Source organism: Ixodes scapularis, unplaced genomic scaffold, assembly GCF_016920785.2.
Source record: "Ixodes scapularis isolate PalLabHiFi unplaced genomic scaffold, ASM1692078v2 PGA_scaffold4__175_contigs__length_147842914, whole genome shotgun sequence".
In the NCBI taxonomy this organism is placed as follows: domain Eukaryota; kingdom Metazoa; phylum Arthropoda; class Arachnida; order Ixodida; family Ixodidae; genus Ixodes; species Ixodes scapularis.
In genome coordinates this window covers 128,822,239-128,893,118 of record NW_024609879.1, presented here as the reverse complement: position 1 = coordinate 128,893,118, position 70,880 = coordinate 128,822,239, and the positions used below count along the sequence as shown (strand labels likewise).

General features: G+C 47.7%; 4 protein-coding genes across 7 annotated transcripts in view; 3 read left to right on the top strand and 1 right to left on the bottom strand.

The window, feature by feature from the left end:
* Positions 1-10,144: 10,144 nt before the first annotated feature.
* Positions 10,145-11,131, bottom strand: LOC121047145 (the record flags this gene model as incomplete). The annotated part of the gene is made up of 1 exon (XM_040502157.2): positions 10,145-11,131. A coding segment is annotated over exon 1 (987 nt), but the record flags the coding sequence as incomplete, so codon positions are not given.
* A 4,742-nt stretch (positions 11,132-15,873) lies between these two features.
* LOC8024438 (copper chaperone for superoxide dismutase) lies at positions 15,874-24,947 on the top strand. Of its 4 annotated transcripts, XM_029975525.2 has the most exons (8): positions 15,882-15,940; positions 16,005-16,065; positions 17,792-17,836; positions 17,939-17,996; positions 18,450-18,639; positions 20,315-20,372; positions 22,098-22,246; positions 24,735-24,947. In XM_029975525.2, exons 1-8 carry the CDS (start codon positions 15,885-15,887, stop codon positions 24,856-24,858), a joined length of 741 nt encoding a protein of 246 aa, XP_029831385.2. In that variant the 5' UTR covers positions 15,882-15,884; the 3' UTR covers positions 24,859-24,947. The 4 variants fall into 4 exon arrangements, with proteins under 4 accessions (XP_029831386.2, XP_029831387.2, XP_029831385.2 ...); XM_029975527.2 differs by having other exon boundaries at positions 15,876-15,940; positions 17,776-17,996; XM_029975523.2 differs by having other exon boundaries at positions 17,792-17,996.
* Positions 24,948-34,758: 9,811 nt separating this feature from the next.
* On the top strand, positions 34,759-65,741 carry LOC8043567 (MFS-type transporter SLC18B1). The gene is made up of 13 exons (XM_029975528.3): positions 34,759-35,656; positions 40,601-40,696; positions 42,377-42,450; positions 44,259-44,406; positions 47,687-47,755; positions 47,820-47,907; positions 48,202-48,341; positions 58,857-58,955; positions 61,490-61,581; positions 62,408-62,503; positions 63,119-63,193; positions 63,642-63,735; positions 64,457-65,741. The coding sequence occupies exons 1-13, from the start codon at positions 35,414-35,416 to the stop codon at positions 64,703-64,705; spliced, it is 1,563 nt and encodes a 520-aa protein (XP_029831388.1). The 5' UTR covers positions 34,759-35,413; the 3' UTR covers positions 64,706-65,741.
* Positions 65,742-70,289: 4,548 nt separating this feature from the next.
* The window catches only part of LOC8043564 (fibroblast growth factor receptor substrate 3-like), a 23,877-nt gene continuing 23,286 nt past the window's right edge, over positions 70,290-70,880 (top strand). Inside the window, exon 1 of the mRNA XM_029975529.4 lies at positions 70,290-70,405. The gene's annotated coding sequence lies outside the window, so the exon portion shown is untranslated. The remainder of the gene's footprint in view (positions 70,406-70,880) is intronic.

Sequence of the window (70,880 nt, the reverse complement as noted above, 5' to 3'; positions counted from 1 at the left end):
AAGCCGGTGAGACGGAAACATTTCCTCGGCTTGCTGAAGCGGAAACTGGGGTAACCAAATTAGTTCCTCCAGTCGAAGCGGAAGCTGGCGGCAGGGATTCAGTTCCTGCGCCTGCTGAAGGGGAAGCTGGCGGCACTGATTTTGTTCCTGCGTCCGCTGAAAAGGAGGCTGGTGATTCCGTTTCTTGTCGTGGCGAAGAAGGAACTGGTGACACGTAATCTATTTCTTGACCTGCTGAAGGGGACGCTGGTGTGACGGAATTATTGGATCCTCTGCCTGCTGAGGAGGAAGATCCTAGCACGGAACTGGTTCCTTGGCTCGCTAAAAGCGAAGCTTGACCTGGCGGCATCGCTGAAATCTTGACCTTCAATGTATTTTCTTGCAGCGGTCGATGGTCCTGAGCCTCGCTAAGCAAGGCGTCATTCTTAACCGACGAGAACGAACCAGGTGAACTCGCGGTCTCCTTCATGACTTCCATAGCTGAGCACGGAAACTGGATGAGCAGAAAGAACCGTCTGTGGAACAGATCTAACGGAGCTCGAGCAGTATACAAAGCTCGAGAAGCTGCTCTTTCTTCTTCGTCTTTTTATTCTTCAATTTTATGTTTGTGTTGGCACTCCCCACCCTGGTTCGTTTCGATGTGGATGAACATCATACCGGCGTGCGGTCGTGTATCATGCGCCATGCAATCAGCAAGGTTACTAAAACACTCAGTTGGGAAACTCACCCTTGAAGCTTGGACCACTGGCGTTCACCGAGGTCAAACTAAATACGATAAGTTAGTTGCCGGCACCTAACCCCTTTGAGACAGGGGGTCAGCAGAAGTTCAGATTGCCGACACAGGTAAAAGTTTGACTTCCTTGTTTTTAGAGCGCAGCTCTTAGGCGCCCGTTTCCAGCTTGAGCGGCGTTGCCGTCGGCGTCGGTGTCGGTGTCGGCGTCGTCGTCAGCGTCGGCGTAACCGCGCGGTGCATTATGGGTAAATTGCCCGCTAAATAGCGGAAAAATTTTCCCCCTAGATCTAGCGGAAAAATTTCCCCACTAGATCTAGCGGAAAAATTTCCCCGCTATTTCTAGCGGAAAAATTGCCCCGCTAAATCTAGCGGAAACATTTCCCCGCTAAATCTAGCGGAAAAATTTCCCCGCTATATCTAGCGGAGAAATTTCCCCGCTAGATCTAGCGGAAAAGTTTCCCCGCTTAATCTAGCGGAAAAATTTCCCCGCTAAATCTTGCAGAAAAGTCTCCCCACTAGATTTAGCGGAAAAACTTCCCCGCAAGATTTAGCGGAAAATTTTCCCCGCTAAATCTAGCGGAAAGAGGGTACGGAGGGGAGGGGCATGCCCTCCCCTCCGTACCCTCTCCTCCTCCTCCTGGAGAGCTTTGATTTAATTTCGCATTACAAAAATTTGTAAATGTAGTCCTTTTTTTTTTTTTTTCTTAAAAGGGCACTTAAGCGGCTTTTGGAGAAGCTACTTTTTGGTGCGATGGCGTTAAGGAAGTGTCAGTGAATGAGAATCTTCAGTTTTAGAAGGCAGAACTGCCTATTAATCACGCAGGAATAAAATACGTGCGGACTCTTTTCTGTATTTGCGAGGACCAATGAAATGATCGTATGTTTGAAAATTTTGGTGGTCTCTGTAAAGTTTCGCTAAAGAAACAATTTTCAGTTCATTTAAATATGTTGTGCATGATAATTTCACAAGACGTAAATATTTTTAGTTTAGAATACGCGATACTGCAGTTATCGCTTCACAAACGAGGGACTACGTTTTCTCCTTGCCTTCCTCCACGGGGTTGAATTTCCCGTTCCCCAGGGATGCGCGGAGCGCACGTATCTCCGCGCGTTGCAGGCCGGTCGTGCCGGTCGCGGGCCGGCCGGTTCCTTCTATCCGCAAACATGGTGTCGGTGGTGATCATCGGCGTGGACGGCGTGGTGAAAGCTCATCGTTCCGCGTAAAAGCGCTATCCTTGACTGTGAATTTTCGTCGTGTGTCGCTATGATAACCCAGCACGTACTAGAAGAAAAGATCCACCTACGCGTGCGGCGATGTCGTGGCGGCACTCTCAAGACAGCAGAAACGCCCGTGCCGTTGTGTTTGTTTACTTCGACTACAGTGGTGCTTTCTAAGCATTTGTGTCATCGAACATCTTTCGGATTTCTTATTTGGCGCATTTCATGCGTGTGCTCAAGTTCAAAATATTACTGGTGCTTCATGCGATGGACTAGGCCTACACGACGGCCTCGACATCGGCAGCAGCGTCGGCGGCTTCCAAAGGCAAACTTGGCCGACAGGGCTACCAACCCAAGGAAAATTTACCAGATAAGGTCAATGTGGTTATAAGGGAAATCTTGATAGTTTGAGGGAAACTTTGGGCACCATCTGAAATTTTATAGCTCAATTATGATTTCATTTCAAGATAATATCGAAGTTTAGCGGCATTGGCTACATTTAGGGTGTTCCCTCCGGCCGTTTGGCGGTTTGTTGTGCGACCATCTGGAAACGCCGAGGAGCACTTGAACAACATTTTTTCGGCAACATCAATTTTCATCCGTTTTCATCGCCCCCGTGAAAGCTATGGAGGAAGGGATCAGGCAAGTGGAAGCTTCTGAGAACGCCGCTGTGCCTTCTCGAAAAAAAAAAAAAAAAAAAGCCTGAGTACATGAAGAAATACTGCAATGTCTGGAGATACACACTTACCTATTGGCGATGTGCGCGACCACAAGCGTCGCTGCGGTCAGCTTTCCACGATTGGCCAAACCATGGGCATATGAGTATTGTCAGATTGTCAACTTTGACGGTGTTAGTTTCGGATTGCGATGGCTCCTAGCTTCCACTGCGCTTTTTAAACACACCATCGAACTCGTCGTCGCACCTGATGATAAGTAGCCAGGATAACAACGGGTGACGTCACGGCGAGGCAAATCCCAGTCATGACGTCACGGAGGGAAACCATAAGAGGGCGCCACCGAAACATCTCGGTGCTAATGGCCTGTTCACACATGTAGCGGAGCGCTACAAGCGTAGCGCTGATCTCGCGGTAAGCGCGTGCTGACGGGAGCGTTCACCAGCTTTGTATCGCACCGCCAATACTGTTGTTCATGGCAGACAACAAGCAGTGGACGACGCGTGAGAAGCGCTACATTAGCGCTTCGCTGCATGTGTGAACCGGCCATTAAAGTGCCGTGCACGAAATGGAAGTTACTGTGTGTTGTGTTCCCTGTGTTCGAGTACGAGAACTCTCGCTTGTGTTATACATTTTGTTTTGGACAGGCTATTAAAAGTGTTATCAAATAAAAATATATTATCATAAAAATAAAATATAAAAATATTAATACTACTACTACTACTCCTAATAATTAGCGGCGAGATGTTTTGGTGGCGCCCTCCTATGGTTCCCCCTTGTGACGTCATTACCTTGCAAACAACAAGTTCGATGGTGTTTGTAAATAGCATGGTGGAAGCTTGAAATCATTGCGCTCTCAAAGGAACACTGCCAACACCGTCAAAATTAAAGTTCTTTCATTCCTCTTATTTCCGTCGACGATAAATCCCCTTTCCTACGTCATAGTCAGCGTTCGGCCAATCGTGGAAGGCCGACCACAGCGACGCTTTCGGTCGCGCACGGGGCTAATAATAATAATAACAGAAGTTCATGCATGGAAACTTGTTGTGCATGTCCTTGAATTCACGACATAATCTCCTTTCTTGAAAACGGGGTGGTTTTGCAAATGTCTCGATTTTGCGAGTGGTAGTGATCTCCCTGCTTATATTCCTTGGATAGGGCATAGGTGTAGGTGCTTGCAGGTGATCTTCGATTGCCCCATTCTATCCTAAGTCAAGATTGGCAATCTTGATGGTGTCGAACTCAGTTTACGGAAGCGCTGACGAAGTTCACCGTTAGCACGCAGCGATGCATACAAGCGCGAGCAGGATGCTCGTGAAGGCAACTTTTTCAGGCACGTGCTTGCCCACATGTATGTACTATGTACAGAGGACCAGAAGTATGATATAATGCAATTAAATGCGAAGGTGCAAGCGAGCTGGACAAGAATGACGAAAATAATCCCTGGAGAAGGGGAACAAGAGGGACAAAGGACAAACACAAATCTCCAAACACAGCTAGGTGACTGGTGCGCGACCAAAACTAGCTGTGTTTGGAGATTTGTGTTTGTCCTTTGTCCCTCTTGTTCCCCTTCTCCAGGGATTATTTTCGTCATTCTTGTCCAGCTCGCTTGCACCTTTGCATCTAATTGCATTATATCATAACCTTAAATTGCAAGCTTCACCCTTGTTGGTGTTAGACTGGTGGCGGCTGATAAAACCCGTTTGCTCTACTGATGTCTAACCCCTGGTTAGCTCAATTGGTAGAGCGCTCCACCTGTAATGGAGAGGTCCCGGGTTCGATACCCGGACCAGGCGGATTTTTTCGGTAGCGCACCAGTCACCTAGCTGTGTTTGGAGATTTGTGTTTGTCCTTTGTCCCTCTTGTTCCCCTTCTCCAGGGATTATTTTCGTCACCAGAAGTATATATCCTCCGTTTCATACTTAATAAACAGCGCTGTCAAAGCTGCTGGCGCGAGCACGGGGCTTGATCTCGTTGATCATTTGCACGCGTTCTCTAGCGAACGAAACCACAAATGAAGACACGCGCTCGAACCAGTAGCGTTTGACAGCGTTGTAAATTAAGTATAAAACGGAAGGACCGTGGGTTCAATCCCCACTCCTGCCCGCTTTGATGCGGATGAGCATCGTACCAGCGTGCAGTCGTGTCACTACTGCGTGGTGCACGTTAAAGACCCAAGGCTGGCGGTTTGCACTGCACTGGCTAAATTGGTCATCTACAGCTGCAGGAGAAAGTCGCCCGTTGAGGCAGACTAAGTTCTAGGCTGTATAAACATACACACAACCCAAGTTTCTCTTCTTTTTTTTTTTTTATGACACGGAGTACATAGTCTGCCTCAACGGGCGACTTGTCTCCCAGATGTAGATGGAGATGCCTTGACTTACCATGGCTAATATTATTTCGTGAATTGTCGTGCATGAAATGATAGTTACTGTGTGTCGTGTTCTCTGTGTTCGAGTACGAGAACTTTCGCTGTGTTACACCTTTTGTTTTGGACAGACTATTATAAAAAGCGTCATTGAAGTTATTAAGCAGTACCATATGTTCTGATGGCGTGCGGAACATCTAAGGTGAAGATAGGGTTTCATTCGTCAGTTTGTATCTCCCGGTACCACTTCCCCTCGCCAGATTTGCTTTGGTCGCGGTTTTGACCCGATGAACTCATTTTTGCGAAACGTATGCGAGGCGTAAAGTCTACATAATGTCTCTCATCGAAAAAATGGAAGTGATGCAAAAAAAAAAAAAAACAACAACTAATATTTAGTATAATGTAATTATCTGGGCAAGTGAGGGGAAATTTTAGCAGAAAAAATGACCGCATCTCACGTGGTGAATAATGTTGACTGGGGCGAAGCTCTGGTGATGCTGATGATACTGATTTTATCGTTCATTGGTAGTGCTGATGGTGCTGATTTTTTTATTGCATTTGACCGCAGCACCCTCTCTTGTATAGACGTTGAGCGGCTACATGCCACGTTTCTTCCATGACATCCCCAGCTCTTGAGTTACTACCACATCTCAACGCCCCCTACTCGTCCCGTAGTCGTGGCCGAGTGGTTAATCCGATGTACTAGAAATCCATTGGGGTCTCCTCGCACAGGTTCGAATCCTGTCAACTGCGCAAACATTTTTTTTTAATTTTTTTTTTAAGAAGACAGATGGGATGGCAATCGATGTGAGCACGGATGCCGGACGGGCAAGGCTAGACCCTAAGGAGCTTCGCCCCTAATGGGAACATTTCAGACGTTGGGCTAGGGAAATTGTGACTTTCCGTATTAGCAGCCCTGTTGGCCGCCCACGTAAATACGCCACAGGCGTCGTTCACGATATCGTCCAAGAAGTCGTCCTCTAGCATCGCTCTCGACGTCGTCCTAGACGTCCTCCTTGAGGTCGTCCGAGAGGTCGCCCTAGACGTCCTCCTTGAGGTCGTCCGAGAGGTCGTCCTAGACGCCGTACTTAACGTTGTCCTCGACGTCGTCCAAGACGCCGTACGTGGCGTCGGTTTCGAGGAAGTCGTTTCCGATGCCGTGGTTGTCCTATACGTCGTCCTGAACTTTAATACGTGTAGAAACACTACTCGAAAACATTACTCCCGCGGGACTATAATGCTTTCGCCTTCCTACACGTAAACAATTTTAAGTGGACTCGTGTATTTTTTTATGTTTTGCATTTATTCCGGTGTAATATTATTAGTGGGGTCGTTTCTGCTTGTTATAACCTGGTGTGCATTTATTCTACATCTTTCCCGGTTTTAACAAAGAAACCGTAGGACTTCAAACTATTACTCTCTCGGAAAAGTATATGCGTTGTGATGAGAAGCAACACGCATAATTCCTGCAAACGAGCGCATTTTCACTGTCCACCCATCAAACGTACTACTGCCAGCGAGCCAACAGTATCAAGCTGCCCAAGCAAGCGAGCAGTCCCGATGAATAAAAAAAAAGCAGCTCGCGGCAATTTCCGCCGCACGGCTGTCCAACACTCGTGACCACCTATTTCTTCAGTCTCTCCCGGCAAATGGAACAAAAAAAAAAAAAGAAAAAGAAAATCATGCCTGGGAATTTGTTGTGTATGTGACGAAATACACCATATATAGTCTCCTTTCTTGAAAACGGGGTGGTTTTGCAAATGTCTCGATTTTGCGAGTGGATATTCCTTGGATAGGGCATATGTGTAGGTGCTTGCAGGTGATCTTCGATCGCCCCATTATATCCTATGTCAAGATTGGCAATCTTGATGGTGTCGAACTCAGTTTACGGAAGCACTGACGAAGTTCACCGTTAGCACGCGGCGATGCATGCAAGCGCGAGCAGGATGCTCGTGTGGGGGGGCCGCGAGGCCCTGCCACGTTATTTAAAGTGAGGACATAGAACGAGACAAGCGAACGACGTGTCTGCCTGTGATGGCGGCTTCAGAGCATTCTCTTGCACGCGCTCTCCGAGGCGCGAGCGCGTGCTGCGCCTCGAGCCATCTCTTTTATTTTCATGAGAAGAATGGATCTGTGGGTGCGTTGCACCCTACAGATATGCCCCCCCTTAGCGAGGAGCCCCGACGAGCGATTAAAGAAAACCAAAAGAACAACGACAACACACAATTAGGGCGCTAGCTCTGGCCATGAGTTTGTCCAATGAACTTGAGCAGACTTCCTGCGAGACTTCGGACTTTCCTCGCGCGTCTCACATGTGATGAGGTTCACGGGTGCGTGCTCGAGATGGGCTGGCTTGAGACGCTCGAGAGCGATGGTGTCTCGTCGTCCATTGATCTGTACAACGAAGCCACTTGTCTTCTTTTCCAGAACCGGGAACGGTCCCATATAGTGTGGTTGGAGCGGTTTCCGTCTGGCTGTTTGGCGCACGAACACATGCGTTGCACTGTACAAGTCCTGAGAGACGTAAGGAGTCTTGGCAGATACCGCGCGCGTAGGAACTGGTCGTAGGTCTGCAAAAACCTCCTTCAGCTTTGTGGCGTAGTCTTCTGGCCTCGTGTTTGGAGACGGGTCGACCTCGAAAAAGTCCGATGGTAATCGGAGGGTCGTCCCATAGACGAGTTCAGAGGTTGCACAGCCGAGGTCCTGCTTCAACGCCGTTCGAACTCCGAGTAAGACGAGTGGAAGCTGTTGTACCCATTCCTTGGAGTTCGCGTGGGCCATGAGCGCGGACTTGAGGTGTCGGTGGAAACGTTCCACCAGGCCGTTAGACTGCGGATGGTATGCAGTTGTCCGAGATCTCGTCATGCCTAGGATTCGGGACAACTCGGTGAACAAGTTGGATTCGAATTGACGCCCTCTGTCGGTGACGATTTCAGATGGGCATCCGAAGCGCGCCACCCAGGACGAGACGAATGCCTCGGCGACGGTGGCTGCAGTCATGTCGGGCAATGGTGTAGCTTCCGGCCACCTTGTGAAGCGGTCGATACAGGTCAGGATATATCGTTGCCCTTGAGATGTCGGAAGGGGCCCGACCAGGTCGATGTGGACCTTGTCGAAACGGGCATCTGGTGGCAGGAAGCTCATGGATGAAGGCACGGAATGACGGTGAACCTTGGCTCGTTGACATGCCAAGCAGGTCCGCACCCAGTCACGCACGTCGGACTTCAGCCGAGGCCAAACGTAGCGATTGGCCACTAGCTTCTGTGTTGCCTTCACGCCGGGATGCGACAACGAATGAATGGCATCAAAAAGCGGCCTTCGTAGCGCCATCGGAACGAATGGGCGATGCGTTCCTGTGGACGTGTCACAGACGATGGTGATGCCTCCTGGGAACTCAACATCCTCTAGCTGGAGAGAGTTGTTTGATGTGCGGAGCTGCTGTAGCTCCAAGTCGGATGCCTGATGACGAGCCAGCAACGTGATGTCGAGTTGCGGAGCAGGCGAAGGTACGGCGTCAATTCGGCTCAGTACATCAGTGGGGACGTTTGATTTCCCTTTGATATGCCGGATGTCCGTCGTAAACTCCGACAAGAAGGCCAGCTGGCGGATCTCTCGAGGGGTATAGACAGAGCTTGAGTTGCGGATGGCGTAGGTGAGTGGTTTATGGTCCGTCCAGATGGCGAAGCGGCGACCTTCGACAAAGTGTCGAAAGTGCCGGACGGCCAAGTACGCTGCGAGCAGTTCTCTTCCAAAGACGCTGTAACGGGTCTGGGCGGGCTTTAACTTCTTCGAAAAGAAAGCTAGGGGCTGCCATTCACCGTCCACCTGTTGTTGTAGGACCGCCCCAACAGCCGTAACTGAAGCATCTGTCATGATCGAGGTTCTGGCATCGTGTTGTGGATGTCGCAGAAGTACAGCGTCTGCAAGTACAGTCTTTACTTCGCAGAAGGCTTGCTCCGCGTCTTCACTCCAAGGCAGGTTGGTAGTGGCACGTGCAGTCTTTGCTAGTAGAAAATCAAGAGGCTGGAGTAGCCTCGCGCAGTTCGGAATGAACCGGCGGTAAAAATTTACCAGGCCGAGGAACTGGCGAAGCTTTGTGATCGAGCTAGGTCTTGGAAAGTCCCTGATCACTTGCACTTTCGACGGCAAAGGTCTGATGCCGTGTCGGTCCAGTCGATGTCCCAGAAACTCGAGTTCTGATCTCCCAAACTCACTTTTTGCGGCGTTGATGATGATGCCGTGGTCTGAGAGTCTTTGGAAAAGAAGACGGAGGTGGTTGGTGTGCTCCTCCTTTGTCGAGCTAGCGACCAACAAGTCGTCAACGTAGGCAAATACGAAGGGAAGCCCGCGCGTGACAGCGTCGATGAATCTCTGGAATGTTTGAGCCGCATTACTGAGGCCAAAGGGCATGCGGAGAAACTCAAACAGACCAAACGGAGTTGTAATAGCTGTCTTTGGGATGTCTTCGTCAGCGACGGGGATCTGGTGGTACGCGCGGGTAAGGTCAACCTTCGAAAAAATGGTCGCGCCTTGGAGGTTGACAGTAAAGTCCTGAATGTTTGGGAGGGGGTATCTATCGGGCACTGTGCTCTTGTTCAGTGCGCGATAGTCGCCACACGGTCTCCAATCTCCGTTCTTCTTGGACACCATGTGTAGGGGAGACGCCCAGCTGCTTGACGAAGGTCGGATAATTCCAAGCTCGAGCATGTGCTCAAATTCTTCGCGAGCGATGCGGAGTTTCTCTGGAGCCAGACGACGGGGTCGGAAGTGAACCGGTGCGCCCGTTGTTTCGATGTGATGGTGGACATCGTGCGAAACCGGTCTGGTCCAGTCAGGAGCTCGCGTGAGGCTTGGAAAATCCTGGAGAGGAGGTCGGAATGGCCCGTCGATGTTAGAGCAGACTGACGCGAATCCTGCGGTGTCAGTTGTTGAGACGCCTTGCACGGAGAGTCGCGTTGTGGAGTCGAGCAGACGTCTCTCCTTGACGTCTACAAGGAGGCTGTGGTGTTGTAGGAAGTCAGCGCCGATGATCGCGTTGCCTACGTCTGCGACCAGGAATACCCATCGGTAGACTCGTCTGAGGCCAAGATTTATGGTGATGGACCGTTCCTTGTAGACGGGGATCGACGAGTTGTTCACAGCCCGAAGGTAGTAGATGGGCGTCTGTGATCGATCCGCGCGTTTTGCAGGAACAGCGCTTACCTCGGCCCCGGTATCGACGAGATAACGGGTTCCCGTAGTCCTGTCGGCGATGTAAAATAGGCGACTTCCTGGTAGGTTCTGACTACTCGTTGCCTCTATCGGTTTGCTCCAGGAGCAGGGACGAAGGCAGTGCCGGGCGTCGGAGCCATAGCGACGATGGTATACGCAGACGTCCGCAGAACTTGCGGAGCGGGAACGGTCAGCATTTCTGCAACGAGATGTTGAACGTCCACGTTGTTGTTGAGTGCGTGGACGATCTCGCTGGTGAGTTGCCGCGGTAACACTCTCTTCCAACCGCTGGCAAAGCCGCTCGAGGTTGCCGTCAAGCGATGGAGTGCCTGGCGGGGCAGGCATAGCTTCACTTCCGTCTTCTGCCGCCGATGTAATGCTGGCGACGGCTGGAGTGGCAACTTCAATAACGGCGTCTGCCAGGGCCGCGAGGCCTGTGAGGTCGAGAGTCGTAGCGGTGGCCAACACCATCTGGACGTTGGTTGGGAGGCGCTGAATAAATAGCTCCCGCAGCAGAGCGTCGCCGATCGTGTTGGCGCGATCTCCAAGGAGCTGAGTCATCCGCCTTAGCAGCTGAGACGGACGTCGATCGCCGAGTTCTTCCGCCGAAAGAAGTTCTTGAAGGCGGGAGCGATCTGATGCCTCGGTTCTCTGCAGGAGAGCCGCCTTCAGCTGGTCGTAGGAAGCTGTGGCCGACGGTTGCGCAAGGATGTCGTATACTTCGTTGGCTGCTGCCAGCGACAGCGCCGAGACGACATGGTGATACTTGCTCTCCTGGCTCGTCACACCGCTGAGATGAAACTGGGACTCAGCCTGCAGGAACCAGACCCTCGGGTTTCTGTCATAGTACGGCGGAAGTCGGACTGCAACCGATGAGATGGAAACCGGGGGTCCGGCCGCTGCTCTTTGGGGTTCGCCGTTGTCCATGGTCCTCGACCGGGTCACCAAATATGTGGGGGGGCCGCGAGGCCCTGCCACGTTATTTAAAGTGAGGACATAGAACGAGACAAGCGAACGACGTGTCTGCCTGTGATGGCGGCTTCAGAGCATTCTCTTGCACGCGCTCTCCGAGGCGCGAGCGCGTGCTGCGCCTCGAGCCATCTCTTTTATTTTCATGAGAAGAATGGATCTGTGGGTGCGTTGCACCCTACACTCGTGAAGGCAACTTTGCAAGGCACGTGCTTGCCCACACGTGTGTACTATGTATAGAGAACCGGAACTATCCTCCATTTCATACTTAATAAACAGCGCTGTCAAAGCTGCTGGCGCGAGCACGGGGCTTGATCTCGTTGACCATTTGCACGAGTTCTCTCGCGAACGAAACCATAGATGAAGTCACGCGCTCGCACCAGTAGCTTTCACAGCGTTGAAGGAATGAAACGGAGAGATCGCGGGTTTAATCCCCACCACTGCCCGTCTCGATATAAATTAGCATCGTCCCACTCCTGCGCGATGCTCGTTAAAGACCCCAGGCTGGCGGTGTGTACTGCACTGGCTAAATTTCTCATCTACGGCTGGGAGACAAGTCGCCCGTTGGGGCAGGCTAAGTTCTAGGCTGTATAAACTAACACAGGCCCAAAGTTCTTTTTCTAATTATTATTATTATGAAACGGAGTATACAGTCTGCCTTAACGGGCGACTTGTCTTTCAGATGTAGATGGAGATGCCATGACTTACCGTGGCTAATAATATTTCGCGAATTGCCGTGCACGATATGGTAGTTACTTTGTGTCGTGTTCCCCCTGTTCGAGTGCGAGAACTCTCGCTTCTGTTACACTTTTTTTGTTTTGGACGGACCATTATAAAAAAACGGAAGTGAAGTTTTTTAAACACTGCCATGTTCGGATGGCGTGCCTAACATCTAAGATGAAGATAGGGTTTCATTTGTCAGTTTAGTATCCCGGTAACACTCCCCCTCGCCATATTTGTTTTGGCCGCGGTTTTGACCCAATAAACTCATTTTTGCTATACGTCTGCAAAAAAAAAAAAACAAAAAAAACACGAATATTTAGTATTACGTAAGTATTTGGGAAAGCAAGGGAAATTTTGGCAGAAATAGGGTCATTTCTTGCGTTCGGTAGGGAAATTTTATCTTTAAGAGACAAGGGACTCGCAACGATGACAAATACTGCGAAGAAAAAGACAGAGCGGTTGTGTTTTTTTGCCAGGGTGCAACATGGGTTACAAGACATGCAAAAAGAAACACTCCTTGTTTCGGACGCCGAGCGACCTCTCCCGGTTCGCAAAATAAGATCGTCTGATGAAAAAAAAAATCTGCTGCGTCACGCGATTGCATTTTTTTTTTTAAGGAAGAAAACAGAATTGGTGCAGAAAAGAAAATAGAAATCTAAGAAGAATGTGTGACATGGGGGGGGGGGGGGGGGTGTCAGAGAAAACACATTTTTCCAAGTGAGATCGCCCTTCACCAAGGACAGCAGTTGAAGTTGATCCATCATGATCGCTAGATGAAATCAAATCAGACATGTGCTGGTCTTTTAAGCTCTGGTTGAGAATGCAGAAGTCAAAAATAGCTCGGTTTCAATAAATCATGCTACAAAAAAATAAATAAAAATATTTACCCCAGAACAAAAAACTAGGTATCTAAAGGTCTGCAATACAGCTGCCGAAAAATATAAATAATTACCAGAGCTTTGACACTAAAGTGGAGAGGAACGCATCGCATATGATGTCATACTCCAAATTCGCTATCTTTATGCTATCATGTATTGTGAGATAGTATTCACTAGAGTCACTGGATCCTGGGAAAGTAGCGCCATTGCCTTCCCTACCTGCTAGCCGGACACAAACGGATACTAACATACAGACGATCCAAACCTCGCAAGGCGATTGGCTAATCAGCCTACGTTGCCATGGGAATCGCCATCTTGGTCCATTTAAATCTTCGAAGCTTCCAGGGGGTTGTTCTAAACCAGTCGCGCCAAGATCACCATGGAGTATCATCGTACTGGAAGCGTTCCTCGCCAATATAAGAGTCTTTGGCACTTCGTATGCGATCAAGGTATTAATCAAGCTCATCTCCATGGATCTCTTACAATTATATTGTTCTTCTTGCGCATTTCAAGACAGTAGACTTATTTTCCAGTGCCTCCAAGCACCTTAAATGAATATCCGCTAATGAGAAGTCTTTTTCCGTTGGTGCACTCGATGCTGGGATGACACGCACGAACTGCGCTACAAGAATGAGGTCCAGAAACTCGTGCTGGCGCAAGTTCCACCACTCTGGAGGACCGAATTCAGTCTTCTGAACAGAAGACTTACTCTCAGTAGAAGCCACTTGCAGTAGAAGCCACTCGCAGGCTTTTTCTACCTTCTCGTAGCTTGTACGTTTTGGGTTCTCTTTGCCCAAAAAATTTTCCGTTCTTTCCCTGCCAGAGAAGAACACGCGATTTCCGGGACGGCTGATAGTTCTGCGTTCTTTACTTTTTCTAGGCATAATATTTCTGGAGAGCTAGAACGTTCTAAAACGATCTTTGTAGTGAGAATCAAATCTTTATTGACGTAAGGAAGAATTTCTCCGAATCTCTCTCAGCCTTCATAGTATCACTCGCTTATTCGCTCCAACCTTCATAGTATCACTAGCTTATTCGCTCTCTCTCTCTGTCTCTCTCTCTATATAGATATATATATACACTGTACGGTCGCACAGGTTTATGGGCCGCCTCGGCAAAAATGAATCCGGACCCGCGGGTGTCCGCATCCGCAGCCCCCATGGTATCCGCATCTGATGCGCAATCAGCCAAATCTGATTCATTTTTATCCGAATCCGCCAGTTTACTGCAGATATCCGCGGATATACGTGGACATGAAGGACTGTGACTGTATAGTCACAGCGACTACAGCCACCTGGACAAATCCTGCTCGTGACGTTAGTGGCGGAGAACTTGTGCAGGCGCAATCGAAACGTATCGTCGGAAGACAGACACGTCACACATGAGGAAAAGTACGGGGCGGGTTTCGAACTCACAATTGGAGATCCAGTGGAAAGACTATACCAACAAAGTAAACAGAAGTGTCGCGAACCGGCCGCGGTTCGAGTTCGACCAGGTTCGACTTTTTCGAACTTTTAGTGGAAAGTTCGACGAACCTTGTATTGAGGTTCGACTCGTGTGCGCATGCGCGACAGGCTGGCCAGTTGGCTTCGGTTTGGATGATAATGGCTAAGAGATGAATTAAGTGCAGCGCTGATTGGCTATTTCAGTTAATACAGTACTAAAATGAAGTTATTAACTTCTTCATTGATTAGACTTAGTTTCTTTTAATTGCAGCTGTTCACAGTATAAAATAACCCTTTGCATAAAAAAAATGTTTTCCAAACCTAGGCATACTTGTATCAAGGTCTGGCCACACTGTCCACAAAGTCGAACCGGTCGAATCTGGTGAAAAGTTCGAAGGTTCGTCGAACCGGTTCGACCCAGTCGAACCCCGAAAGTTCGACCATAAAAGCCTCACACTGCATGACCAATGGAAAAAAAATATACTGCTCGCGATTATAAAAACCACCACGAATATTAATGGCTGTCTCTCAGGGTTTGTGGTGGGATTGCCGAGGAATGAAAAAGTTTAACTAGGCCCAGTAAGGCAATATTTTATACCATTTTTATACATATCTTTGTGCCAATGGAGATGCTTTTCTTTTGGCACGTTGCAAACAAATTAAAACAGGAACAGCAGCTCTTTGTAATTGGTGAATTATTTGCGAAACAGCACATGTATATTTATATTTTTAACGTGTATTCAAGGTTTTGATAAACAAAATACCGAGCTCTGTGCGCGTGTTTCTAAGCGACTGCCCAACTTTCCGTCACAAAAAAAAAAAAAAAAAAAAAAAAAAAAAAGTTTTTTTTTTTTTTTTTACTGTTTTTGTAAATGTAGGCCACATCTACAACAGGAATTTCTTGTGCATGCTGTTTACGTAAACAGGCCAACAGATGTACTCAGAAATATGTTGACGTACCCAGAAAACATTAACATAGATAACACAGGAAGCGACCCGCGCGCCCATCTGAAAGCGCGAGACACATGGACTGCAGAATCGTCCGATCCGACAGCAGTTTGAGACACACGCTTCCGGCCTTGCATGCGACACGACGATCCGTTCGGCTCCACCGAGGAGATCCAAGCACTTCAGCGGAGGTCCGCGTTCATTGAAGTTAATGAACGAAATATTAACCCCCCCCCCCCCCCCCCCAAAAAAAAAAAAAAAAAAAAAATAAATAAATAAACTGAAAGTTTTTTTTTTTTTTTTTTTACTTTTCCACCCCACTTTAAAAAAAAAAAAATTTTTATAATAAAACGTGACAATAGATTTTTTTTTTTTTTTTTGTTCTTTACTTTTTAAGATTGTATTTGGCTTCGATCGTTGCGGCGTAAGGTTAGGTAGAGGGTAAAATCACTGGTAAAATAGAGGTTAAATCAGGCAATAAAAAGGTACAAGGCGAATGTACTACAGTAAAGGCAAGCACCCGAGTCTGGGAACAAGAAAAAAAAACAAACAAGCATACACACCGTTTTCAAACATAGCTACTGATTTTGTTCACAACGAACATTGTCACCGTGAACGAAAGTGAAACTACGCCACAACAAAATTTTTTCAATCCAATGGCTGGATCTTGAAAACCGAAACTGAAATAAATCCAATCCAAGCACACACTACGGATTGATGGCGCAGTCAGATGGGATGGTCGCCGTACCCGAAAGATCCAATTTCCTCAAAATGTTAGAGCTGAAAGTGTGATCGCCTGACTTGAGCGGTGTGACAATTACCGTGTTACTAGTGTAGCGTACGGACTGCGCGCGCGGACAGCATGACTTCCGAGAATTCAGCGAGCAGCCATTCCAAGGTAACGTAACACTTTACCCCTTTCGCCGGCGCCGTCTGACAACTTCCGTTCGCTCCTCTGTTTTTCCTTCTGTTGATCGGCAGACTACACACGCACTGGTCTCAAATTCAGATTGAACCTCACGGCGATGAAGGTGCACTAATTCTTTCTTGTCGTCTGCGTTATTTCTACTTTCGTGCGGCTTTCGTGCGGTTGTGTCACGCTTGGCTCTCTCGAAGTCTCCGCTTCAGTTTGAAGGCTGCCGTCGTCCATTTGAAACTAGGCACAGTTTAGTGTCCTTGACTGTCCCGCTTCGTGCGAAGGCTGCATTCTGCCCCCGCCTCTTTCCGTTTAAAGCTGGATAAGCATCGCACTGCCATGCGTTCGTCTGTCACTACTGCGTGCTGCTCTTCTCGTTTACAGCGTAAATGAGTGTCGGCATATTTTAAAGGCGGACCGCACCGACCTTAAGCCGTCTCGGCACGAATGTATAATTTCCTTTGTTCGATTCTGGCGGAGATTCACTATCCAAACTTTTCCCGAAGCATTTGTTTTCACGAGCCCAAGTCGAGTATTCATAGAGTGCTCACGTTCAATTCAGGTTGTTACGAAAAAGGGGAACCCCTGCGACTATGTCAATAGTACGTCCATCCCCGCGACTACATCATCGGGCTTTCGAGAGGAAAGACTAAAAGTAGTAGTTCGCTTTTATCTTTGAAATTGTATCGCGACAAAGAAGGTTTCAGGTCAGCGACATTGCTCGTGGGCATATACTTGGGTCACACTAGCACGAGTGTGTTCGTGTAAAGTGAGAAACATTCCGGCCGAATGTCATTGCAAGGCCCTCTCAGCGTGTGCCACGCAGCAGCGGTGCACAACCACCTGTCGGCACAATCCTCGGTCAGGTTGAAACGAGGAAGGGCGGGGATCGAGCCCAGAGAGGCCTGGATTCTCCAGCCCGATATTTCTATGTCATGTACCCCAAGCTGTAGCGAGTTGACACACTCAGACACTGGACTCTATTTCAAAAGCCCATCACGTCGGTAACGCGACTCATTGACGGAGGGCAGTTGACGACAGTGAATGATGGTCACTACTAACGCCCGGCGTGGGCCCTTTCGTAGGAAGAGATGCGAATGCAAGATTGAGTCCCCTCCCCCTCTTCTCTCTTCCACAGTGAAGTCCTGCAGCCGAGTTGATTGGGCACCCCCGTTTAAGGGACTCGACTTGCGTTCAGCAGCGCCGTTGCACAACGTGTTTGCCGATGATGTTCCAGCTTGCACCAAAAAAAATCCAAACGAACTCGGATGGACGGGTTTCAGCGTGTGATGAGTTGTGACACCAGATTTGTTTGTGGCGTCGCTTCCGGTCAAAGTGAATATAGCCTAGTGATCAAGTGCCAGGACGGTGACGACGACGAAGTGCACGCAAGATATAGAAGGGGGCGACCTTATCTCGCACGAGTTCGACGTGTTTGGTCAATATCGGCTACGCTGCCCCCATTCCAATTCACAGTCCTAATTTCTTTCAATATGTATGTAAATGAACAATGTGCAACTGAAATCCCTCGCTACACTGGTGTAGATCAAAGTGGCAATGCAAGCCAGTTGGTTAATTCTGACAAACAGCACTCGTCTCGTCTACTACCTACCGCTGTCCTTTTTTATTGTGCACTGTATTGCCAATCTATACAATAGTACAGTTTCATTATTTAGCCCTATTTAAGCGCAGGGCCATGCTTGCGCAGCTCGAGTTTGACGTGGACCTGACGTGTGGCTCGTGCGCAAGCAAGGTGCGTGCCAGCCTGAAGCACCTGGGCATCAACCATGTGCATGTCGACGTCCCGGGCCAGTCGGTGGTGGTGGAGACAGATCTGCCCTTCTCCACGGTTCAGAAGGCCATCCAGAGCACCGGAAAAAAGGCTGTCCTGAAGGGTTACGGAGCCTCCTCAGGTGGGGCCACCATCTGAGCGGGTTCCTTGGGCCGGAGGCTTTGAGCCAGGGCCGTACTCAGAAGGGCACTGTTCGTTTTTTTCTCGAAATATGCTCTTCTGGACAGTTGCAGACCTTTCGGCTGTTATCGCATGTTCTAGTTCAGAACACTCCTGATTGTGCGTACTGTGCGTATTAAAGCGGCTGTATCACGTCGCTTCGGAACGGTCGCCCTTCTGCTGTTGACGCAGTGCGCCTTCTGCTTTAGTTTGTAGGCTCAAGTTCGTTTCATTAAACATTTAAGTTGTACAATATTGCAGCAATGGTCCAAAGTACTGAGGCAAAGACACCACCTGTTTGCTCGGAGCGTACACCTAACCTTGACAGGCGTGTCTGTGAATAGTGAAAAGACATCCGGGAATTCCTGTGGAATTGTTGAGGCGGCTGTTTGACGAGGTCTTGAACATGTTGCAGAAGCGAGAGGAAGCCTGGCAGCGGCCGTTTCCGAGATCTCCGGTCCCTCCGGCGCCGTTGGAGTGGTTCGCTTCTCGGACGCGCCGAAGCGGGGCTGCATCATTGACGGCACGATCGACGGACTGGACAGCACCATGCGCCATCGGCTGCAGATCCACGAGTTGGGGGACCTGTCCAATGGGTGCGACAGGTGGGAGGAACCATACGGCCTCAAAATAAAGTTTCTTGGTGTCCAAAAACTTACCTAAATATATTTCTTTTGTTTTCTAGAACACCTCAAAATAACTACAGATGGTAAAAAAAAAAAAAAAAAAAAAAAAATGTCAACACGCTTAAAAAATATTTTACAAGTTTTTCTTTTTTTTTTTTCTTTTCGGTTATGTACAGTGGTACAATTTTATAGCTTTCCTTGTAAAGTGCAGGTTTTGAAAATTGTACTTTGGGACTCCTGACAGTGTGCTAAGAAGCTTGACATACCCACTGACCTCAAAATAGGGTGACCATTCTCCTCGGAGTACAAAATGAGATATCAAGCGTCTGAGCGATACAAAAGGAAAAAGCTCTGCTACTATTCAGCTTACTGTGAAAACACATTTTTTGGGGGCTTTTCGTTGAGTTGTTTAGTACACAAGCACCTCTCTTACCCATTCTGCAAAACCTAATCATCCCAAACACCGGGGGTATAGAAAAATGCCCCGTACACATGTCTGTGTGAAAAAAGCAAAACAAAAGCTCAAAATCAGACCCAACTAGAGATAACATTTTTATGCTATGTTTACTCTAACACACTGTCACGAGTAAGCATTTATTTTCTTCTACCGTACTGTCCGGAGGAATGTCCCACTCCCAAAAGATAGCCCCCCCCCCCCCTCCCTATTTTTGGCATGATTTGCTATTTATTCTAAAACACTGAAACATGGCCCACTTCTAGTAATTGTAGGGCCTTTTCCAGTGGTGACCTTGGCAGAAATGGGTTACTTAGCCACAATATGAGGTAAGCGAACATTTCTGACTGGGAGGGACAGCCATCTTTGGTACACCTGCAATCACAAGGTTCGCAGGTCACAAAGTCTAAAACAAGCATTTTTTCCACTTTGTTTATTTCACACCGAAAGTTAGCCAACTGTTTGCTTTCACAAGATTTGCTTTCGATTTTAGGTGGACTATCTCTGGCGATATTATAGTATTTGCAAGCGGTTTCATACGAAAACAGGACATTTGGCCTGATTGAGACAAAATGACATGACAGCAGGTTTGAACCTCAAAAAATGAAACTGTCCTGGCCTAAACGGAGTGTCTCGTTGCCCTACCTTAAATTGCTGGAATCAAGAGCAAAAATATGAAGTGTAGATCCATATGGTAAATTAAGAGTAAATCCCTCATACAATATGCTCTCACAAGTGTGGCTTCTGTCTTAACTGGAACAGTGGCATAAAAGTCCATGCAAAAGCACTGGCTCAGTTTTGACATTGAAATTACCAGAAAGGTAGCGTGCACTTCTTCCATTTTGTTAATTGTTTTCCAATTTGGAAGATAATGCAACTTGACGTTTTCGGTTTGGACAGTCAGTCGGACTTCAGTGTGTCGTCAATCTCAAGGGACGACTTTTGAGTTTCTGGTAAAAACTCTAACACCAGTCCCATAAGGTTCTCTCTCAAGGTGTATCTCATGAGTGGAGTGAAATAGCTGAAATGCAGCTGCTTTCTGCAGGCATCAGAATGCATCAAATTGAAACCTTTGGAGTGTCACAAGAATGCTGCGCTGCTTCTGTGCGTGGAAGTGCCAGGCATGTGTTAAGTTCTTTTCCTTTTGGTGCCAGTCCTTACGCTAACGTTTTTGCTTTGCATGTTCGACCGACTCGCCAGCACGGGTGTTATCTTCAATCCTCTCTCAAGTGAACCCTCCCGGCAAAAAGATCAAAGGGTGAGGCTGTTGCAGAGTGTATGTCCCTTGAGTGCAGCTTACAATGAGTTGGGTGAAGTTGTTGCAAAGTGACGTCCATTCACCCTGGTGCACTATGAGCTGAGCGAAGCTGTTGCGAGCTGTGCGTCTATTCAAGCCTGTGTAGAACGAACTGGTTGAGGGTGTTGTGGAGCGTGCAACCATTCTCCCCCTGCATACGATGAGCTGCATGGCGACATGCAACAGGCAAGGTTTATTTATTTATTTTACCCTCAGGGCCAAAGGTGTTACAGAGGGGAGTGGGTTTAAAGAAAAAAAGAACACATAGAAAAAATACACAAAAGCAAAACGGCAGGAGGACTGTGAAGCAATACATGCTAGTCAAGGCATTCCTAAAGCTCTTACTGTCCATGATTTCGGCAACGTCGATGGGAAGATGATTCCAATACAAAGAGGTGCCGGGAATAAAGGAATGATGATATGCGTTAGTCCTGCAGGATAGAATGCCAACTTTAAATCTATAATCGTTCCATGCTGAGAGATAATGGGGGAAGGGGGAAAGGAAAGGCGATGCTTCCTGGTTCGTTAGTCTTTCGCTTCGTCTCAGCAGTCATCTGCTTTGAGTGTTCCGCTCACTTTCATTTCCTGTGCACCGCCTTCGACTATCTCAATGCACTTACCGACTGGCCCAGAACTCTGCTTTGTTATGTGGTGGTCAGACTCTATCGTCCCAATGAACATTACTGTTCATGTTTCTGTTTACTCTTACTGTTTCTTAATTACTCAAAACCCACAAAATTATCAATGCTGTTATATATATATATATATTAGCAGCGTATCAAAATTTAGCAATCTATTTCTTTATAGATAACGGCACTAAAAAAAGCATGTGTTTAATATAGCTTAGAATGCAATGACATGCCCTTTATGGGACAGCAATTATAATAAAATACTGCAAGTAGGTAGTTTCAGAAATCTTAAGGGAGCACTAAAGAGGATTCTGCTAACGTCTGTTCTTGGTCATAATGGATTCTATGGGCCCTAAGCATCCCAAAAATTCAAAAACTACATTGTGCAAAGCCGATTTTTTTTTTTTTTATTAAAAACTTGATGAAAGGTCTGGGCACACCCCTTTTTGAGCTAATTTTTCCGCTCGGAAAAGGCGGTGGATACCCAAGCCGCGATGTCAGCGTGGAGATGATGTGCGCTCGTCGGCCAATCACATTTGTGCAAGTATCTAAATCGCATTTCAATGCATCACATTACAATGCAGTATTTCAAAACAACACATAATATGGCATGAGCCATGCTCAAAGACTATGGTTCCTGGAACGCGGCTTTGAGCAGTGTTTTTAGTGCCTCCCATGCACCGAAAATAGTCCCGAAGCGGCAACAAATTATGTCGCAGAATCTGGCACGTCGCATTGTCGGATGTCGCAGTCTTGGCAGTTGGCCGTAGAGGTTCCAACAAAAAAGATGTGCAAACACAGTGGTTGCCGTCGTCGCGGCGTCCTGACTCCTGGTCGCGGAAGCTTCGACGGACTGTCGTGCTGAAGGGTGACGGGCATCTGCGGTATCCACCTCCACTGCCATGCCATTGCCAGGATCACTGCAGCCAATAGCGGGAAACTTTTATGACGTCATCGGGCAGAAATCGAAAGACCACAAATGAGGGCACGGCAGACGCAGCAGTTGGGGATGCATTCCAGGCACCACACTAAGAGAGACTGCTCTTACTTTGGACAGGTGTACGGGGCCTTGGGCGAAATCAGCGTGGACTCCAGTGGCCGGAGCGTCTTCCGTAAGACAGACGACACGGTCCGGGTGCCGGACATCATCGGCCGTTCGCTGGTCGTCTGCGCTCAGCCAACGCAGTCCGACACCGGATGCCTCAGGTCTGGACTGGCCGGCCGACGCATAGGTCGAGGTGTTATAAGCAGTATACGCAGCAAGAAGTTTCAGTGTCGCCATCTAGCGGAAGCGCGACACAACCCAAAGTGAGGATGCCGCCGTTGCTCCTCAGAGCTGAATGGGCTTTCGTTCATCCTCGCTGTCTCGCTAGTAACGTTTTCTCTTTCACAACACTATGGCACAGCCACTGCTCCTTAAAAAAAGCAAGACTTGTTCGAACGTATGATCCTTGGGACCTAATTTTTTTAACAGACACACGAGCATTCTTTTGTTTCGGGCGTCATAAAAAGGACTGTTCAATCTTTTAGCTTTGCAGTGCGACAGGTGACACGGATGACAGCGAGAAAGAAATTCGGGTGAAGGGGGAAAAAAAGGCATATCACCGGACTATCGTTGACGCCGAGTCCTGCCAGTGAAATTTACTGGAGAACGAAACAGACACTGGCAAAGAAAAGCAAAACATAATACAAAACGATCCATACGTAAAAGCTTCTGATAAGTGGTTTGAACACACCATCGTGCTTATCCACTCCTATTTGCCTTGTTTTATTAAAATTTCGACTTGCCCAGTTGCTTTTCTCTCGAATATGGATGGAAACGTACCTTTTTCAGTCGCGAATTTGTCATCACTGAGAGAACAATAACGAACCAACGCACTGTGTCCGAAAGCAAGCAATCACGCCGTACCACTATGTCTTGTGCTCAATTTAAACAAATCGGGCATCCTTATGTTCCCTGGTATCACGTGGCATTTACGTGCTGTTCAGTAGCGCCCCCTACCTTGGCTCTTGCCACGAAGAGCACTTTAGGGTCTACATTGCTTAAAGGGATTGTCCAGTCAAATTTTGTATCCGAGAAAACAATTGAATATCATTGTTATTGCCTCGAGACACATCGTACGTGCGAAACCTCAATTTTATATGCTTCTCCGAATGAGTAATTGAATTTATAGTGCTCCCATCGCTTCCTAGCGTAAACGCTGCTTTCGTTGGCAACATTGAAGCTTTGACGTCACACAACGCAGAGCGAGCATTCCCGTCTCGTTGTTTCCTGCGAGTGAACGCCGCAGCGTGCTTCGTTTTTGTTGTTGCGCTCGACCTGTTTCATGGAAGGGTGGGGTTTTTGTTGCGCGATTGGATGCCACAACCACCGGGCAGCACATGCGAGCCAAGACTTGACGTCCCTCACTTTTCCTCGAGACATGCAGTGACGAGCAAAATGGATCGTTGATGTGCATAGACTGGGTTCCCGTCAAGATCGAGATCCCGCTTATGCAGCAACCATCTCTCAGAAGAGAGCTACGAGCTGAGCTCTAAGTGGACAGAAGCCTCGTAAGTTAAGGTGTGATGCTGTGCCAATGATATTCAACTACGTCCATCCACTCCTCGCCCAAATCGGATCAATCGGTTTGATTATGCGGCGAAACCGAAACCAACAGCTAGGCCATTTGGAGCGGTGCTAAAAGTTGTATTTAGCACGCGTGCAGCCCGATTCGGTTTGAACCACGAGTAAAAAATGGAGCGTGGTTACGATTCACCAAGCTCGTCCATGTCAAGTGACGACATGCATTTGAACGATTCGCCGGTTGCCTTCAACCCGCAGAAATCGCCTCCGAGGGAACGACCAGTAGTCTCATCACCGATCCAGTAGATCCGCCGATATGTGTATCCAGATGCCGCTTCGTGTACCTAGGTGCCGCTTCAGAGGCCAAAACAATTTTAAAATCTGCATCCTTTGTTTTGCAAGAGATCCTAGTTCGATCGGTGGTCCTCGCAGTTGTGTTTGCGCGAAACGACATACGTTTGCTTGAAGCCTATGGGTGTTTTCGAGTAATATCTTGCTAAAAGGCTTGACTTCTTTTTGCACACACTTGGGAACTGCATTAAAAGAAACATATTTCAGTAGGGCACAGTTTAGGAGTCTATATAGTTCGAAACAAAATACAAGACATCCGTCTACTAATGCTTGTTATCCCAACCATCCGACAAACCTTTGCGTCTTGTGACGTCACGCAGCAACTACGGATGTCAGCCATTGACACTGCCGAAATTCGGGGTGCAGTTTCGTGCATACGCTCTTGAAAGGTGTAATTAATAAGGGGAGATCATGTATCAAAATAAAAATAATGTTTGTCTATATGAAGGCACCCTCAACGTAACAGGCGCCAAAACTTAAGTACTTCCGGTTTCGACCGGACAGTTTTCAAATGACCTTGCTGCCAGAGTGTCACTTGACACCATGACATCACGTGACAGCCAAACTTAACATCACTGGCTCCGTGAGTTGAGTCACGTCACAGTCTGGTGTCATGCAGTCATGCGACATCAAAGTCATGTGACGCACACAGCATGTGCCCAACTCAATCGCGAAACAGACTGTGCATCTCAGAGTCTACCAGATGGGATCGAGACACGCTTAAATTTTTATCGAGGACCTCTAGCGGTGACGGTGGGGGTGTCATGCCCTGTGCAGGCTGGCCTGCGGCATCATTGCCCGAGCTTCGGGCCTCTTCCAAAACCCGAAACGCATCTGCGCCTGCAGCGGAGCCACGGTGTGGGACGAGGCCAACTCCGCAGGTCGTCCCGAGCAGTCCTGACCACCGATCGGCACCTCTCAGACACTGCTCTATGTCGGTGGTCGAAGGAATAAACCTGTTACTGCGGCCTGCACAGCCTGCACTTGTTATATGAATCTGTCTGTCAATTTGTTCTGTAACACAATTTCATTGTAATGCATGGCTTGCATAAGATGTTAATGCACCGTACCAAAGGTCGTTCCTACTTGCCCTTGCCGAGAAAAACAAATTTGGTGGAGCGGAATATATGCTGTAGAAGATCTGCACGCAGCAACGAGGTTTCCCCATGGCCACTGGTCGGACGTCGTCGCAAGCCATTTATATACACATTTTGCCAACCTTGTCATTAACTCAGTTGTGGAACTCTCGAGCGAGGGGGTGCCCCCCTCAAGCTTGCCACCCGTCATTGCCCCCAACGAGGTTTCCTAATGGCCACTGGTCGGACGTCGTCGCAAGCCATTTATATACACATTTTGCCAACCTTGTCATTAACTCAGTTGTGGAACTCTCGAGCGAGGGGGTGCCCCCCTCAAGCTTGCCACCCGTCATTGCCCCCCTCAAACTTGCCCCCCCCCCCCCCCCCCCCCACACACACACACACACACTTCCCCGCCTACCTCCTGGTCACGCGAGCAGTTCCCAAAAAGAGAAATGGAGCGCGTTTTAAATCGAAAGACGGGTTTCGTTTACCTTACGTAGAGTTGAACTACTTTTGACTCGGATATATTGAAAGTAGTTCGAATTTCGTTTATACTTGGGCCGATCTCTATTAATGTTTTTATTAATGATTTCAGCTGAATAGTTCGCAATGCGGTCATTTTGCAATATGCAGAGGATGTCAAGTTGTTTAGGCAGATCATATCCTTAGAAGACTGTGAAAAACGTATGGAGGATGTTACCTAGGCGTGTGTGCAACTGGTGTCGTCAGAACATGCTAACTCTCAATCCTTCTAAAACCGTTATTATGTCTTTGTCTAGAAAGGTAGAAAAAATAAACTTTTGTTACTAGATTGGCGATGATCCGCTGCGAAGAGTCGAGTGCACGCGTGATCTTGGCGTATACATAGACTTTTCGTTATACTTTAAGGCCCGTTCACACTCTTGCGACATCTTAAACCTAGGTTCCTTACAACTTCTTAAACCAGAAAACACACTGGCGCCATATATTGGGAAGCAGTGTAAACTCGGCGGTCCGGCATATTTTTTTTTTTTTATTTCTCGCGCATTATCCTTTTTTTCTTGGCTCGAAAAACGTTTGTCAATGTTATAAACGAGCCTTTCTATGGGTATTACGCACATTTGACCTCGGAAATCCCGCAAAACCTTCGCTCTTGTGAAATGCAGTTCCAGGGTCACCGCATAGATGGCGCCACAATGCCAGTTTGTTCCCTCATTTTAAAAACATTTAACAAGTTTTAAGAGAACTCGTCTCTCTCAGTCGTACTCGGTCGCACTCGGCCGCAAGAGTGTGAACGGGCCTTTACTGTACATGTTAACAACCTTATAAATGATTCTTTTCGTAAGCTGGGACTAATTTCTAGAATCCCGCGTGAGTTTTCCACATCAACCTGTATTCTACGGTTATATTTCTCATTAATCCGATCCAAGTTGGAGTTTTCCTCTGTAGCCTGGAGTTGTATTAGTTCTACGAGCAAAGATCGAGATGATTGAAAATTTTTAAAAGCGTATTTTCTTGAATTGTCTATGATCGTTACATTGGTCGTACTGTTTTTTTTTTTTTTGTTTTTTTTTTTATTATGCGAGACTATCGGAACGATGCAAATGCCCTAATCTGAGTCCTAGACGGCGTGAACGCGATCTCATTTTCCTGTATAAATTTATTCATGGATCAATTGATTGCCGAGATCTCACAACTGCTATTAATATTAACAATCCCAGTCGAGTATTGCGGGTTTCTCCGACTTTCTTTGTTAATCACATCATCCCACCCATCCCCATGACCCGTACTGAATACTTCTACATTACTCTCAGTGGAGCAGATATTGTTTTTAAACTGAATTTCATAGCTTCTAAGACTTTTGTAACTAACCTGTGAACATTTTGCTGTGCATCATTATCAAGGCGTCAAGCTGTTCATGAGCACAGCACAGAAAATAAACAAATGAATAAATGAATTGCCCTAGACAAAAGTTGCCCCCCCCCCCGCCCCCCCCCCCCCCCCCCCACGCACACACACACACGGCTCTAGGAAGTTTCTTGGTTTTGTTTGCGGCTCTTAGGCCCGGTCAGTCTGTCCACCCCTCGACATTCGATTAGTTACGAACAATGCCTTCGGGATTCCCAGATTTCTCGCGTCACGCTTCACCGCATCGCACCACCGGCGCTCTCGCGTCAAGCTTCCCCGCATCGCACCGGCTCGCGCGCGCCTCAAGCTTCACTGTTTTGCATCAGCGCTCTTGGAAACTTCTCACGCTGCACTCAAAATAAAGTCACCTCTCTCTCTATACCAAAAAATTGTGTAAAAGCTCAGATTTATTAAGGTATTCATGCTCAACTCACATTAAAACTAGAATAATTGTATTTGAGGATATCCGATTATAGTCGATTGGCACCCCAAATGTTTTTCATATTTCCACGCCTCTATAGTTTTACTTAAAATAATTACTGCGGACGCCATCACGTACCAGCGCGTGTAGCTACGAATACAGCAGGATCCTTAATGTTGCAGTCATTTTGAAAATATTTTTTTCTGGGACCACAGGCAAGAGTAGGATAAGAGACAAGTCTTATACAAATATTTTCGGTCCCAGATATGAAAAGCGCACCCGGTTCCTCTCTGTGAGCGGAAACCGACGAGTGGAACTTCCATTGTTGAACTTAAACTGATGCGGATGATTATTCCGAACCCTGCGTAATACGTGCCTCCTAAAAGTTGCCCTCGGTACACACTTTTCCAGCGCTTATCACACAGGCGAAAAACGCCTAACCACTGCAGTGGCTCAGCCGCCCACAGCCCATGGGCTGTGAACGCTCGCTCGGCGTCTGCTCTTCCGAATAAGAAAGCCAATGAGAAAATCTAACACTACGGCCTTGTGGTTTACGGGGACTTGGTAAGGCTCCGGGAATCAGGAGAGCTCGTTTCGAAACCCCGCGAGCTTTAATTAAATTTGACGGTGATTAGCGTCGCGTCATATAATCTATTTCTTTTTTTTTTTTATTAAGATTTTTATGACTGAAAATGGCTTGGACGACTAATTACTCCTCAGATCTTCCGATTTCTTTGTCGTCGTCGCACCTGACCGAGGCAAAGACTTGAGCTGCGGGCTCTTGATCCGATACTCAGGGTCATGCCGAACAGAAGAGCAACGTGCAAAAAAAGGCGCCCACACCACCGACATGCAGCTACTGCAAGGACCGCCAACATGTTGTCGACCTAGACCACCTACCAGGGAGGATAATAGAAATCAAAATGATTTAAATCACACCAGTTTTACCTCGGTAGTAATCAAATCAAAACTTTCCCTCAAAAATAATTTTCTAACTTTTTTTAATATTTACAGTTTGCCTCTTATTTGATGCTTTCTATGTGCATTTACCTAAATCAGATAATCATCTAGCGATGAAGATTGTAGCAGGCTGAACACGAGCAAAAAGCAGTGCCCTTCTGAGCTAATCGGAAAGTTGAGCTTCTCGATCCCTACCTTCCACTTTGTCAGTTACAATATATATATATATTCAGCTAATTATAACGTAAAAGGAACTACAACAAGAAAAATAATGCCATATTGCGAGCGAAACCAAACATAGAAATGCTATTACCGCCTTGTTATTGACAAAAAGAAATCAAGCTGTTTTTTTTTTAGTATGGCTAGATTTACAACAATAAAAAGCTAATTAAAGTGCACTTTAAATCTAACAAAAAATTCTTTTGTCCACACTTTTTTTTAAATAATCTGATGGACTGATCAATCAGACCTAGTGATAAATATTTACATTTTGCGAGCTGCAGTGATATAATACAATTTGATTTCAAACAAGTCTGGTTAACGGGGGTGACTTCCAAGGAGGAATGGATCTTCCCCCGGGCCCTCGGAGACAAGCAAGGGAAGGCTGTACGCTTGCTTCTCGATTTCAATCACAAAACTTACTTATATAGGGTTCATCTTAATAGTAACCCTACTAAATTATATAGGGTTGTTTTCTTTTTACAACCAAGCTGTTATGCCCTAGAATCTAGGACGATGCCCTAGGCATCGTCCTAGACGTCGTAAACATAACAGCTTCGCTGATCCTCCATCAACAAAAAATAAAAACTAACTTTTTCTTTTTTTTTTGGAAGAGGGGGGGGGGGGGGGGCAAAAAAATTGTTTTTGATTGTTTTGAAATTGATTTGTTTTGAAACAGCTGCGAAAGCTACACTAATGCGGTTTGCGCAGGTGAGTTCTACAAGCAGGGGGGCATAATACAGGTGAATAGTCGTCAGGAATAGTATACGTTGATAAACTAAAAATGTGTTCATTCACTTTTTAGTTACTGAAATTAAATATATGATTCCAATTAGAAGCTTGCTGGGCGTCGTTGAAGATCACTAAACAAGTACATTTGAGAACTATTCAGGGAGCGTGGGAAGGGCGGTGGTGCGTTAAAGTTACCACTCGTACACCCGCCGGCAATATGAAGGTGAACACCTTACCTGGTTTCTTGCCTGTTTTACGGCTCCCTAATGCTGTATTAACTCTCAACGTCTCAAATGGTACGTGGCTTGGGGTCTAAACTTTGCGTTCTAGCCCTCTTCTGGAACAGAGCTTGTTCCAAAACTTGCAGGAGCGTCAAAAAGAAGAAGAGGGATGTTCACTTTCATATCGCTCACGGATGTACAGATGCAAGGATACGTGTGCGAAAACGCGTCCGCGCGGTTTTTCCGGCCGTCTCTTATCATCCGGGTTTTTGCACCGTCAGCATGGTTTACGTTGCACCAGTGGTAACTGCAGCGCACTCCACGTGCTTCTTCCCGTCCTAAAATTGACTGACTTTGGGTTTTACGATGATGCTAAGCAAGTTTCTCGTTGAAACCATATGTTTATTTTCACTAATTCAAATGCTAACAAATGTTAATTAATAATTCAATTTATTTCGACGATTAGCTCCCTGTATTTGGTCCCCTTTGCCCTATATCTCATCTGCATAAATCGCAAACATGCCATGCCTAAAAAAACATTTTGTATACTATTTTTCATACCCCGAGTCAAGGCCTCGACGCCATCTACACATTCCCTTCCCTCCATGACCCTAAAACGGCATAAATATACATCTCCTACTACTACCTGACGGAATATTTTCGCGTGGAAAAAAAATCCGATTTGGTGCCGAAGGTATTTATTTATCTGTAGGTGTGGCCTGGCAGTTCGTGTTGCCTTACAAATGCCTTTCGCATAGGGAGGCATACCTCGTCGACAACCGTGCCTCCTCAAAGAAGGAACGCTTAACGCACGAAAATACAAATAAGAACGTGGACTTTGTACGAACGTGACGGATTTCCCGATTTAAGTGAAAACAACAAGAACTATTTTTTTTTGTTTTCTTTCTCAAGCTTAGAGGGGGTGAGTGCAGGGTCCTCCACGAGGCGATGCAGCCTTGCAGGCTTTCTTCTCAAGACAATGGCCGTTGATAGGGCAGAGAAAAACGTCTGGGCGTTTCGAGAGGGTCGCGTAAGATTTCCGCGGAGTACATCGCCCCGCGCTGGCTATCTTTCGCACTTGGCATTGTCTCTCCTTGAGCCTCCCCCGAGGCGAGAAAGTGCCCCTCCCCTGCACTGCGCCGACCTCAATGTCGACACCAAGCACGGCAGCCGTGGTCAGACTCGGGAAATAGCGAATTTCGGAATAAACTCCAACGTGGCGCTGATTCTCGACGGGAGTTTTATACATGATACTTGGATACATGGGAATGGCAGAGAGAAGCAATACAAAAACAGATCAAGGTAGGACAAGCCCCTTGCTAAGCCATACCGCAGCGCGCACGCGCGCACGTACACAGGCACGCACGCACGCACAAACACGTACACACACACAAAGAAATTAATAACGCAGATTCAATCAAGCGTGCTCAACTTGGAGTGAATTCAAAACTCTTTCCAAGTGCGTAGGGTACTAAAAATAATTTTAATAGTGCACACTTCTTTTTTTTTTTTTTTTTGCGTAAACTTAATCTATGTTCATTACGCATCCCAGGAAACCTAAACTTACAATCATGAGGAGCCTTTTTTTTTTTTAATATAAACGGGACCAAACATTGCGACGCGTCCCTTTTTCAGTCATTGTATTTATTCCACGTAATTTGAGCCAAGGTTTTAAAATATGTTGGTGCATTTTAGGAAGACGAAACCAAATGAATACGTTTGTTCATTGTTCCGAGCAAGTCAGGCTATTCTTTGTATTTTTGCCAATAAATAATTATTAGGATTGATTATTTAACTTTAGGAATATTCAAATTAGAGCAAAAGTTCCAATGGCAAAGTTGTAGAGCGTCCTCAGAAACATCCAATTCAGTGGATATATATATACAAGGGGACGTGTAGCGATATCTGGTCATATTTGAATGCGAAAGCATTAACTGGTCCCATGGAGCGAGCCGACGTCATCAGCTTTGAAGCCGCGCCAAACGGCACCTTAATTTCTTTTTATTAGAGAAAAAGGTCACGCATCAGCATGATTGTAAGTTTGGGTTTTCTATATTTCTTAGGGTGCGCGAGTTGAGCTTGCGTCATAAAAGGCAAATACAACTCTAAAAGTTCTTGTGCTTTTCGGGCTGTTTTTATATTCCGTGGCATGTAGTCACGCCCCCAGCTACGATTGTTGCTATATTTACTTGACTAATTATTGCTCGAAAATAATTCACTACAAATACGCCGCCGCGATGCAATTACTTTGCGCAGTTACTATTCTTGACAGCTATAACAATTGTTCGTGATACCGCGTTTTCCGCTCTCGAATGTACTCGTCGCCTGATAACCCAGCATACAACGTTTTGCGTTCCCGTTTGTGCCTTTTTTTTCACCCAGTTTATTAATCGTACGATAGGGAGTCCAGTTCAGAGTGGTTTAGCACGTTGCCTTTATCGAAGCAATTCAAAGTCTTTATCGAAGACACCGTGCTCACTCTTTTGGTCGCAATCACGCGCATCGGTTACCCAAGCCCCCACCAGTCGGCGCGCTTCTCAGGCCGCCATTAGAGGGGCTTCAGCCGCCACTGTTGGCCTGTATCTTGGCCTGCGCCTGCGCTCCGGTTACCTGGCTTGCGGGTGATTGTGTGACCTTGCGGCCGCAGTGGGGCGCGTAAACGGCGTACAACAAGCTAGACGTGCTTTGTAGTGGGTTGCAAAACCTATACAGTGGTGACACTGAGGTCTCGAACCACACTGTGTGCACTGAACGTGCCCCGCTGAAGCACGTGAACTGTCCGTGCTTTGTTCCGTTTTCGATGCACCGATTCGTACTGAATAAGCCGACGACGGGACTGGCAGCACTTTTCGAACCGGCGTTATCAGCTTTTGAAGCCGCGCCAAACGGCACTTAAACTCCCCTGTCCCAATGGAGCGAAGCGTGTCGTCTGTAGGAGCGATATTTTTTTTTCGGGCCGCGCTAGCAATTTAGCAATTATTCCTTCACTCAAAACTTTAAACCCAGCGCATAGGTTGCGTGCTGTGACTCACTCCGATGCACCCAACGTCGAACACGATATTTTTCTGATGAGCGGCGAGGCACAGCGCCAAAGACCGCACGCGAGCGAATCCCGGGCGACGAGCAAAGTTTACTAGGAACCTTCTACAACCGAGCGCGGTGCGACGAGCAACACCGAGTAATCCGCCCCGACGGCGACGGACCACCCAGTCGCTGGTCGCCAAGTTTCGGCGAGAAACAAGACCGCGACGTGTAAACTATATGCACATGCAGCGATGGATACAAGACTCCGATAGCCTTGCTGTGTCACCTTGACATCTCCAGAAGTTGCACTAGGTTTCAGCTACCTTTATTTTCGGCAAAAAAACGTAACAAATGTGATGAATTACATGGTCTCTAAGGTCTAGATATAGTCTAGGCCATATTCTAGTGTCGTCGACCCATTCACAATTCGATTCCATCGTGTCTGACACCCGAGCGGTGGCTGGACAACGCGCAGTACGCAGTGCTATACGTAGCGCAAGAGCGGGAAAGTAGAGACCGGCAATGGCGGACGAGTCACGTGATGCCAAGATGGCGGCGCCCATGAAAAGTTGCCTGAAAGCGTACACGGCGTTCGCTGCAGTAATGATGACAATTATCTGAGGACACCCCTCAAGAATGTTCGAAGTACTTCATACATACGGTAGGCTTCGAATTTGTCTGAAGACAGTTGTACAGGGTTGAAGGCCTACTACCCGATGCAACGACGTATCATCTCAATGCTACGTACGCGACAAGGTCATCGGGCAAACTCTTTCTCCTTTGCAGCTTCGCAGATAACTTTTTCGGAACTGTTGAGATTCGATTAGACTTTTATCGCATTCCGACCAAACATAGTTTTAGCAATGCATGTAACATTTAACGTATTCCATCACAGGAGGAACCTATAGAGTGCCCCTGTCGTCTGGCCGTCGATCCTCGATACTTTATCGTAAAGGGTTTACCCCGAAGTTTTGCGGTTCCGAAGGCGCGACTGATTGGATAAAGGCACTGGAGGTTGAGGATAGCGAGGGAAGATGGACGTTCGGGGAAGCGGAGATAACCAAGCAGAGGTAATCTGACAACATCTGACAGGTGGCATGAGTCGAAAGAAGTATGCATATTTTCTTTTCTTGTTCTCTTTTGGTTGCTCCACAAGCAGGAGTATATAGAGTCGTTAAGCACGCCATTGCCCTACCACGTCCTCCATGGATGGATGGATGCTAACGCCTCTACCTTTCATAACGGGCGGTAGCTTGCGCAACCTAGCCATTTTGGTGTTTAGTCTTATAATTGCCACTTATGCGAAGCTTTATTCGAAATGGCGGGAAACGCATTTCCGTCCTCAACGCAATGTTAAAGCAGACCGCGACAGAGCAAGACGCGAATGCCTAAGCTTCCTGGCGTCATATTAAAAGCCCAGAAAGTTTAAAATGGCGGCGCCAACAAGGAAATCAGGAAGTGTCGTACCGATGCTCCAAGCGTAGCTTACTTAGTCGCTCTGGGGTGGAGGGACCATGGTTGCGAAAATGACGCAGACCCCTGTCAGGAGTTCGTCAAGAAAGATTGATATGGTCGCCATTTTTGGGGCACGAAGCGCCTCATTGTATATCCCAACGCTGACGCAGCCGTTCATGTCCAATACATGCTCAAAGTACGTGATCAAGAAATGGCGAACAGGTCTAAACCTTATAGGAATTATTAGTTGTTGCAATTAAGCCGCCGCTTGATTAAAATGATTCATTCATCCGGCTGCGCTCGGACATTAATTTGTGGCCTCTGTAAAGGCTCCGCCGACCACCGGTCCATGGGGTCGACTGACAAATAGTCCCCGTTAAACAGTTGGAATGGGCCATTCGGGCTATCGGTGAATCTGTTTGAGATCTTGACTTTCTGTTTCACTCGGCATACTTCGGTCTAAAGATATTTGAAATTACTATGCACACACAACGGGAATGTATTCTTGAAAATTTCCGGGAGGGATTTGAAAGGCCGGTTCTCACATGCAGCGAAGCGCTGATGTAGCGCTACTCACGTGTCGTCAGCTACTTATCGTCTGCCATGAGCAACAGTTTTGACGGTGCGATACAAAGCTGGTGAACTCTGCCGTCAGCACGCGCTTAGCGCGAGGTTAGCGCTATGCTTGTAGCGCTCCACTGCATGTGTGAACAGGCTTTTAGTCAACAGCAGTGTTTCAGCGAACGATTTCTACTTGTTCCGTCGCGATAAAACAGAATAACTGAGAAAACATTTCCCACCGAGAAAGCTGAGGCAGCAAAGTCGTTACTCGCGCCCACAAGTCCTCGATTTCTTATCCAGATACACTGACTTCGGGGGAGGGGGGACGGCCTCGATAGTGCACCGTATGCACGACCAGATAGCGAGAAACGCAAACACACAAATAAGGCTTCCCTCGCCCACTTTTTGCAGAAAGACAAAGACCCAAGTAGTTTTCCGCCTCCCGACAAACCGAGCCAATGCCCAGTCGCCCACTTTCAGCTGTGCGCGATTACTCGGAGCAGCCGTGAGGCTTCAGCACCTTGTTGAACCCGAGAACCGCATACCCAGGATCGCTCTCGCCGGTTATCCAAGATCGCGCTGCGAAGTGCTTCGAAAAGTCTGCCTTGGGACACATTGTCCGCGCCAGTATAGGTGCAACGTCATCGTCGCCCCAAGCGTGCACGTCTGCCAAGGACCGCTTCCACCGGTTTGCCAAAATCCGGTTGCGAAGCCCTTCAACAAGTCCTTCTTGAGACGCAGTGTCCGTGCTAGCAGGTACAACGTCATCGTCTGCTCAAGCGTGACCGCCTGCCAAGTACCGCTTCCACCGGTTCGCCAAGATCGGGCCGAGAAGTATCTCTCGAGACCCATTCTACGTGCCTCAAGTGTGACTGCGTCTGCCAAAAAGGAGACAAGATGAGGACGGCGGAAGCCATGTTCTGGAGCAGCTATTCGGCGGTGGCGTCGCCGAGCATCCAGGAGGAGATCTTCGTGCAGAAGTCGGCGCCCAGCACCGTCTGGTTCACCAAGACTGCTTCGGTTGACGAGGGCGCCACCAAGATCACGAGGCGCCAGTGGCTCATCGCGGGCCTCATCTACGCTGGAAACTTCTGCGCCGCCATGAGCTTCTCTCTCCAGGCGCCTTTCTTTCCCAAGAAGGTGAGCATCCATAGATTCCAATGGTTACGTTCTGGGCGCTGCCATATTTTTCTTCATGAACTGTGGATAGGTTGTGGGCATACATAGCTGCTTTCCCCTGGGGAATATCAAACGTTGTACATACGCGTCCACAACCCAATAACTCGCTTAAAAAAAAAGTGGGAGAGCGGGGGGTAAAGGGGGGGGGGGGGGGGTATAAGCGTTGAAAGAACATTCCAGAAGTCAACGACGAGCTCTTTGCTCTCAGTTGTAATCACGCTTAAAAGTTTTGCTGCCGTCAGGGGAAACGAAGTCAAACCACGCAAAAAACGTTTCCTTCTTTTTTTTTTTTCATTTTGAGACTTCTATTAAATAAGGCGCAGGGGGAGGGGGGACGTACCTGAGGTATGATATAATTATCGATTGGCGCAGGGGGAGGGGGAAGTACCTGAGGTATGATATAATTATCGATTGCTCCCCTTCAAAACGTATTCTTGGGCGAAAATCCCAAACAATGTTCTTGAGAGCTCTTTTTTTTTTTTTTTTTTACTTTTTAAATCTGTAACATCTTGCTTTTTGCCGATTGAGTCATTTACCGACCTGCAGCTAACCTTATAATATTCGCGCGTCCTATTCTACCTGAAAGATATATATACTGTCGCGCATTTTGAGCACAGATTAAAGTGTCTAAAGTCTCTTGAGAAATTCAACAGAGTTGTCTCCGGGTATAGAACATAGTAATCATATTCTGGGCTGCCATCATTATCTACTGGGCTGTTCAACGTGTTCTATGCATGCGTATAAAACATTCCTTCCCGGATATCTTCGACGCAATTTCAAACTGCCAAATGTAAAACAACTAGCTCGTATCAGACTTGTAAGATCAGAATACTTGAGTAAACGTCATTTTGTCTGGTCTCTGACAACATTCATTGGTATCAAGCATAGGTCGATGCAGAACGATTAATCGTGCACTCCGATTGAAATGATCAGATTACATTCAAGTTTTATTGCGCTCAGAATATAAGCTAGCATCCATTTACCCTCATTCAGAAGGAAATGATCGCACGTGTCTTTTTGTCACAAGATCATGACAATGGCATCGGGGCCATCAGGCTTCGTATTTCACTCAATCGCATCTCAGTCCCTTGATAGCGTGCGTAAAATCCGCACTAGTTTCACTTAATTGTTTTAATTTCGTAAGTCCATCTCGCCAAATCCTGCCCGATAGTATAGTGACCCAACAATATTATACAATATTTATTCTGCATCTAAAACACATGTTAAATCATCGTTGAACCAATCATAAACAGAAATGGCCTAGTGACGTGAGCTTTTGAGGCTGCCTGATTGGTTCCACCTTGTAGCTAGATCCAATCACATGCTTTGTGCCCAAGGATGAATAGATAAGTGCTAATGACTGTATACCTTTCATAACGGGTGGTAGCTTGCGCCACCTAGCCTAGAAATTAAGTATGCTTCCTTTCCTTCGCAAATTTGCTTACCCGCAGCAATTTCGTAACTATCACCAGACGGTTTCGGATATCACCAGGAGGGCTATGCGAGACTGGGACAAGGCGGGACGAAGCGACGAAAGGACCGGGACAACGCCGCCTGCTGCGAGTGGTCAGCGGCGTGGCACTGACCAATCGCAACAGGCAGCGATGTCGCGGTCCCGCCTCGTCCCGTCGTCTTGCACAGCCCTTTTGGATGACCTCAGGGGATCGGGCAAAACCACTAAAAACATCCCCCCGCCTCTTCCCCCGGCCGAGGGAGCCGTCAATTTCACCCCGGCCAAACCAAATCGGCGTCACCCCGACACCGGACCCACTGGGAGACAAGGACTTTAGGTCGAAGCCACGCGGGAGGGAATACCAATTTGTCTCTGTCCCTGTTCCGGTCCGTTGCACGTCAATCAGTTTTCCCTAGAAAGTCTCCATCAGTCGTCCAATCTCCTCTTTGTTATTAAAATGCACTTATCATCGATCCTTCCATTCTCGCATTCTCGTCTGCAAACCCCAGCGCTGCGGCCAAATCCATCGCCCCCTCCGGGAAAGTGGGAGCAAGCCCTGCGCACTTCAACCCCACATGTTCTATTGTCTCGTCTTCCCCTTGGCGTACGGCACACCGCGCGTATCCATTTTCTCGTACTTTGTCCTGTATGCCCTAGTCCATACTCTCGTTCTAGCCTCGTATAGCAACGAGCTTTCCCGTGATTTAGCGTAGTGAGGCTGCTCCCTTATTTCCTGTTTTCGTCCCCTGTACATATAGTTAAAGCTGATTTTCCCTGTATTCTTTCCTCCCACATATTTCTCTTGGCTTATTTTTCTTCCTTTTCCACAGGGGTAGTCTGCTCTGTCCCAGCACTTGACTTGGTATTTCAATTTTCGGGTTTGGATTGTCCATTTAGTGTTCAGACTTTTCATGTATAGATGCTTAGATAACTTTCTCGCCCATCGCGTACCCTGAATCGTCTCAAGCCTTTGTTCAAACTTGAACTTACTGATCGCCTATCTAGCCTCGAAAGATGCCCAGCCCATCTCTCCCTGCACTCCTTCATTTGGTGTATTTCCATGCTCCCCCAGTCCCGGCTCATATGCCGAGTCTCTACGCTCGACTGGACCTCAGATTGCATGCATAATACTTCATTGCCAAGAGACAACCCCGGCACCATGACTCCTTCCCGTATTCCCCTAACAACTTTAATATCTAGTGTAATTCCATAGTATAATGCTTCATAATAGACCTTTTTCCAATACCGACGACACCAAGTGGTGGCTGCACGAACTAAAAATCGATAAAGTGACCTACCTGCGCTACCAATCGATAATGGGAGCTACGCTACCAGTTTCTTCGCTCTCTGAGCTGCGTCGCGTGCCCACCTCGACTTTGAAGAGGGGCATCCGTGGCGTCCACCCAAAGTCGTGTTTTTCTTTCCGTCCACATTATTTTTTATGTAACATTTTTTTTCTGTAACCCAATTATATATATGCTGCAATTACATGTTCTACTCGCTGATCCACAGCCTCCTTCCGAATTTCCTCGATTTTTCGTGCCGACTTCCCCCGCTCAGTGGCATCGGGCGCTCGCACGTGCGTAGACAGCTTCTCGGAAGAGGTCAATTGCTGCATTTTCCCCTTTTTCTTTGGCATATTTCCTTCCTGTTCTTCTAGGTATTGTTTTTCCTAATTCAGCCATACCGCTAGGTATTCATACTCATTCCCAAGAAAGAAAGGCCATCAATGTTGCTTGATGTTTTTTTTTTTTTTTTTTTTTAGCGCCTTTTGCTGAATTGGCACTTGTGACACTAGTTGGCGCTATCTGATTGTGATGACGTTTCATGGAGGAGGAGCAGGATGACCGCAGGCCTTGATTATTCCAAGTGGCCGGAAGCAGACTCGCCTTTTGACGAGCACGGCCTTTTCCATGGAGATCTTTGTTGCCGCGCCGCCCACGCGCTAAATTCGCACCGGAACAAAGCAACCGAACTGAGATTACATTGTCTGCGGCACTCCCAAGTAGCTCGTGGCACTTTTTTGTGTTGCACTGTTGACAAGTCCTGCTAACCAGGTCGTCGATAGCGTCGCCGCCGTCTTATCAGTTATTTGCAGGTTACGCAACGATAACGTGAATGAGTGCGATCAAGACAAGTTATACCTTTTTTTTTCCTTGTTCGCTTTTTGCTTTTCTTTACGATACGTCTTGTGCAGGCTAATAGGAAGTTTAGGTAGATCGTCCCGATAGCTCCGAGGATGAGAAAGACAGTGGAGTATCGGGTATCATGCATCATCGGGGGTATCATGCATCATCGGTGTTATGAGAATGATCTACTTAAAGTCATGCGAATTCCGAGTTTAGCCACTGTTTGAAATGTTTGAACGCGAAGGTTTTTGAGTTCCCTGTTTATACGGATATATGGTTTCTGCCCAGGGCCGTAACCGGGGGGGGGGGGGGGGGGGGGGGGTAGGGTTAGGGGGTTCTGACCCCCCCCCCCCCCCCCCAAAATTTTTTTCTGGGTACGGCCCTGGTCGGTGCCTTGGCAGCCAGCCGATTTTAATCTCCACCTCTGCGCACGCGCAGTGGCGCCGGTCGGCTACCGGGTACCAAACCGGGACCGGTTCTCCGGTTTGCTGTAACTCTCCATTATATGCCACCGATGCACATGATTCATACGCGAAAATAAGACAGTAGACACTTTCAAAATGGCTGCCGTTGTCCCCGAAACCCCCCCCCCCCCCTCCCCCCCCGAAATTTTTTTCTGGGTACGGCCCTGTTTCTGCCTATGTGCTATGTGTGCGTGCGTCCCATTTTTTATATATCGAGTTGCCCCGCCCTGACAATCAAACTTTTACACTCGAACGTCATGTTTTCAGAGGTACCGTAAAGTTTTACCGTGGACTCGAAGTGTGCAGTGTTGACCAGGTCACCGAGAGAATAAACAAGGGTCTGTTTAACTTGTCGTGCGCTTTCATCAATTTTTACCAAAAGCAAAATAAATTAAAAAAGAAATAAAACGCGGGGACAGGAGGAAGTCAGTTGTGAACAGGGCATGGTGTTTCCGTTACTCCGTGAGCAAGTCAGGGTGTAACTTAAAGGCCGACGACCGGACCCGAGATTCTGCAAGGCAGAAGATCCTCCTCTCCATGGGGGAGGAGAAAAGAGGCAACGGTGGACAGGGTAGAAGGGGGGAGAGGAGGAAGCGAGGGAAAAGTGGAAAGCGCGAACTGGTCGTCGGCCTTTAAGCGTGACCCGGTCACAACTGGTTTCCTCGAGAGTCATTAGCAGACGGCAATAGCGTTGTTTTTCAGGACTGCCTTTAGAGCTCTACGAAAACGGTCAGAGTGCACAGCATGTCCCGTGCCATGTTACCCGGTGGCCGAGGCATTGTGTTTGCATAAAAACAAGCATACAAAGATACAAACCGCTCAGGGGCAGCTTCCAAGTTCGCTATTTGGTGCTTTACAGGCCGAGGAGAAAGGCGCCACGCCGACCGAGTACGGACTCATCTTCTCCGCCTTCTACTTCACCATCTTCCTCATCGCTCCAGTCTACGGAAAGCTGGTAAGCGAGCGCCCATCGACTTACGCGCGCTCCAAAGTCGCGGTCACACTGCAGACATTGGCTGAAGCGTGTTTCTCGCTTGTATGACGGTCCTCTGCAACATTGGTTGTACTAAAACTGTCTGTGTTCGAAGCATGCACATGTGAATCAAACACGTTCCGAACAAGCCTGACGCGTGTCCGCGGACAGTTCTGTCATCATGTCTGCAGAGAAATATCCGTGTCTTTTTGTACGAAGTATGCACGGCGTGACTGAGCCTTAACTAAATGAGCTGCTTTTGCGGAGCTCTTTCTGGCGACGTCTGCAGTTTCGGCTGGGGTAGGCACGAGTCTCCGCCGAACGCCGACTCAGCACTCGTGCTCGATCCCTGCCATGCTCTGGCCTCCTTTATAGGTGTCGCCCCGAAATTCGGCACTGCGGCTCTATAAAAGCTTTTCTCTACCTCATTTCTCTACCTTCGCGTCTTCTCCACTAGATGGCGTCGCCTCCGCTGGAATTGCGCAGTGTGGCCTGGATTTTAGGGTGTTTGCAACTGCCCGATCGAGGTTCACGCGTAGTTTATGAATAGCGAGAGATAAGCTATGACCGGTACATCGTTCCTTTTGTAAAAAAGCGCCACAAGACAAAAAAACATTAAGAGACACACCACAAGCGCTTGCGCTGTGTCTCTTAATGTTCTTTGTCTGCACCGAACACGCACCGACAAAAGCGCCCTCCGAGGTTTTGAGTTGCTCCCTCTCTTAAATCTCTACTATCCATGCGGAGCGCAAGTTCGTCTGCTTGTTTTGCATGGGTTGTGGTGACGTCAGAACGCAGAGCTCTGATTGGTTCTGAAAGAAGGATAGTGGATAGACCTCAAGGCAGCTTGCTTTGAGGCCTACCCACTATCCTTCAATCAGAGCCAATCAAAGCTCGGCGTCTTTCTGACGTCACCGCAACTCCTCCGCAAGAAGCAGACGACTTGCTCTCCGCAAAGGCACTTTATGATTATAAACTTGCGTAAAGTGAGAAGACAAGTGCTGTTCTGTGCTTAGAATGCCGGAAGCATGAATGCTAGTTCACACGTTTGTCATCGAGTGTGATTGACTGCGTTGCAACCACTAACGACGAGATAACACGCTTGAACACGCTAGCATACTGGCGCCATCTATTAGATAGCTGTGGAACTATATTCCGATTTGCGTGTAACCAGACAGAGGGTTTCGCAATACCCGCGAGATCACATCTACGGGCAATCTATTGGAAAGAATCGGTTATAACATTTTCAGAGTTATTTCGAGTCTACGGCGAAAGAATTATGCGTGAAGCCCGCCGATTCACATGGTGCAATTTGGCTCGTGAATTGGCAGCTGCAACATCCGGCACCGCAACTTCCTCCAGGCTTTCTTTGCCGCACGAGCGATGTCGCAACTGCGGAATCGCAAGTAAAATCGCACAATCCGAATCAGGTTCATTGGTAATTAAATTAATTAACTAAATAAAGAATTGCGCGCAGTTTCGAAGTGTTCTAGACCATATAGATTGCTCCCGCTCGTCACTTGTCGTACACGAGTGGTTAATTGTCGCAATGGACCACATTTTAACGCAAATGTGTGAACAGCAGTCTTGAGCCCGCTGTTGTTTGTGTCATATCACTGTTTCGCATGCGATCATTGTTGATCACTAATCGCGTGATTGCAGATCGCGCTGGTGACGCCCAAGACGATGCTCAACGGCGGCTTCATCCTCTCCAGCGTCTGTGTCATCTGCTTCGGGTGAGCACTTCGCCGCGCAACGCGCGTCGGACAGTGGGATTTGCGCCAATGCTTTTATTATCATGCAGCTCGACTGCGCGGTACACAAACGCCTACAGACAAAAGTAGTTCGCTGCATTCAGAACTTTCGATCTAGAGCTAACAGAGAGTTTTGGAATGGGAAACCCCGACCGTTCGGGTCTCTAAAGCAGCTTTTGGAGCGTCGCACAGCGCATGTGAAGGAAGATAGCAATGGGCTCTTCTTTTTTTAAAACTCTCTAATGCAGATCGATATTTTGAAGAAAAAACAGTAACCGAAAAGCTTAGTTTTAGAAGTTACAATAAGAAATATAGCCATGTCACCAGTGCTCAAAAGCGTTCTTTCAAATAACCCGAAGACATAACTATATGTAGCCTAAACAATTTAGAGCAAAAAAAAAAAAAAAAATCCAAGACATTGATTCTTAAGCTATGGCCGAGAACTTTCATACACGAATCCTGATATTATTGAATCATTCAAAAATATGTACAAGCTGACAAAGATGGTAAGCACAGACCGTGTGCCTTAATATCATCGGTGTTCGTCTGCAAGGTCCCATGGTGAAGACCGATCCTGCTGCTTCTGTCTTGTCTTATGTTCTCGATAAGCTTGCCTCTCTCGCCTTCTAAATTGCACCGCCTCGCTACAAAGCAAAAGTGTTGAAGAATCACTCCCATTTTTGACAAGCGCCTTAAGATGGCGCAGCACACGCTTTCAAGGTCGCCGGCACGCGTGAGCGCGCGGCCTTCGAACGCCGCGCGAAAGGGTCTCTTTTCGCGTCGTGAGCAAACGCCGTCCCTCGCTAGCTTTTTTTTCCGCATGAAAACCGGTTGATGAAGCGCATTCTGGGTTGAAATGCTACTTCTGAGGTTGCTGCTGCGTGTAGCGTTTTTATTCGTTGAATTGCATGTGTTGTAGTATCCCGTGCGCCTCTTTCCGTGCGCCGATTGAGCGACCATAAGTGGCCCTCCGCTGCGTCACCGAGATGCCCCAGCGAATTGGGCAGCGATGAATTCGCACAAGCCCATGGGTAGAGGGCGAGAACACATGCTGTCTGGAAGGTCAATAACCTACTGTGCTACCGCAGTAATAAAAGAAACATCGATTTTAAGGAAAGAAAACAGAAAAAGAAGGTGGCCGCACACATACACAGGTGCTAGAAAAGCGTCTCTACAATGTTGCGTTGAACTGTTTATTATCGAGTGTGACTATGCATTCTTGGTTTTACATGCCTTTTCTTTTGACTTTTAACTAACCGCCAGCAATAAGTGATGATGATTAGGAATTTGGTGGCTCAGCAGCAACGAAGAGCGCTTCAATAAATCCATGTAATGAAATACGCTATTTCACGGTATAACTCTTAATGTGCACTACTGATCGGATAGTATGGATGCTACGGTCGCGCGCTTCAAAGCATGCATCGAAGTAGCAACGCGAGCTCCCGCTACAAATAGCGTGACCCGAAAACACGATCTACTAAAACTCTCTATTGTTTTTTTTGTTTTTTGTTTTCTGCCGAGCAATGAGTACAAAGGGCGGTGGAGCATATACTCAAGAAGTCCAGATAACGATGATTAATCCGAGACGAGGCACCTGTCACCTTCGAGGCATTGCTTCGAGCGCTTCTCATGCTTCAGTACATGATGCAGTCTTCAGCAGACGAAGTGCCCATTTGCCGAAACACCCGAATCGAGCGTTCTAGTGGAAAAAAGAACCCAAATACAACCGTCGGTGTGGACTCGTGTGCATTTCGACCAAAGCTAAGCAGCTAGGTCGCGCGCACGTGCAGCTTCATCGACCTGGTGCCGGCGGGCAGGACGTTCGTGGCGCTGGCCTTCGTCATCCGCATCACGGAGGGCTTTGGGGCGGCCGCCTACATCACGGCCAGCTCTACCATCATCATGTCCGAGTTCCCGAAGAACATCGGCCTCGTGCTGGTCAGTGACTCGTTGACCTAAACCCGATGGTCACAATGCTAATGCATCGTACAAAGGGCACTTTGCAGTGCTTTGCAGAGACTGTCTGGGGCGTCCTTTTCTTCCTCGTTTGACGATCTTCTGCAACATTGGACATACAAGAACTGTCCCCAGGCATGTTCCAAGCGTGTATGAGGGACACGTGCTTCGAACATGCTTATTGAAATACGATATGATACGAAAAGTTATTTTTTAATATATATTTTATTTTGTTGTTACACGCATTATTTCGTCGTCTTTGTTCGAGCCCACGATCATTTTATTGACTGTAGAGGTCTGTTTGCGTTCTGGGCCTTCCAGTATATACTAAGACAACTTGTCAACGGTAATTTTTTTAATTGTCGTTTGTATTATATGTTGGATACACAGCTTGAGATAACGTTTTCAGTAATACTATATAGTTAACATAACTTTTGGCTGGAAGTGAGGTGTAGCGGAGTTAAGCCCTAATATACTTAAGTCGACTATTGCTGGCCTAGGATTTTGAAGGCATACTGGCCATTGTGGACATTGTCCGCTAGATTGCCGTTTCAACTGTATGAGATTTTAATTGATCTTTAAACTGCTTTGAATGACCACTCAAACGTTTTAAAAATGTGGGTTTTCATGATGCAAAGAGAAAAACACATTATTTCAAGTTTGGATTGGTAAATTTCCGTGCCTTCTTTTCTTTCTTTCTTTTTTTAAAGATTGACACAGATCAGCATTAATAGGCCACTGCCGCGCATCTAAATGGGCAAATTCGAAACTCCATAGTTAACTTTCTTTATGGAATCACTAACGACACATAAGTGCGTGCTTAAAAAAATAAAGTAAGTTCTTAGCGCCGAAAATATTATTTTTCAAGAACTCGTGAAAGTCATCCTGAAGTTAGCAAATTTATCGATTACGCTGTTTCGTTCTCAAATCCTTAGCGACATCGCATTTCAGAGCGGTCGGTTGACCAAGTACAACGTTGCTAGAACCACTCAGTTAAGAAACTCCTATAGGAACTGCTCTGAAAAAGTGGCACCGATCTGTCCACCAGAACCGAGCTAATGGCGATCACAACGCCGCCATTTCTCCCGCAGCGGCCACTCGAGCATCTGCACGTGACTTTCGTTTTGGCTTTAAGCGGCCATTTTGGCGCCGAAACGGATACGGTGGAAGGGGTTGCAAAGATGCCACCCCATCTCCCAAGCGGATGCGCCGCGAAATACGACGCGCTACCTGAAATCACCGCTGAGGCATGGTTGTATAAACACAATATTAATTGTGCTGCAAAACCTTGCCGTGCCAACTAAAGATTTTAGAAAATATCACGCGCCCCTCATTTCGCATTAAATTCCAATAAGAGTTACTACAAAAAAGTTTTTTCCGTTGGTTTTTACGCGAAAACAGGCTTTCTAAAAGCACAAGGTGACCACAGTACAGACACATGATAAAGAGTGGCGCTGTTGTCGTATTTAGCTCGGTCTCGGTGGACGCCAGTGGCCAGGCTTCAACGGTGAGTTCCCAACTGAGGGTTCTAGTAACGTTGACCAAGTACGATCTCGATGAACAGGAATATACCTTTTTCAAAAGTCCATCAAGCAACATTGGCGTTCGCCGTTCCTTGGGCACTGAGCGTATTTGGGGCAGTGTTGCGGAATGCCCCCCCCCCCCCCCCCCCCCCTATTTTATATCAATTCCATTTCGGGGAATTAGAACTCCCCCAAGAATTACATTCTTTTCAACTCGTCAGAATGAAAACACTGGGCCCATTCCCACTCCTGGGATGGCTGAACTCCACCATTCCACTCCTCTAATTCCTAAACGTGAAAGAAATGGCAGTTGCCACACAGTCCCATTGTGTTACTGGAAAAAAAGCAGCATAAAACTATTGACATCAAACGCAGAGACGACTGCAAAAGTACGCAAAAGCTTCCTCAAATCATTAATTTTACTAAGCTAAAGGGTGGTCGCACAAAACGCTTCGTAGCGCTTCGTGGCACTTGGTGTCACCGCAGACATCAATCGCGCGATCAAGCGTACAAGTCCTACGAGTCGCAACAGGCGCCAAAAATTTAAAACCACCCAATTTCTTCACAACTTAAACCAAGTTTACAACTGTACGCCACCCTGACGCCGACTCGCCGACGCCAATACATGGACATGAAATATATACTTATTTGTTCCATTATTATTGAGTTGTGTCCCCGTCGTCGTTGCCGTTTGTTTACGGTCAAAACTGAGCCGCTGACGCGAATATTTAATTGGCTTCGCATCGCCACCCGCAAGAAGGTGCGGCTCACATACGCCAAAACCGTTTCCAATGAACTGGTGACCGCCCCATGAGATTGCAGTTCTGTTCCGGTTCGAGTTCAATATTGAATGTCTGATTCCGGTTACAGTTTTTGTTTAGATTCAGTTAAAAAGGACGGTTTTTCTCCGATTTTTTTTTGTTCGGGCTCAGGTCGACACCCTGGTTAAAAACTACATGCGAATCGCGCATGATTACAACAGCCGCTTTGTCGCGTCTCGCGGCGCCATGGAACGACACCTATTTGTCTGTCTACAACTATTCAGTTTTTGTTGCTTCACTGAGGGCGCGCAATTTTTCATCCACGAACGAGCACGAGCCAGTGAGACAATCAAGCCGTCAGTCACCTTCAGTGTAATGATGCTGTTTCGAGAGCCACTTACCATGCGCTAACGAACTGCGGCATCAGTTGACGCACCAGCCTCTAGATGGCGCGCACACTTTGAAAAGGGCCTATTCTGAGTGTACAGCTGTTAGTGTAGTTTCAGCTCTCTATCAAGCAAGGAGGATTTTTAAAGGGCACAATACGAGTGTGTCTTAATAGATGAAATACTTTTTAACGCTACCCCCCCCCCCCCCCCCCCCCTTTCCCCAGTCCCAAAATTTTGCCCATATGTCCGTTCGTGCATTTCCCGCTAAATTTAGAGGGGAAAGTTTCGTCATGACACGGTGTGTCGAACATAATGACGGAATTGTTTGTGGAAACGCCTCTTCGGTCTAAAGAAAGTTTTTGTATGACTGATGTGACAGGACCGGTATATATGACATAAGAAATACACACGTTTCAGACAATGTCTGCACACTGCCTTTTGTATGATGCATTAGCATACCGCAACTTTAGAGATGAGGGAACGTCAAGAAGAGAGTTCGTGTCCAGAGTCCAAGGACAGCAGCCGTGTCTCAAAAAAAAAAAAAAAAAAAAAAAAAAAAAAAGCTGAGAGCCCGTTTTCTCCTCCGCAGTCTTCGCTGAAGACATCGTTCAGCGTCGGCATGATCGTGGGCCCCACCGTCGGCGGATTCCTGTACGACGTGAGTGGGCGGGCGTGGGGCAACGGTTCCCACAGGGGTCGTGACGCCGTCTCGGTTTTTGCAGCTCGGCGGCTACACGACGCCGTTCGTCGTCTGCGGCGGCCTGGGCCTCTCGTCCACCCTCGTCACGCTCTTCATCATTCCCAAGACAGGTATACGCGCGCGGCTTTCCCAGTGCAAAAACAAAAGTCAGGGGGGTCTCGGGAGATCTCAGATCCTCCACAGATTTTCACAAAGGTTTTGAGACCCCTTTGGGAAGTAGATCCAACTGTCGCACCCCTAGCGGCGAAGCTGAGAACTAAACCCATGGGTACAACCTAAATTAAGAAATTATTATGGCTGACGTCCTCACCCCCCACCCTACTGGAAACACCCCTAACTGTAGGATATAGTAGTTAGGTAGACCTTGAGTAACTGTATACGCTCTGCCCTGTGCCGCTGTCCAGTGGACAAGATGAGCTCCGGCCCGACGAACCTGCGCCACTTCTGGAGTGGGCCCATGGTCTACCTGTACGGTCTGGCCATCTTCGGCAGCTACGCGTGCGCGGGCTTCAACACGGCCACCATGGAGCCGCACCTCAGGCAGGTGAGAAATAATGCCACTCTCCTCGGACGAATCGAAGAAATAATAAAATCACTTAGGGACAAGGGCAGACAGCACACTTCTTACAACTAGCAACCAACATTTACTGATGTCTCCTTCAATGCGTACACTAAGAAGATTCCACTGTGCTATGTAAGGCGGCCAAGCGACGGTTGTGAAAGGCTTCCGTACAGAACGCAATTCTGCATTGAAAGGTGCCGCACAATGCGTAACAAACACATTTCGTTTCGTTTTTCTCGTTTTTTTTTGTGTGTTTTTCATCGCTTTTCCGTCTAATCTCGACCCAGCGCGCAACGTGCATAGCCTCGACTCGGCGACTCGGCGCACAGCGGGAATAGTTCTTCCGGTTCTAACACTTCCGGTATGCGGGAGCAGGCCCAGCCGGCTGGCAAGATGCTGAAATGGTGCGCGTTAAATGGGTTTTGAAGCCCTTGACAGCGAAGTGAGTTGTAATAAGGTGGGTTAATACGTCGATGTATCATGTCCGCGCATATTTGGTCATCGGGCTGCCACTGCGCAGTCGTTGGCTGCAGCAGCAATTTCCGAAAAAGTGAAAGCCGTTTACAACTCCCTGTAACGCCGAATTGGAGCGCAGCTCTTGAGGAGGAGGAGGGAAGGGTACTGAGGGGAGGGTAGACCCCTCCTCCTTCTCCTCCCCTCATTCTTTAATATGCTCCGGGGGGGGTGTCACGTGACTTCGGGGAGGGGGGTCACGTGACCTCGGGGAGGCGTGACCTGGGGGTCACGTGACCTTGTGTGTCACGTGGGGGTCACCTCAAGGTCACGTGACCCCCAAGGTGACCCCCACGTGACCTCGAGGGGTCACGTGACCTCGGGGGTCACGTGACTCCCGAGTAAACGGCTGGGGGGTCACGTGGGGGTCACCTTAGGGTCACGTGACCTTGAGATGACCTTGGGAGGGGTCACGTGACCTCAGGGGGTCACGTGACCCCAAGATGACCCCACGTGACCCCCAAGGTCACGTGACTTGGGGGTCACGTGACCTTGAGATGACCTTGGGAGGGGTCACGTGACCTTGGGATGACCTTGGTTACGCCGACGCCGACGCCGCTCAAGCCGGGAACGGGCCCCTAAGAGCTGCGCTCTAAAAGTAAGATAGCGCGTGACAAATTGTGCACCGGACACAAGAAGTCGCAAAGCGAATGCGGCTGTAACGTATACACTTTGCATCGCTTCCCCGCTGATATCAGCGGGGAAGCGATGCAATATCAGCACATAAAAAAAGCAAATAGGCAGTATAGAAACGGACATCTACAAGTGCAGTAATAGGCCTCGAAAAGTCAAATGTAGAACGAATTTTGCAGCTTGTGGTGCAAATGTAAGACCCTGGGTGTAATGGTTGTTATTGGCTACTCAAGTTTTGTTTTCCATTCCGTTCATTCCTACGAGGATGTGTACTATAATTTTGATGTTGCTCGGTAGCGACGCCTGTTAAAATACGTTAAAGGGACCATGAAATGATTTTAAAATCGAGTTTCATCCACCGCACGTCGTAAAAGGTGTGAAAAGAAACACAAAAACACAAAAATAGGGAGCCCAAAAAAATTATTTGCTATAGAACTTTTAAAAGAAAACTGGACTCTTTTGCGCCTTCCTTCCTTCGCCTGTTCACTACGATGCATACGCAGAATCGGTGCACGTCAGCCGAATCCACATCGCCTATTGGGTAAGAGCCTACCTCACCAGCACCGCGATCGTAAACGATAAATAGCCGGCGAATGTTTCCTAAAAGTTTTGTTAAATAATATTCAGATCCACATTTTGTAGCATAATTAGAGATGTGTGGCGAAAATTGCCAAATTTGATAATGTAGGGAGGCTCAAGTGAGGGTGGGGGCAACTCAAAACCTGGAGAGCGTTTGCAATTTAATGGCGGCGCCTGAGGGAAAGGATTCGAGAAAGGATATGCGCCAATGTTGCCTGCAGGAGAGCAGACGCCCGCTCTGTTGCAACTCTGTTGCTCCATGCGCCTTTCCTCCTCTCGCCTCCCATTGCAAGCAACGAACGCCTTGGCGCAGCCTCTCTCGCTTCCTTCTCGCTCCGAGAATTGCAAACGTCGAGAGGAGAAAGCAGGGTTGCCAGACAAGCAGCAACGTTCAAGATGGCGGAATTTACGATTTTTCGCGTTAAAAAAATACTTAACCTATCGCAACAAAACTGGTGGCTATGGAAACGTAATCATTTATACCTTGTGTAAATTATTCAAGCACCTTAATTGGCTCTTATGACCTGAGTTAGGAAATAAAACAACCCTTTGCCCCATAGACCCCCAGCAAAATTTAGCAATTAAATGGCGTCCATGTCCCGCGATCCCCGATTATGGTGGCTAGAAGGACTTGGTGTCCGGAGCGCCGCTCTAGGCGCGGGCCGTTTGAGGAAGACGAGGTAGGTGGCGCTGTGCAACGTAGGGCCGTCAGGATACGGAGAGGCGCGGCCGCGCGACGCCTCAGCGCGTCGTTGCGCGTTTCGTTTTCAGTGGGACCGTATTTAGGGCTGTATCCTGAATTGTTTTGCTGATGTTCAATCAGAATTCCCGACTGTTAGGCACACCAATCTAGCGTTGACAGAATTAACTTCTTGCAAGCGGTTCTCGAGGGGCAACCTTTTCTGGCGTTCTCTCGCGCGGGCGCAGCTTTGATCGGTGTTTGAAGCGCATGCATTGCCAACAAAAGTTCAGCACGAATGTTTTGGGCGCTGCTGGGTGTAAATCGAAATTATATTTATATTTCACATACTTGGAATAGCCACATCCGCCCACATGAGTTTCACTACATGTACTGTAAACGACTTAATTTTCGCGAGGACCCAATTTCCGCGAATAATAGGTTCCGCGAACAATTCCGGTAAAATGTAAACACACTGGAATCTATATTGACATCCCACCGCATGGCGAAAATTAGAACCCGCGAATTATTTCAAAACTTCAGCTTTGAGCCGGCGTGAAATAAATCGTTTACATTAGACATTTGTGGTAGCGATGTCGTCGGCCGATTTTACTGCCACTAAAAAAATGGGGAAGGGGGAGGGGGGGGGGGGGGGGGGGTCTGTGGTCCAGACTAATGAGAGGTGAATCTCGAACACCCCAGCTAACGAATGAGGCTCGGCAGATTCTTTCGAAACTATCGTGGTGGTTCCATACGGCACATTGAAAGAAAACATTTTTTCATCCGTTTTCCTAAACGGCCATGTCATTTGATAAAATAAATCATAACAAATGGTAAGAAAAACACAAAGCCAGAAAACAACCGAATTGGTACTTTATTCACCTACCTGAGGTTATTGCTTTACAAAAAATATACAGAAGTTATTTCCAACATGTTTCACCTGCAAATAAAAGCGTTCCGAAAATGGCAGTAATATTTCACACAATATACTTAGTCATGTCGTATTACACCTGAGACTGCGGTGGAAGAAATCGGAAGAACTTTCAGTAGAAGGAACAGACACAGAGAACGTCTCAAACTCAGCTAACTGGTTTATTTCTCCAACAGCCTTTAAGTACCCTCGGAACTTTTTCCCAACCACACTCTACACATAAACTCCTTTGTTGCAGACATTTCGAACCGGATGGATACAAAGGATACAAAACAACCCACACATGAGACGAGGACTTAACAAAGGGACACTGCGGATCATCGCAGTGACCTTGACAGAGATATGTCCCTAATTATCCTAACAGTCGCGTCAAAACGCACACACAATAAAAAAAAAAAAACCACACACAGGTGGTCTCTAAACCGTGGCGACGCACCCAGACATAAAGAGACCACAAAGAGAACACCTTTTTTTTTTTTCCCCTTTTCTTTTCCTTGGGAAAACACACCCAAGTGATCTCAAAACCGCGATCACAAACACATAAAAAAAAACAAAAAAACTTTTAGATGTATATACACATATAGACCTTTTCATCCTCCTCCGCATGGGCGCTGCCATCTTGGAATCACGTGACGCGGCAGCCATGAGGTTGCTTCCAGTTGCTCCTCCGCTCTCCCCTCCGCGCCTTGGCGGATGCGTTGTTGTATTCGTGTTTTTCGTCGCGTTTCACCGCGCTTTCTTGCCTTACTTCGGACACCCTAGCCCGATACGTCAACTCGACGACTAAGACATCACGAGGGTTCAAAGGTCCTTATGACAACTGAGGTTTGTTTACTAATAGTAGTGGAACACTCTCAGTAAGAAGCGCGTATATTGTATTCAGGATCGGAAGGTAGGCGTCAAGAATAGTCAGCGCAAGGAGACTATTTGTATTTCCTGAAAGTATCGTTCTTTGTATTTATAATATATCGAAATTTGTTTCTTTTGATTATGTAAGGAAACTCGCGGAGGAGATAGACAACGAACGTTTAACTTGTATTTTGTCTGAGGCTAGAAGTACTGGTACGTCAACATCAGGCGATTTGTTTGTTCATAATAGAACACCTACATATCTGTATGAAGTTCTCAATCTTTTTTTTTTTTCTTTTGCGACGTAGTTGTTTCGTTGGTCGGTTTACTTATGAAGTTTAAAAAAAAAAATGTATACCGTGGTCGCTCCCGTTTCGACAGTCATTTATGTGATTTATTGATTATATTTAGATAACCAGTTGGGACTTCCCGCGTAAGAAACTGCCATGACAACAGTGGCGAGTTTTGGAATAGCGTGCACAAAGAAATAACGTCGTTTCTATTTGCTAATCCAAAAAGGGGTTTGGGTTCGAGATATGCGCAATAATGACGACGCTTTTTTTTTTTTTTTGCGTGCGCTGTTTTAATTTTTGTTAGCATCTAAAGTCCGCAATATTTAACGCAAAGAAAAAAAAAGAAGCCGTTTTCATAACAATTACTTGAGTCCAGGAATGTCGATGGCGAATAGAGCTTTACTTTTGGCGGCTGGCGACGCCGAAATTTACAACGCGAATCTGCTCAAACAAAGAAATATTTGTTCACGCAGGTCTTTGAAGTGTTGCCTAGCGCTAGAATTCAGCCAAACTTTCCGATGTATTTCTCCTCCTGCAGCCTTAAATTTTATTTGGCCAATTTTACGGAAGACAAATTTCAGATTTAATTTGACGGGCCTGTCACTTATATCATGTCTTGAGTAAGCAAATGTTCATATAAAAATAATTTATTTCCAAGGATCAATATCGCGAAATGCTGCTTGTGAGTACTTTAGCAGGGTTGATAATATAAGAACTTTCTACTCGGCCTGTCAAAACATGCTCAAGTACTGAATTAAAAAAAAAAAAAAGAGCCGAGACGACACTACTTGTTTATATCAATTATCTGCGTCATTACACGATACGTTTTCAGTTTGCAAAGTTCACTAAAGGCTGGGTGCCCACAAAAACCAAACAGTGAGCAGTAAACTCGCGAGTTCATCTGTTCTGGCTGATTCAGCAGATTGCTAATCAAGCTGTCGATATGCTTCTTTATATTCACGTGTTAGTCTCTTCATTAGTTTGTTTTTCTGGAAACTGGTAGTCATCGGGCACGGCTGTAAACGATAGTAATCTTCCCTGTACATCAGTCAGGAGTTTCTCAACCGACCATATTCAGATACATCAAAATAGTTGGTATAAAAGAGCCCGCAATTTAGGCTCAAATACACCTCGTAGTCTTCAGTGACTCAATACCACTGTTTCATTGGTTGTGTGCTACAAGGAAAATAATCGTATCACAAAATTACGCAAAAAGAATGTAAAACAGCAACATAGCCGCGTTCACGTTGAAACCGAAACCAACCAAATTGAAGCAACCTAATGGCGCCGAGTGCATCAGCGCCCTCTATCTGCCGGTGAGGCAACTACTAAAATGAAAAGGTCTATACATTGTCTCCCCCCCCCCCCCCCCCCCCCCCCCCCGCTCCCCTTTTCTCGTAAACCGAATGCGTTCGTTCAAAGTCTGAGAAACTTTTTGGAGTTGCGTCCAAGTTGCATCGATGCTTGGCTTATGCAGTTTCCAATAGAACTTATTCTTATTGTTTCTTTAACGACCCTCTTAAAGAAACAATAAGAATAAGTTCTATTGGAAACTGCATAAGCCAAGCATCGATGCAACTTGGACGCAACTCCAAAAAGTTTCTCAGACTTTGAACGAACGCATTCGGTTTACGAGAAAAGGGGAGCGGGGAGGGGGGGGGGGGGGAGACAATGTATATGTGTATATACATCTAAATTTTTTTTTTTTTTTTTGATGTGTTTGTGATCGCGGTTTTGAGATCACTTGGGTGTGTTTTCCCAAGGAAAAGAAAAGGGGAAAAAAAAAGGTGTTCTCTTTGTGGTCTCTTTATGTCTGGGTGCGTCGCCACGGTTTAGAGACCACCTGTGTGTGGTTTTTTTTTTTTTATTGTGTGTGCGTTTTGACGCGACTGTTAGGATAATTCGGGACATATCTCTGTCAAGGTCACTGCGATGATCCGCAGTGTCCCTTTGTTAAGTCCTCGTCTCATGTGTGGGTTGTTTTGTATCCTTTGTATCCATCCGGTTCGAAATGTCTGCAACAAAGGAGTTTATGTGTAGAGTGTGGTTGGGAAAAAGTTCCGAGGGTACTTAAAGGCTGTTGGAGAAATAAACCAGTTAGCTGAGTTTGAGACGTTCTCTGTGTCTGTTCCTTCTACTGAAAGTTCTTCCGATTTCTTCCACCGCAGTCTCAGGTGTAATACGACATGATTAGCTACCACCAGCTCGCCTGCACTCTCACCGTCTTTTCAATATACTTAGAGTAATGTTCAATAATGATACCAATAGATAACAGCTTGTACAGAAAAACTGAGCAGCTATATCTACACTCCACACTTCTGCTCACCTTCGGGAAAACAGAAGAAACTGTTCAGTCTTTGGGCACCGAAAATAATGCGCACTTTCGCTCAGCCGAGCGGTAACCTGTCTCCTGTCTTGCATCCAGGCACACAGCAGTGCCTGTTCGTAGGCGACCGCTTCGGCGCTGCCCCGTCCGCCATTTCGCTCACCTCGGTGATTTCATTCGTTTCATGCCTTCAGTCACTGTATTTAATCACACCTCGGCCAAATTACAGCACATTCTCACGCTCACCAAGCGCCCTTGTGTTTCTCTGTCTCGCTTCACCGGCTTCACTCCCGCTTCGGCTCAACCCGTCTCGGCATCCCAGGGTGTTGTGGCGCCACCTATCCACGTCTTCCTCAGACGGCCCGCGCTTGTCAATGGGAGGGGGAGCTCGCTCCGGACACCAAGTCCTTCTAGCCACCATACCCCGATCTAGCAGTTGCACCCACCCTCACTTGAGCCTCCCTATGATAATGCTGAGAGCCAAGCGCCATCTATCGTGTGGTAAACGAAGCAACTACTGCGCGTGCGCAGTAGGGCAGGGCCGCCAGTTACTTGGGTGACGGCGACCGACGAACATTTATTTTCTTTGTTTTCCTTCCTCTCAAAACTCTGACTGACTGAACGTTTATTTTTCTACGTGTTCTTCCCGCGCGTGCCGACTTCAAGCAGCAAGAAAACAGTACTTAAAACAGACCACGACGAACAAGAACGCTGGATTCACCGACTCCGACGAAGCGTATAGGCCTAGCAGGCATTCCGACTCGGCGCTGCGTTGCTTCGTCGCAAGACCGTCTGCCTACGACCGGCTGGCGTGCTAAATGGAATATGCCCGCGCGACCCTTGTGGACCCTTCCCGTATTATAGTTTGATCACTGACCTCAATTCTAGATTAAGAGGTGAGGAGGTCAATCTCTTCCCCTTGTTTTCCGAGGCAGCGTTGACGAACACTCGTCGAAAAGGGACTCTCGTCGATTCTATCTTCTTGTTTTGTGTGATATAGAGCTGAAATAAACGCCGTATGGATTGCCTTCGTAACACGGTATGTACACTTTGTTATTGGTATGCCATTTTTATTCTGACAGACTGCACGTCACTGTCGACCCCGGTCCAACCTTCCTTTGCCGAGTGTCGCGTCAGTATCGAGTTGCAATCGTAAAAGAACGGTCCCGAAGCGCTTACCAACAGCGCGAATACAAGACTTCCATCAAGCGCGCGCGTCCGCTCCGAGTGTAAACAGGTATTTACGTGGCTCTTGCTGACACTCGTAGTTCAAACGTATCTTTTTTAACGTCGGCTCCCTCCTGCATCTCCGAGGCCGCGAAAAACGCCATCTACGTCGCTTTGCAAACGACTGACACGGGCCGGCCCTTCTGCCAACAATGACGGGGTGGTGACAAGACTCGCTGCACTTCCCAACAGGCATACCGGCGTATGGGACTAGTCCCATGCTGTCGCTGTAGCGCAACATATCTCATTGAATTTCGCTCAGCTGCGATGCGGCGATGAGAGGCGCCGATTCAGGAAATACGTCGGTGACATCACCGCAGTAAAACCTACCGGCGCACCCCAACTCGTTGCCGCTAACACTCCCATTCTCCTACTGCCGAGAGAACTTCCGGTTCCGGAAACGGTCTACGTCACGGCTTCTTTTGCGGTCAGTTGGAGAGAATGAAAAAGTCGATATTTCAATAATTTTTTGTATAAAAGTTAATAAACCGAGACGAAAACGGATGCCTGTTCGGCATTCAGTGAACATTGACGGTTTAATGTAAAAGTTATCTGGAAAAAGTAAAAAGGTCATTTCATGGTCCCTTTAATGAAAACAATACGAAAAGAGGGCGCAAAACCGTCGTCGCCCCCCCCCCCCCCCCCCCCTTTTCACCCCCATCCCCTGAATAGTTCCGACGCATCTGGGCATCATACGAAGTGAAGATGTCCCGGTAACTAGCGATCGTACCTCGACGGTGCACCATAACAATAAACCGTTCGGCCCGCGTCGCCAACTCCCACTGTGAGTATTTCTACAAGTAAACGATGATACTTCTATGCCCAGGGTCGCCCTCGCTCGCGCATAGAAACCCTCCGTTAGTCATTCGCGGAAGGCTGTCATTCTTCACAAACAACAACTCGCGAAGAGTGAACACTGGTAAACGTCCTCAGGAAAAGTGAACATGCCTCCGATTTCGATTACCGCGGCGACGCTGGCGACGAACCTCTCGGCGCTGTTGACGCAACAGCGGGCGCCATGAAAGCGAATAAACACGCCAGAACGCAAGAATAATTCACACTTTCAATAACAAACAAATTAGGAACTCACTAAAGGGAAAACAATGAAGATACGATGCACGGGGTCAATGGGGACAACGCGGGAGCTAGGAACAACGCTGCTTTCCGCATACCAAAATGGGCGCACAACAACCGTACGCCAGACGGCGCGGCTGTCGCTGCAACACGCAAGATGGCGACGACTACGCGGAAAAGGTGTATAAAACAAAGCCGACATAAAAAAAAAAAAAAAAAAGAAAACGAATTGAAAATGACGACATCGGTGTGATCATATGACGTGTCCAGTGACCACTCCGTCAAATCTGGCAGAAGATGGGAAGTTTTATCAGATCGTCCCGATGACTCCGATAACGATACTCGACACTCCGTCGACGCCTTTGCGCACGCATCGTGTCGTTGTCGGAGGTGTGGGAACGTTCTATTAAAACTCGTGTCTCGCCCACTAAGCTATAGCGAGTTTCGTTGACTTCGTTATATTTCAAACCTTTGGTGGCCATCGCAATAGTGTCACCGCGCGCAGGCGCAGGGCTTCCTCGCGGCCGTACCTCACTCCCATCGGTTGGCGTAAGAGATCATGGGGCCATAGAGTCAACCATGTGGCGCTCTCGTCGGAAATCGCGGTTAAAGAGCCTCTAGATTGTAAAGAGGGTCCATCTCAGACCATGGGGGAGCATTTGCAATTTGGAGACGATCAAACGCTTCCGTCGCCTCCTCGTATCGCAAACACGGTCCATAAACCACGTGACTCAGACCGAGCATTTCGAAACTTTCTGTATTGTAAGCTCTACATAGTCGTGGTATACGTATCGGTACGGAGATTTACTGACTAAAAAATGTATTCTATACGTTTGACTTTTTTTTTTATCATGTTAAACAGGTATACGCTTGCCCTTGACGCGATCACAATCTGTACTTGCTTCTGGATGCCACATGACTTCCATCGTGGCCTGTGTGCGTGCAGCTAGTTACCTAAAATTAAAACTACGTGTTTTTATTTATTTTTATTTTATTATTATTTTTTTTTTACTACGCAGTTTTTAAGCGCTTGTTTCCGGGTTTCGCGGCCTTGGCGTCGGCGTAACCGCGCTAAATTTAGCGGGAAAATTGCCGTCACGTGACCTCAACGCCAATTCCATTCCTCGCTAAATTTAGCGGGGAATTGAATTGTTGTTAAGGTCACGTGGCTTAAATTTTTCAACTAAATTTAGCGGGAAAACTGTGGGAGGAGGGGAGGGTATGGAGGAGGAGGGGGAGAGTATGAAGGAGGAGGAGAGAGAACGGCGGAGAAGGGGCATACCCTCCTCAATACCCTCCCCTCCTCCTCCTCAAGAGCTGCGCTCTAATGTCGCATTACAGGGATTTGTAAACGCCTTTCATTCCTTTTTGTTTACTCCTTTCGTGCAAACAGTTCCACCTGTCCACGACCATCCTAGGCCTGGTCTTCATGATACCGGGCCTGTTCAACTGCGCCGTGGTGCCCGTCTGGGGCAAGCTCTGTGACTGGAAGGTCGGTGCTAAGCTACACATTGCTGCCCCCGGGCGCTGCTTTGCTCGCTTGCTCCGATCACTACACGCACCATTTGCCGTCGACGAGAGCACAGTATATTTGTTTGCAAACAACTTTGTCGTGCAATATTTTACTATATGTTTATTTTGCTTATATGTTGTATATTTCCTTGCCCCTCTTCGTGTACACTGTAGAGTTGCCGGTGTGGTTTTCTTTTAAAGATTGATCATCTCTTTAAATACGGGGTGTGTCAGTTTGATAGGCCGGAATCACCCTGTGAAATGAATATTTGCTTTAGCAGCATTGTTTTTGTGAAGCACTTATTGAAACGATAATGCCTTTAACTCTTTTACAACGAAGCTGTTTATGGCTAGGGGTCTGTGGATTTTTCGTGTGCAGTGACATCAGGGCCGTACCCAGAAAAAAATTTCGGGGGGGGGGGGGGGGGGGGGGGGGGGTTTCGGGGACAACGGCGGCCATTTTGTCTTATTTTCGCCTATGAATCATGTGCATCGGTGGCATATAATGGAGAGTTAAAGCAAACCGAAGAACCGGTCCCGGTTTGGTACCCGGTAGCCGACCGGTGCCACTGCGCGTGCGCAGATGTGGAGATTAAAATCGGCTGGCTGCAAGTGCACCGACCAGGGCCGTACCCAGAAAAAAATTTCGGGGGGGGGGGGGGGGGGGGTCAGAACCCCCTATCCCCCCCCCCCCCCCCCTGGTTACGGCCCTGAGTGACATACCTTCCTGTATATTCACAAAGCTCGACGACGGAGCCATAGAGTGCCCGGTCGCAGATTTGGAGCTCGAGGATCTGGTCGCACGGATCATTTCTCGGGCAACCTGGACGTCAGCGCACAGCTTTTGCAACGGCGAGGACCCAAAACATGATTTTCAAACCCAAGGAGAAAAGAAGCGGTAGCGCGAGGAACGCGAGGAGCACGAGGAGCACGAGCGGACATTCCATGGCTCGGGAGAAGTGTGTTGCGGCGACTTGCCGCAGCGGGGCGCCCGTCACGTGGCTCTTTTCTCATCCGTTGTTTGCCGCTCTAACTTTTCAATTTCTGCGGCCGCTTCTCGTGGCGATCTGCCAGGTTAGGACTAAAGCTATAGCTGATCTTTTATAGACGCTTTCAACGCACGCCAGCTTGAGCCGCCATAGCCGACCTTCTCTTGTCTTACCGAGATGCCGAGCCACTGAAGCGGGCGTTGACGAGTCTCCACAAGGGCCTATGCTGGGGAGAAGGACACAGTAACATCTAAAAGGGCAGTAACCTGTCCTGCTGTGGCCATAATGAAGTGAGGAAACAAAGAGGTAAGAGGAAACAAAAACTGGAGGTCGGTTATGGCGGCGCCCATGCACAGCTGCCTGAAAGCGTCTATACGCCTTCCCCATATAAAAGATTCGAAGTAAATAACCAAAATAAAGCGTTCACGAGCGAGCGTGGAAGATGCCCTTTGTTTTAGGCCTTTGCTTTAGAACAGCTACTGCTACAGACGCCGGTACGTGCGGCGCATGGAACAGCATTCCCTGCATTCTCCTTGATGCTTGGGTAATGTAGCAATATGTCTATTCAGTAGATTAGTTATCAATAGGCACCATTTTTAAGATCAGTAGACTCTCAGGTAATGGAGGTTTCTCAAAGATTTGCCGCTGTGCGACCCGCGTCGGCCATGTCTACGCTCACACTGCCCTCTCTTTGTCATCATTCCAAGCGCTTGCGTGCCTATAAGGAGTATTCACTGGGCGCCATATTTGTGGGTGCTGACTAGAGCGCATGCGCAGAACGAGCCCACATTAATAGGCTGCTAAAACAGGTAATCTTGAGGGTGCGGAATGCACGTTACAAAAGAACTGTGGAAGCTCGCCATCAGCACGCGCTCAGCAGTCGCGCACACAGACATGGCCGCCAGTGAATACTTCCTACAGTTATTCCTTCCGCTCTCCCGGGGTGGAGGGGGATCGGTGGCCGAGTGGGCTGAAGCGCACACCCAGCTCGACGCGCGTGGAGCGAAAGCTCGCGCTGCAGAACCCAGGGATCCTGGGTTCGAGCCCCACCCCTGCCCGTTTCGATCTGGATGAGCATCGTACCGGCGTGCGGTCGTGTATCACTACTGCGTGAGCACGTTAAAGACCCCAGGTTAGCAGTCGTACTGCACTGGCAATATTGCTCATCTACAGTGTAAACCAGTGTCGCCTCACCCTGGCAGACCAACCTTACACTGTATAAACACTAAACGTCCAATTTGACTTTGATTTCTCCCCTGGTGGCGGTCCCGTCGCGCGTGTCTAGTTTCCCTCGGCTCCTAGAAGCGGGTCTGTGTCGTCTGCTAAACAGCTTCACTGGTCATCCACCTCCACAGAGTGGAATGGCTCATGATTTTTTCTACCAAAAATTGCGCCTAAATAAATAGCCGCGTTAGTCGGAATGAGCATTCTAAAACAAGCTTGTTGTAAAGATGAGCGACGAAAGGAGGGCTGTCTTCTTGAAGGGGTACTTGGCCCAATAAAGGAGTGTCTCGTTCTCTGGCAGGTGAACACCAAGCTGCTGACCAGCATCGGCGCCCTGTTCGTGCTCCTGTACCTGCTGCTCGTCGGACCTGCACCCTTCATGCCCTTCGACACGTGAGCACGCGCGTCGCCCTCGTCGCACAATAGACCGATCTCACTAAGCGTTCGGCGCATGTGTTATGCCGCCATAACTTTAGTTTACAAGAGCCAAGCGGCTGCAGTACACGAGAGGACTCGTGCAGTCTCGTGCTATACATGCGCAAAGCTCCAGCGAGATTGTCGCACGTGCCTAGTTCCCCTGATACATTGCGGCAGCGGTTGGCTGGTGAAATTGGTCTATCGCGCATCGCACCAAAAAAAAAAAAAAAAAAAAAGATACTATGAGGTAACTAAAGCAAGGGTGCAGGCGAGCTAGTTCAATACTGCCATGATAACCCTGCAGGTTACCATGTCAGAAACGACAAGAGCAAGGGTTACCATGTCAGAAACGACAAGTTCGCGACCCCGTACTTCGGTGACCAAATGCAGACAGCCGCCTGGCGATCTGCCGTAAATGGGCGCACGACCCCTTGATTTTGTTCGTATGTTTGCCTGTTTCCTTTTTTATTTAGAGCCAAATTTTAAAATAAGGAACTAGTCTTTGTCATTGTGGCGCTGCTGCCAGTTTACAGATGGTACCATGCTGATAGGAACAGATAAGGCATGAAGCGGGGACCGCTGTCCGCAGCGAGCGATCACCAAACCTCCCATGCTAGCGCACCATATATAGTTGCAGTCGAGTATTTAATATTCATCTCCAAAGATGCGCACCAAAACGAGGCGGTCACTGACTTCGATAGCACAGACGTATCTCCCCGACTCTTGAACCCACCTTGTTTTCCTAGAAATAATGAAGGATTCACTTGGTCAGCGAATTCACTGCGCGCCCCGTCCCCCACAGGAAGCTGTGGCTGGTGATCTTGTCGATGGCCTTCTTCGGCGTGGGCATCGGAGGAGCGTCCATCTGCGCCTTCATGGCCACTCTCCAGTACACCCTGTGAGTCGTCCAGAAGACCGGTCACAGCGCGTGTGCGCTCTCCTGGACTATTGACTTCCTCTTCATTTGCAAGCAGCCACGCTTCAAAACCTAATCTGGCCAGTATCACTTAGAAGACAAGGCCGCTGCAATGCGTCATCATTTGTAGGTCCCTTACCCGCCCCAAGCCTACGCCGCAATGCGGCAGACGCAGGCGTCTGCATGCGTCTCCGCGCGCTAGCGTTGCGCTCGTTGGGAGACGCTGCAAAACGCGCTAGCAGCATCGCTTGGTGACGCTGAATGGATCCACTATAGTGGGGACGTTTGAGGGGAAAGACGCAGTCCTTGTCTACCAGGTGGTATATATTGGACTGACCCACTGAGGTGGGGAGAGTACTGGTGCGTCGGTCGATGGAAGTCAGGGGCTTGCGCAGAGCCTCTTTCGTTCCCAGTCGCCGCCAGGTTTCAGCGACCGATGCACACTCACTTTCGTACTGAAGACGACTTTAAATTAGTAAGTTGTATTAAACCCTTACAGCACGTCGGACGGGACGTGCAATCTTCGCGGGAAGCTTCTCGTATTCTCGGCGTGCTTTTGTTAATCTTGAACTCGTGCGCGTCTGCGCTTCTTTCCAGGAGTCGGGGCTTCCAGCCGAGCATCGCAACCAACGGCCTAATCTCGTCCATGTTCACCCTGAGCCAGTCGATCGGGTGAGGGGTTCTCGTCCCTGTCGGTAGGGTGCAAAACCACCTATGAGGGGTATTCACTAAACGCCATATTTGAGGGCCAAAGACCGGTTGAGGGCGACGCGCGCGCGTGCTGGAGGCTGAGCGTCTATCTTTACCTGCCACCAACAGTAGATAGAAAGCCGTAGTATTCAATATTCTAGGTCACTCACGGGTCAGCGCGGGACAAGTTAAGGTCGGACACGACTGCTGTGTCATCGTTCGGAAAGCAAAAAAAAAAAAAATTCGTGTTCTCACTGACTAAATGCGAGTTTCAGCCGAATGCTGACGTATAGCACTCCCGTGTCAGATATGTGACCCGCGCTAGCATTCGTTAGTGACGGAGAAAATCCAACACTAATGCCTTCTTTCTAAATGGTGTTGGCCGAGGTCGGCCGGCCACTCACCTGTTACTGCTTGCAACCCGTTGCAGATCGTTTACGGGACCGGCCCTGGGCGGAATGCTGCTGCAGCACGTCGGGTACAAGTGGGGGACCATGGTCCTCTTCAGCTTCGAGGCTGTCGTGGTCAGGACCTTCCCAGATGTTTTTAGCGTGGAATACATTGAGGGCTGGCTGCCTGTAAAAAAATTCGTAATGCAAAAAAAAAAAAAAAAAGATTTTTAATACAGCGTTTTATAGGTGCTTCCAAGGTCGGGGTGGGGGTTGCCGTTGAAACGCCTTAGAAAACGATCCCTCAAGATAGTTTTTTTTTTTTTTTTAATTTAGCCTTTTTTAATTAAAAGCTTTGGACATCACCTCATAGAGCTAGGTTTCTTTTCAGCTGTATGAAGAAGTCCGAGGCGCCGTGTGCGGTTTGTATATTCGGGTGTTTTTGTGCGTTTCCAGGCGTGCCGTGTTGACATCTCTAATTTTATATGTGCGTGTGCGTGTGTGCGCGCGTGTGCGTGTGTGCGCGCGTGTGCGTGTGTGTGTGTGCGTGTGTGTGTGCGCGTGTGTGTGTGCGCGTGTGTGTGCGCGTGTGTGTGCGTGTGTGTGTGTGTGCGTGCGTGTGTGTGTGTGTGTGTGTGTGTGATCCTGCTCAATTATAGAGCTACGGTTCGGCAGGAAACGGGTCCCGAAGATTCATGTGACTGTGTAGTGAGACTTTTGCAACCTTCTCGTACAAGTAAAGCCACCAGCAATACGCGGAAACGCTGTATTCTCGCCGAGAAAACTACGGTGCACGCTGGAGCAAAAGAACAGTCAGTCCTTTTTCTAATATTTTGCTGATCGCTTCGGCCCCCAGGCGTCGGTCCTGATCGGATTCTACATCCGGGACACCCTGTGCCCGGAGCACGGGCAGATGGCTCCGAGAATCCTGGAGCCCGACAGTGACGTGGGTTCTTCCACGAGCTCCAAGGAGTCCATGCGCTGCGACTCCCGGACCATCTCGTACGAAGTGGAGCAGAAACAGCAGTACGGCTCCTGCTGCAGTGACGGACCGACGCCGTACCGAGACCGCGTGGCCAGCATCGACACCCGTCCCGTTCAGTAGGCCCGTGGTTATCTTCCGTGGACGGGCACAAAGCGAACTCTTGGTCCCTGTCTGGCTACGCGGCCGGGGACCGCTCTTCTTGGTCGTTTACCATATATGGCACCGAGCTGGAACGCGTCTTCGACTGGTGTTTTTGAACGTCTCTTCAAATCTAGGCCCTCGAGTTCCGCCTGATGATGTCAAAGTGTCATGCTATTGCCTTGCCGCGATCATTGCCGCGTGACACAGCAGCTGAGGTGAACGCGTCAGACGACTGTTCATACTGTGGCTCGCTCTCAACTCGACAGTCCGCAGAAGCTTCTGCAGCAGCAAGTTGGGACGCCACGACAGCGACACCGGCGCTCGCTCGTCTTTTTTTCCGGAACTTCTACGACCATGCTACCAAGATCGCGACTTCCGACACCATGACATGCCGGCTCGCGTGACATCCGTTGCCATCCGTTGGCATTTCGGCACTGCTTTTGTTGCATGGGTTTTAGTGGATCGTTTCGATATCTCCGCTAACAATACCCGATGACGAAACGTAGCGTGCGCAAAGGCATCGGCGGAGTAGCAAGCATCGTTATCGGAGTTATCAGAACTAGGGAGTTTTAGTTCATCGTTTCGACGACTCCGATACTCCGCCGACGCCTTTGCGCATGCACCGTTTTATTATAGGGTACTATTATTAGTCATATCAGAACAATCTAATAAAACTCTCTATTATATGCTTAAACTCCCCAAAGGCGCGTACCAGGAACGGTACACTCTCGCACTCTCAGGGTCGGCTCTGTTGCCCAGCAAACGCAGCTTTAAACGATACGCGTCGGGCCAGAATCTTTAAAATATATGGTGCTAAAAAAAAAAATAGTTTTGATTTGTGAGCACGAGCCCTGAATAAACTACGGCTCAACCATCTCTTATGCCCCGGTCTCACCCAGGCTCTTCTGGCTGGAGGTCTAGATCTTGTTATTTTTTGTTTTTGTTTTAAAGAATATTGCATTCTATTTATTCTAATGTGCAACGTCTGAATAAATGTGAAACAGTTGACCCAACACAGTGTGCCTTATTCCTCCAAAAAGTATAGTCTCCTTAAATGGCTCCTCAGCGTTCTCGGGGGATCTCCGGGCTACTTGGGTCTGAGTCAAGTTCACAATTCCCTGAACTCCGGCATATCATTTTTTTATTGACCATGAATACCTTTAGTACCATGTCCAAGAGCGTGCAGGTTGAGCATGCTTCAGTAACTGCCGAAAACAGACAGGACGTTCAAGCGACTCAAGGTAACAAAACTCCGACAACGCACGTTCCAAGCCCTTGCTTGGAACAGGCTTGCAGGTGGCAGCAGTCTAGTTCGACTCCTGGTCTGCTGCGCATCACCATGCTGCCATAGCAGTACTGCCTGCTTCGTGCATCCATCGAAGTTTCAAGGGCGCAGATGGGCAGCCATGTTATGCGATAACTTGAAGACCATCTCGTCAATCTTGTCATGTTGTTAGGCATCAGGTTCATTACCATATGGCAACAGCGCAGGCGTTCATGGTGAAGGCTGCAGCGTTTCTACGGTGCTGCGATTCTTCCATGCCATATGTAGATCACAGTCATCACTCACACTCGCTGCCAATAACCGTCTGTTATCAACCCTATAGAAGCAGAAATCTCGCAAAACCAAGTTCAGTGCGCGCAAGGCAGACTAGATATGCCCCCTATTGCCCGAAGGCTTTCGCAGCTGTCATCATTGCCTACGGCAGTTTACGATTCGAACGCTGCAATTTACAAAGTACATCTCTCAAAATGGCAAAGAGAGTAAGTACTCTTTTAGCTGCCGTTTCAGATCTCTATCCGTCCATGCCGGGGGAGCTTTGAAAGAATATAATCACATGGTACAGCCGATTGGCTGATATGCCGGTGCCATGCGACTTGAAGTCGACGTGTGCACTCGGCGTCGCCTTTGTTTTTTATCCGCCCAATACAAGAGCATGGAACAGCACGCCTCGCTCGTAGAGACTATAGTGAAGAGGGGATACAAGTTAGCACTGTCGGGTTTCCCGTGGGCTATCAATAGGAAACCAGGAACAATAAATTAGTGGTGTCACTGTGCGAACACTGCTTCACTCGAATGGCGCAGTGCCATCCATATCGTCATCAACGCAAAGAAAGCAAGTATGTCACTTATCACTACTTCCCTTGTAATATGATTTATACAGTAGTAGTCTCGAAGACATTCGGGTTAAAGTGAAATTACTTTTTATATTGGCAAGTATCAAATTTACTTTGGCGATACTGTGATATCCGAATGAGCTTTCCATGACATGCGTGATGTGAACACCGAGGTGCTCGTAGCAGGCGACAAATTCTAGAGTAGTGCTAGAAAGTGAGTATAAGGCAAAAATGAAGTGTTGCGATGGGAGATTCTCATTACTTAACATTTCTTAATCTTGAGAGACAATTGCCATAGATCGCATCGCACCATTCATTCTGCTGTCGCACGAAGGACCTTTGGATAAGTATGGTGAAGGGAATATTAGTAATTTCCCGATAGGTTACACAGTCAACAGCAACTAGACTAATCAATGAGGATACAGAAATAGATAAGTCGTATGGGTAAACTGAAAACAACAGGGGTCTGAAAACCAATCCCTGACGCCAAAAGTACGAAACTGAGGAAAAAGTGAACATTATATTAGCACACATAAACAAACTGAGAACGATTAGTTAAACAACATTCAATCCAAGGCAGCACATTGGGAAAAAGGTGACAGAGTTTAAAAAAGTAAACGTTTGTGAGGAAAGTTATTACAGGCTTTGCAATATTCTAGGATTCTGAGATCCACGTTAAAGTATAAAGGTCAGATAAATAGTTAAAGTCCGAAGTTGAGTTTCGCGGGACAAATATACGAAAACCCTGCTGTGAGGAAGAGAAGAAATATTTGTAGTTTAATTAATTAATCAGAGCCGTGTAAATTATGCGCTGTAAAATTTTGTGGGGCGTACGTTCGCCACGTGATCATCCTGCCGCCATACCCACGTGCAGAAAGGGCGGGCCAGGTGACGAAAGGGGGTGGTTGATTGGTATGGTTAGCTTAGGGGTGGAGGGTGGACGGAGTATAAAAGATGACTCATTTATCTCCACATTTCTGAAGTGGAACCACCTTCTCTAAGTTTTACTTCTAAAAAAAAAAAAAACACTAAACGTTAAAAAAAATTAAAACCTTTTGCGAAAAAAAAAACAAAAAACAAAAACAACAACAACTTAAGACGCGTGAAGTATTCAAAAGAAATATAGGGCTAATGTTGTTCTCATCAACTGAAAATAATATTTTCGAATTGTCGATCAGTTTCCCAATCACATTATAAGGAATAGCAAGAAAATTCATGAAAAAAATAATAAGTAGGGTTGCCTAGGGTAACTAAAACTACGCCTTTACAAAACGCTTAAAAATATATTTAAAAAAAGTTAGATTGCGTATATGTTTATACAGTCTAGAACATAGTCTGCCTCCAACGGGCGACTTGTCTCCCAGCTGTAGATGGGCAATTCAGCCAGTGCAGTAAAACCGCTAGCCTGGGGTCTTTAACGTGCACCACGCAGTAGTGATACACGACCGCACGCCGGTACGATGCTCATCCAGATCGAAACGGGCAGGAATGGGGATCGAACCCAGGATCCCTGGGTTCTGCACGGCGAGCTTTCGCTTCACGTGCTCCGAGCTGGTGTGCACTAGACCAATCTCACTCCCCTCCCTCACCCCCCCATCCCCCCCCCCCCCCCCCCCCCCCCCCAGAAAAAAAAAAAAAAGTAATTAAAACAGATACACAGCGGTTTCTTGTGACAGCAGCACAATCATTCCCTGTGGCCGGTCCTCGTGTGCCCGAGACTTGGAAGAGCTTTGACTGGACGAAGTCGGGACCCTCCCGAGGCACGCGCGCTCGGACCGGGGTTTGGGCCGGCGGGGGATACGACTTATCGCCCCCCTCACCATCAGTGGTTCCTCTATATAAAACTAGGTACGTCTCCATCACCTTCTCCTAATTTCCCCCATGCCTCTCTATCTCCCCACCCCTACACTATACATCTTGCAATTACTTTTTTTTTTAAAGATTATATATACACATTTATAACCAGTGAGCTCAAGCACACTCCTTTCGGTTCTGTTCATAACATTCAAAAAGTTTTTTTCTGATACTAAGTAACATGCAAGGTGGGATGACATGTGGGGTGATGCTGGGAAGACACGTGACATGGTGGGACGACATGTTACATAGTAAAACAATAATGTTTGCTCAACCTCCTAAATGGCTGTTCTATAAGCTTCTGTGGCTGCCATAATATACAAAACGCGCTCCAGGCGCGTTTTGTCTAATATTGTAAAGATGATATTTTTAATGCTTTATTTGGGGGTATGAAGCCTATTGTTTTGTTAAATGTGTTTTCGTCCTTGTAACGACCCACGGGTCAACATGCAGCATGTAATAAATAAATAAAGAAAGAAATATATGACTCCCAACTGGCAGAACAGCCAGCTAGATAGCTTTGAAGCATAAAAAATGCGTTTATTTTTTTTTTTGCAAAGGCATTGGACCAAGGTGAGGCATTGAACCAAGGTGAGGCATAGAACCAAGAAGACAACAGGTTCTAGTTTATAATGCAATAAGGAATGACTGTTGAAATTAAAAAGGTTTGTTTATTTTAAACATGTTCCAAATACTATCAACTGCGTTGTTATATAGCCAAATTTTCTGTAGTTTTATTGTAGAGCGCAAGTTCGTCTGCTTCTTTTGCCAGGGTTGTGATGACGTCAGAACGCCAAGCTCTGATTGGCTGTGATTGAAGAATAGTGGGCAGACCTCAAGGCAGCTTGCTTTGAGGTCTATCCACTATCCTTCAATCAGAACCAATTAAAGCTTGGCGTTCTGACGTCACTACAGACCCTGCAAAAGAAGCAGACGATCCTTGCGCTCCGCATAGTGAAAATTCTCCAACTTCAAAATGAATTTTCAAAAAGTGACGTCTTTCTAGATAACGGAAAGACTAAAATACAGAAAAGACGAAACACAGACGAGTATGAAAGAATGTACTCGTTCACGTTTCGTCCTATGTTTTATTCTTTCTGTTATCTAGTATACTTTATCAACGCGCTCGTTAGGAATGTGACGTCTTTATTATGTTTACTCTCACCCCTACATAAAAAAGTCACCATTTTTTTTTGTGAAAAGTTTAAAACAAACGTTTTTGCAACGATGCAGAGTATCCAATCCATACGCCATCGTCACTGGCGCCGCTGCCCCGCTGCCGCCACCGCCGAATATTCGACGCCGCGCGGCCGCGCCGCCGAACCGACCGCCACGCCGCCTCTCGCCGGTCAAAAAAACAGTTGACGGAACTACGCAGCTGCGAGTTGAAGAACCATGGAACGTATTGGGGCGCCGCGACGACAGCCAGCGATCCTCGCGTTCGGGACGTTTCTTACTTCCCTCCAGCGCTTCTTCAAATAACCGCTAGGATCGCAAAAACCGGCAACGTTACTCTTCGGACCATATGACGTAGGTTGCTCACTTTCCGGGACGCCCCGACACGCGTCGAGGAACGATAGCCGCACCACACCCCGCGATACACCGGCGATCGCGAACCAAGATGTCGTCTTGCGACCGTGCGTTTCGGACGGGGCTGATGTTTCCGTCGTCGTGAAAATGAGTCGCCCAGCACGCACGCCGGCTAAGGTAAGTCTGCGGTGCAGCTGCCGTTCTCTTACCTGAACCCCAAGCGCCTCTCTGGCGCGTCGAATCGGGCTAGCAGCGTCCGAAGCGTCCGCAGTAGCTCTTCCGTAGAGCTCGGTGCTGTTTGTGTATGATGGGGAACGCGACGAAAAGTACGCAATATCTGTTTATACGCCTTCGATGTAGCGCGATATATCTCGCTGCGATTCGCTGAGAACGCCCTGCTGCCTCATTCGAAGCGCTGTTATAGCCGTGTTTCTCTTCTCTGCACAGAGGTGCCAAAGGATGAGGCGATTCTTGTCGAAGCTCTCAGGCTCTCAGATGTTTTCGAAAGATTATTCGTGACAGTGGACAGGAAAAGGACTCACCTTTCGGAGCACATTTATGCTCCGTTTGGCGCCAGTTAAGATCCATGTGTTCAAGAGCACTGGGTGGTAAGGGTGTTAAGAAAGAACGTAAAATGAACATAATAATAAAT

Excerpts from the sequence above, each read along its gene's own strand:
- LOC8024438 (XM_029975523.2), top strand. The coding sequence starts at position 15,885 with ATGGCGCAGTCAGATGGGATGGTCGCCGTACCCGAAAGATCCAATTTC. Across the intron at positions 16,066-17,791 it reads CAGCGAGCAGCCATTCCAAG|CTCGAGTTTGACGTGGACCT; the intron begins GTAACGTAACAC and ends ATGCTTGCGCAG. Across the intron at positions 18,640-20,314 it reads CTGTCCAATGGGTGCGACAG|CACGGGTGTTATCTTCAATC; the intron begins GTGGGAGGAACC and ends CCGACTCGCCAG.
- LOC8043567 (XM_029975528.3), top strand. The coding sequence starts at position 35,414 with ATGAGGACGGCGGAAGCCATGTTCTGGAGCAGCTATTCGGCGGTGGCG. Across the intron at positions 47,908-48,201 it reads CTTCATCATTCCCAAGACAG|TGGACAAGATGAGCTCCGGC; the intron begins GTATACGCGCGC and ends GCCGCTGTCCAG. Across the intron at positions 61,582-62,407 it reads CCCTTCATGCCCTTCGACAC|GAAGCTGTGGCTGGTGATCT; the intron begins GTGAGCACGCGC and ends CGTCCCCCACAG.